General features: G+C 49.7%; 2 protein-coding genes across 7 annotated transcripts; both read left to right on the forward strand.

Moving 5' to 3' along the window:
* Positions 1–8,456: 8,456 nt before the first annotated feature.
* On the forward strand, positions 8,457–23,012 carry KCNA3 (potassium voltage-gated channel subfamily A member 3). 3 transcript variants are annotated; one of them, XM_054087867.1, is made up of 3 exons: positions 8,457–12,594; positions 22,114–22,324; positions 22,552–23,012. In XM_054087867.1, the coding sequence occupies exon 1, from the start codon at positions 9,214–9,216 to the stop codon at positions 10,969–10,971; it is 1,758 nt and encodes a 585-aa protein (XP_053943842.1). In that variant the 5' UTR covers positions 8,457–9,213; the 3' UTR covers positions 10,972–12,594; positions 22,114–22,324; positions 22,552–23,012. The 3 variants fall into 3 exon arrangements, with proteins under 3 accessions (XP_053943842.1, XP_053943841.1, XP_053943843.1); XM_054087866.1 differs by lacking the exon at positions 22,114–22,324; XM_054087868.1 differs by lacking the exon at positions 22,114–22,324 and having other exon boundaries at positions 22,589–23,012.
* A 15,764-nt stretch (positions 23,013–38,776) lies between these two features.
* Positions 38,777–48,624, forward strand: KCNA2 (potassium voltage-gated channel subfamily A member 2). 4 transcript variants are annotated; one of them, XM_054087861.1, is made up of 3 exons: positions 38,777–38,923; positions 40,936–41,323; positions 41,989–48,624. In XM_054087861.1, exon 3 carries the CDS (start codon positions 42,199–42,201, stop codon positions 43,696–43,698), a length of 1,500 nt encoding a protein of 499 aa, XP_053943836.1. In that variant the 5' UTR covers positions 38,777–38,923; positions 40,936–41,323; positions 41,989–42,198; the 3' UTR covers positions 43,699–48,624. The 4 variants fall into 4 exon arrangements, with proteins under 4 accessions (XP_053943836.1, XP_053943835.1, XP_053943838.1 ...); XM_054087860.1 differs by lacking the exon at positions 38,777–38,923 and adding an exon at positions 39,851–40,081; XM_054087863.1 differs by lacking the exon at positions 38,777–38,923 and adding an exon at positions 39,851–40,081 and having other exon boundaries at positions 42,118–48,624.
* The last annotated feature ends 11,656 nt before the right edge of the window (positions 48,625–60,280 follow it).

Here is a 60,280-nt window from a genome sequence, read left to right on the forward strand (position 1 = left end):
AATGGAAAAGAGGAATGTGGTGGTTTTACTTTTGCTTTGGAGAGTGGGTAAGGAAAGTAATTTGAGAGAATCTTATGTTAATTGCTAGTAGATCTCGTTTATTATTACTATTATTTGGGTTTTGCCCAAAAGACTGTCGGTCTGCAAAACAATCGTGGCCCATGTGACACCCTTAGGTGATCTCTTGGTAGGTCTCTGTCACCTGACACCCAACACCACATCCTCTGGTAGCGATGAGAGGGCTTTAGGAGATTAAAAGAAGTGATTCTTCCGCACCCCTCACCCCACTGTCGGTGCATTCCTCTTTGCGAAGAGCCCATGATGCAAGGGGATTTCTGAGTGAGTTTTCTGGGTTTCTTCAAAATGTGTTGTGCAAGAAAGGGGATCCTGGAGAAGAAATGCTGTAGCTAAAAGGCAGGAAATCTGCTTAAAAATAAATCACAGGGCTTTGCTGCAGAGCGCGGGTGTTCAGGCTCTCCTGAAGATTCCCCCGTGATGCCGTGCAAGTTCCTCTGTTTCAGATTTTCACTGATTTAGACTTCCCAGCTAGAAAGAAAGCCTTTGCCTAATGGCTGGGAAGAGTTAAGGAGCTCCAGGTTTACCTGCAGGCTTTGCAGATCCACCATCATCCGGATGGTACAGCCAAACCCAAACAAACTCACTGCCTGTGTTTGCAAACTGCAAACCCTGTGCAAACGCTTCTCTCCTGCAGAAAATCATCAAACGCTAGGATGGGTTGGGTTGGAAGGGACCTCAAAGCACATCTGGTTCCAACCACCTGCTATGGGGAGAGACACCTCCTGCTGCATCAGGTTGCTCCAAGCCCCATCCAACCTGGCCTTGAACACCTCCAGGGATGGGATCTGGGGGTTCCGGTTGATGGCAAGTGAGAATCATGGAACCATGAGATGGTTTGTGTTGGAAGGGACCTTAAAGCCCATCCAGTTCCAACCCCCTGCCACGGGCGGGGACACCTCCCACTGGATCAGGTTTCTCCAAGCCCCATCCAACCTGGCCTTGAACACCTCCAGGGATGGGACAGCCACAATATTACACCTGAGGGAGGGCTTTTCTAACAGACCAGAACCCATCACTGGTGACCAAGGATTAAATTCACTGGGAAGATGAGTAGAAAAAGCAGAATAATCTTCAGACAGAAAATAATTTACCCTGGATTGCCAGAAGGTGGATGATGGCAATATTAGCACTTACTGCAGGGTGGGATTTTTTGTTCTGAAGCACTGTACGAACATTAACTAATTACCTTATGCCAGGAAGCCAGGGCTGCAGGGTTTTGCCTGGTGACCTGTGCAAGTTTTAATTTTCTATTTAGCCATTTCCTCTGAGACCCAGAGCCCGAGGCCACGTCCTTGGGCATGCGTCCCTCTGGAGCATCCTTGGCTTTGGAGCAGGGCTCTGGAATTGCAGCTGGGCACTCATTTCCTATTTATTTCTGTGACTTTATCAAATTCTAATGAAAGTTTGATGGCTTTAGGATAATTACACCACAGTGAGCTTGCTTTTGTATTTGTTAGAAAATGAAATGTGATGAGTTATGAAAGAGTTTTTCTTTCCCCTCTTGGCTCTCCCTTACCCATCGTGTTCCCCATTTTAACCACCAGCAGTTTCACCTCCGGCAAACCCTGTCACGTGATTTCTGTGAAACCAGAGAGCTTCCTTGCTTTGTTTTTGGGGGTTAACGTGGTTACATGAGGGCTGGAAGTACTCCGGGCTGCATTAGGCTCCCTGTGTCCTGCTAGCCTTTAAGAGACTGGGGGCCACACCTGGTTCCCCAAGATCTGCCTTGATCCTAAACTGAATGTATTACTCATAGAATCACAGAATCACAGAATCACCAGGTTGGAAAGGACCCATTGGATCATCGAGTCCAACCATTCCTAACACTCCCTAAACCATGTCCCTCAGCACTTCATCCACCCGTTCCTTAAACACCTCCAGGGAAGGCGACTCCACCCCCTCCCTGGGCAGCTGTTCCAGTGCCCCATGACTCTTTCCGTGAAGAATTTTTTTCTGAAATCCAGCCTGACCCTCCCCTGACGGAGCTTCAGGCCATTCCCCCTTGTCCTGTCCCCTGTCACTGGGGAGAAGAGCCCAGCTCCCTCCTCTCCACAACCTCCTTTCAGGCAGTTGTAGAGAGTAATAAGGTCCCCCCTCAGCCTCCTCTTCTCCAGGCTTGCATTCCTCGTGCTTGCTCCTTACTGACACCAGATTTGCTAAGTGATGGCTCTTCCCCAACAACACCAAGAAGTTGTGGCTGATGGAACTTGCGTCTCACTTAAATACGATGTGATGGCAATGCCTCGTTCCTCGTTATTTGCTCTCGGGCTGTGTCGATCAAACTCCTGCAAGCTCAGATTTCATCTCTCTCCTCTCTAACACGATGTTCATCGAACTAGCAAATGAAAAGTCATGGAAAAATCAGAAGGAGTGGGGAAAGGTGGAGACATCCAAGAGACAAAAGGCAGTTTGAAAGTCCTTGCCTGCTTCCCAAGTGGCACAGCGGCTGTCATGGGGATCTTGTGCTCAGGTGAGACAGCTCAGTGTCCTCGATAAATCTCTTCCTTGCCCAGCTCCAACTAATCCACTGTCTGGGAGGCCCTGGTGCCAGGGCAGAGGGAGGCTGAGGCAGCTCCCATCCCAACAAAAATCACATCATTTTTGTCATGTAATTTATTTTTTCTGAATAGAACTGACCAAACAGTGTGAGAAAAAGAGCTCATGTTTGAAAAAGAAACATTTCAGCCTGGAGCAGGGATGCTTTGTGGCATAGCGCTGACTTGTAGAGCGACCGGCATTTTTGTGTGAAGCAAATCTATATTACTTAAACCCAGAGTTGTTTGTGCAGCTGGAGTTAGGCACCAATTCACCCTGAATACCTTGAGCATCCTCGGAAAATTCAACCTAAAATACTATTGCAAAATGACGAGTTCTGTATTTTAGGGCTGACTGCTCTGACCACATTCATTTAGACAGACAGCGATTTGTGTTGTTGTAGGGGTTGACATCCAGTTTTTGCTGCTGTGAGATGACATTGTGACTCGCCCAGCTTAGGGCTGCGCTCTGCCTCATGCCACCAACCCCAAACTGAAGTGACATCCCTGGAATCAATTATTCAGGGGACAAGCATTCACCCCTCACCTCTGTGATGCTTTTTGCTACCAGAAATTGGTGCCTTCACATCTTCGTGCTGAGGCTGGGTCTGACACAGCACTGATGCTCTGCCGGCTTCACCTTGAGTCCCTACGGAGTCCTCTGGCTTTCCTCCTCCCTGTTGTCTTCTACCCAGTGGACATTTTCACCTTCATAATGAAAACACTGTAAGGTTGTCCTGTTGTCCCCCTGGATTTGTGGTTAAATTGCTTTGTCAATGTAATCTTAGCTCTTAATGACCAAATAATGGTGTGCAACAGGAGCTGTGCAAGAAGTCATTGGGTATCGTTGTGCTGTCATTGTGAAGGCCTTGGAACATGATCTCCGTTACAGACGAATTTGCATAAACATCATTTGACCAGCGTAATCCCACCCAGTTAATCATATTTTTAGGCTATTAAAATAGGTCTAGCCATATCCCAAGTTGTAACCCCTAGATCCCGAAGGGTTGGAGAGGATTTAGCTCAGGCAGCTCCTTTAAAACTAACAGAGACACCGAGTGAAACAACTGCGTGATGCAGAGCGACTTGGCTGAACTCTTTTAACCACCAAATCTTGTTCAGGTTTCACTTCTCCCTCTCTATTAACAATACGGACTATTCACTAACGACATATTGCCTTCAGCAGCCCGACTGCAGCAGTCGGAGAAGATCCCAGGGTGGTTGGGGTCCTGTTGTGCTTGGTGCTAAATATCTTGTTGAAGTGGCATCAGTTATCCTTACGGAGCTCGCAGCGATGCTCTTCACCTGAGCTGAGGGCTAAGCAAGCCGCAGCACTCAGACAGCATTGAGTTTTCCTCCCTCTTCCAAATTTCAGTATCTTTTTCATTTACTGCAACCGTTGAGCGCAGCAAAATGCTTCTGGTGTAAGATTTAAATAGACTCTGGATGGGAGGCGCGAAGTAGTCTCTTAAGATACAGATGAGAAACTGAGGCATGGAGAGACTGAAGGAATCACTCCATGACTGAGTTACACCTGGAGTCTGACTAAGATGAGTCCAGGAATAGGGACTGGGTGCTCTGGAATTAGAGCGCTAAAGTCATCCCGGGAAATCAAATGCATTTCTCATCCCTCCTTCTGCCTCCATGAGTGACATCAGCAGAAAATTTGTCTTTCCCGAGCTGTTAACCCGGAAACGTTGCCTTCATCTGGTGCTTTTTGTGGCTTGATGAGGAGATGAGAAGGGATGCCTAATCTCTAGGAATGGGGTCAGCAACCCCATCTTGGTGTACACTGAGATAACAGCACTGCGCTGCTGGAAGGCGGTGAGCCTCGAGGGCTGCAGGGATGCTCCCACCTCCTGTCTTCATCAGGGAGATGGTGAGGATGGCAGGACTGGTCCTGCAGCTGGACGTGACACTCCACATCTTACTGCCCAGTGGTTGAGCAAATAATCATAACTAAACCAGGGATAACCTGGTGGGGAAGAACTAGTTGAGGGCTACAGGGAGGGCAAGCAGCCAAACCTGGCTGAAGCGAGATAAGCAGAGCAGGGTTAGAGCATCTGCTCAGCTGTTTTAGCTGTATAATGTATGTTTTAGCTGTACAGTGTATGTTTTAGCTGTATAGTGTATGTATTTGCTGCGTAATATATGTTTTAGCTATATACTGTGTGTTTTAGCTGTATAGTGTATATTTTAGCTGTATAGTGTATATTTTAGCTGTATACTGTATGTTTTAGCTGTATAATGTATGCTTTAACTGTGTAGTGTATGTATTAGCTATGTAATGTATGTTTTAGCTGTGTAGTGTATGTTTTAGCTGTATAGTATATGGTTTAGCTGTATAATGTATGTTTTAGCTGTACAGTGTTATGTTTTAGCTGTATAGTGTATGTATTTGCTGCATAATGCATGTTTTAGCTGTATAACGTGTGTTTTAGCTGTGTAACATATGTTTTAGCTGTATGCTGTATGGAATGTATACTGTATGGAATGCCCCTCGTTAATCTTGAAAAGTTGGATTGATGCTGATGTCTGTCCGATACAAACAGTCCTCCGTTGTCCTGTCTGCAAAGGTTTCAGGCAGTGATTAATGACCCAAGTGACAACCTTGAGCTTTTATCTGCAACTTTTGTCCACTGTACAGCTACGAGGAGCAGAGGTAGAGCTCATATTTCCGAGATGTCATGAGAAACCTTGCCAGTCAGTTAATACCGTGCTGCCTTGATGCAGCAGCTGGGGCTTTGTGCGTTCCCCACTGTGGGAGGAGAGACAATACATTTACAGTGCATTAAGGTATTATTGTGACAGCGTTTGAGCTGAAAGGTTTCTGATCCTCCGAAGTAAAGAACAAGAGATTTGTCCCAGATTTATCAATGGAGGCAGGGTTCCCATTCAGCTGGAAGAGAGGGGAAAGCCTGAGGGAGGGGAGAGCGGGTGAGATCCCACTCGCTGCATTGGTTCTGGATGTTCTACCGCTCTGCCCATCTGCCCGGTGCTCATGGGGGACAACGAGGGAGAGGTTGTGTTGGTGGCAGAAGGACAAAGCCAAAAGGTGATGGGGTTTAGCAAAGAAAGAGGCAAGATTTCAAGGTGGAAGCAGGGTGCTGAGGCAGACCCATGGCTTGGAATAACTAAGGGTCAGAGTGAAGGTCTTGAGCTGGTTTGTGCAGCCCGTGTTCCTCTGGGGAGTGATGCTGGGGGGTGTTCCTCCCATGGTCCAGGTCTGGTTGTAGGAAGAGGGAAGTTGTGTGTCTCCTTTGCTTGGATATCTTCCCTGAGAAGGCCATTAAAGGAGGAAAAGAGTGACTTGTGCTCTGCTTCTCTGTAGAAACTGCCTCTGATGTTATAGGTCGCACTAGGGGGATTTCTTAAATGGCCGTTAAGAAGAAAATCAGGTTTGTTGAGAACAGATGCATCAGAAGAGCTGGATGAAAAAGCAGCGGGAGGACAGGGACATCTTGCATTAGGAAAAAAGAAATGCCACAGCCTTGAGGAGCAGTTTTGATGCCACACCTCACCCATGGACCTCCCAGCTCACAGCAAAGCTCTGGCTGGGTTGGACATTGCAGAGATGTGCCTTCTCCTGGGCTTTTATTGCCCTGCCTCTACCCTTGTGCTCAGACTCCTGGTCCGGGGACAAAACATGGGCCACCTCTGTAGCCGCTTGATGAATTTTGGGCTTGGTGCTACGCCTGTATGCAAACTCCGCTGGGAACCTGTGTGGGGCCGGTGGTGGCCGAGGCCAAGCAGGAGGCGATGCTATCGCTGTGTCCCTGATGCTGAACTAAACCTTGGCATCCTACTGGAAGGATGGAGCTGGGGGGACTTTGCTGAGGGGGAGGTGATGGGCCCCTCTGGCCACTCTCTCTCTGCCTGCAGTGATGCTGCTCATCTGGCACAGCTTAATTGGCTCTGATAGGATTACGGGGAATCAGCAGAGGAGTAAACAAGGCCAGGAGGCCACACAGTGCCTGGGGCTGCCAGGCTGTAGCCCCTGGTGAAATCCTCTAGCTTGATGCCAGACCAAAGCTGCCTGGAGCTCAAGGGTTAATGTCTGCTGCTGTGTTGCAGCTGGTAGAGGGTAACAGCTTAATCCTCCTCCTGGTTTTAAGGGAAGGGCTTTTCCTAGCAGCATCCCAAAGGTCTGCAGGTCTCTCCGTAATTTCCAAAGAGTTTGCCCCTGACTGAGATCCAGAGAAAACTGTTCCAATTATGGAATTTACGCCTTGCTGCCTCAAGTCTTTTGTCATCAATAAATGTTTATGGTTTAAAGCAGCGTTGTTTGTTTGCCTTAGACCAGATGACAGTGATTTATTGGCAGAAATCCTGGCAGAGGAAAGAGATGAGCCAGACAAGTCTTTAAGTGCTACACACATATATGTGGTGAACAGATGGTGGTTATTTTATGATCGTGAAGCCTATGGGAAATAGACCCTCAAACTTGTGTGTGAACTGTTTTTCCCAGGATCTTTCTCAACCTACAGGCAACATGGGCAGCTCAAGGGTTAACAATGCTTCAGGGCTTTGCTTCCTGCTTTGCCTGAGGTTTGGAATGGCTGGGAGATGCTGTGTGTTGGAAAGGAGGAGAGGATGCTCTTACTGGTAGCCAGTTGCTGATTAGCACTATTAATCGCTGAAGGAATGATAGGAGAGCACAGCTGGGGACCTGTTGCCCCAACCCCTGCATCCTAGGAGATCTGCAGCCTCGAGGAAAATGGGGCCAAAATGTGAGGCTTAAAGCCAAGGATGGAAGCAACAAGAAGGACCTCGTGTCCAGTTCTGGGGTGAGGTGACACAGCTTGCAGATGAATGTCCCTGTGTGCGATGTCTTCCGACTCCCACACTGAACTTCTGCTGGTTCTCAACCACTGGCAGAGGCTGCCCAGAGAGGTGATTGAATCCCCACCCCTGGAGGGGTTTAAAAGACAGGTAGATGAAGTGCTCAGGGATATGATTTAGTGGTGGACAAGTATGGTTGGGCTTGGTGATCTCAAAGGTCTTTTCCAGCCTAGGCATTCTATGATTCTACAATGCTCGGGTGTGAAAAAATTGGCCAAATCAGCACTGGGGTGGTGGTGGAGATGGAGCAGAGCAGGCAGCTCACCTAAGGCTTTGTTGGCTTAGCTCCTACAGTCAGGTCCACCTTTCCATCCTCAAGACCTCACTGAGACTCATTCCCCCTGGAAACCTCCCTGATTTTTAATGGCAGACCTTTTTTTTTCCCCTCTGCCAGCAAGGAGAAAGGTGGGTTCAGCTTGCTCAGACCTCATCCATGCTGTTGATCTGCTAATTACAGCCCTGAGTCAGCTCTTGCACTAATATTTGTTGTTGTTTCCGCCCCTGGGTTTGTGTATTTCGTACAGCTTGTTTCTAAATTGAAGTACAAATAAGTTTGATCTTTTTGTCTGTTTTTCTCCCTACCTTCTGGAGGCTGTGCTGGTTAAAAATAACCACGGTGCTGAGCTAAAGAGGAGCTGGTGGAGAGCTTTTAACCTCCATCGTGGTGGGACCACCCAACCAGTGTGGGAACAGCAGTGTGGTCACCCTCCTCCCCTCTCCCTGATCTTTGTGGCTTTTTTCCTGAGCTCAGAACTCCCTGAGTTGCTTGGCACGTGGCTGGGGATTAAAAGCACTTTTTGTCGGGGGAAAACGGAGATCCAGGGGGGGCTGAGGGGAAGATGGGCACAGTTGGGTGCAGAGATCAAGAGGTTGTCCCTGGTGTACATCTCGTGGGGATGGAGCATTTTTATGTCTAGGCTCTTACAGGACAGGCTTTTGCCTTAAAAATAATGCCTTTTGACCAAAACGGAACAATTTGCATGAGAAGATCAATTGAGGGGGGAGGAAATATCAGCAGCCTTTTGCCTTTCTTGCAGGAAAGTCTGAAATGAAGATTTGGGATCAGATTCGGTGGAGGGCCGGCTCAGCATCACCTCTGTGTTTATTTTACTGGGCGGATGCACAGGCGAACACACATACACACGTTTGCACACACACAGACAGCCGTTCAGACACACGCACACGCTCTCTCTTCTGTACAGACAAAATAAAACCTCCAGCGCTATAGCTGAAACGCTGATTCAAAACAACAGTTGGTGGCTGCGGCCGCTGCTGTCTGCTTTCCATTCCCCACAGCCCCACCGCGGCTTGCAACGGTGACTGGAAACAAACAGGAAAACCCCAAAATTAATAATAAAAATTACATCTTCCTGCCCTGGGGGAAGGGAAGAAAAACTCTTTCTAAGGCAGTGATTCTGCCAGGAAAAGCTCTCCCCTCCAGCGACCTGCTGAGTATCCAAGGATGCTGGGCGCGAGGTGACCAGTGGGGTGGGGGGAAGGATTGGGTCCCTCCGGCTGGGGCTGGGGTGCCCGCAGAGAGCTGAGGGTGCTGGTGGGTGTCTCCGGGAGCTGTGACTGAGCGAGGCGGTGCCAGGGCTGGGGGCGGATTTTTTGAGCTCCTCAGAGCAGCGGCAGCCGTTGGAGGAGTTGGGCGGCTGTTTCTCCCTCTCCGCTCAGAGGAGGAGGAAGAAGAGGAAGAAGAGGCTTCGCTGCTGCCTCTCTCATCCTCTCCCCACCTCCCCTTTTCCCCCCAACCTTTATGGACGAGCGCCGGAGCTTGCTTTGCTCCCCAGCTGCCTCTTCCTTCAGCCGGTACCCGCGGGGTGGTTCGACCAGCAGCCACCACAACCTGGGCTACAGCGAGCAGCTGCCCCCCACCGCCCCCCAGCCGCTCCCCGAGCAAGAGGAGGAAGAGGGGGAAGAAGGGGAGGAAGGCAGCATGACGGTGGTGGGGGGCGGCGGCGGCGGAGACCCTTTGCTGGAAGAACCCCAGCATCCTCATCCTTTGCTCGGTGGGGACCGCTATGATCAACCCCCACCCGCTGCCACCGTCCCCACCGGCCAACCCGTGGATGGTGGGGAGCACGAGTGCTGCGAGAGGGTGGTGATCAACATCTCGGGGTTGCGCTTTGAGACCCAGCTGAAGACGCTGGCACAGTTCCCCGAGACGCTGTTGGGCGACCCCCGTAAAAGGATGCGCTACTTTGACCCCCTCCGCAATGAGTATTTCTTCGACCGTAACCGTCCCAGCTTCGATGCCATCCTCTACTACTACCAGTCAGGCGGGCGCATCCGGCGACCCGTCAACGTCCCCATCGATATTTTCTCCGAGGAGATCCGCTTCTACCAGCTGGGGGAGGAGGCCATGGAGAAGTTTCGGGAGGATGAGGGTTTCATTCGGGAGGAGCAGCGTCCGCTTCCCGACAAGGAGTTTCAGCGCCAAGTGTGGCTCCTCTTCGAGTACCCTGAGAGCTCTGGGCCAGCCCGAGGCATTGCCATAGTCTCTGTCCTCGTCATCCTTATCTCTATTGTTATCTTCTGTCTGGAGACCCTACCTGAATTCAGAGATGACCATGACTACGAGGGAACTGGGGGAACCTTCGGGACAGGTGGTGGCCCTCTCCCACCTGATGTCTTCACCAACTCCTCGTCCTCTGCTGCTTCCATGGTGTCATCCTTCACTGACCCCTTCTTCGTGGTGGAGACTTTGTGCATCATCTGGTTCTCCTTTGAGCTGCTGGTCCGATTCTTTGCCTGCCCCAGCAAGGCCACCTTCTCCAAGAACATCATGAACATCATTGACATTGTGGCCATCATTCCCTACTTCATCACACTGGGCACCGAGCTTGCTGAGAGGCAAGGCAATGGCCAGCAAGCCATGTCTTTAGCCATCCTCAGAGTCATCCGGCTGGTCAGGGTCTTCCGGATCTTCAAGCTCTCCCGGCACTCCAAGGGTCTGCAGATCCTGGGGCAGACTCTCAAGGCCAGCATGCGGGAGCTGGGTTTGCTCATCTTCTTCCTCTTTATCGGCGTCATCCTTTTCTCCAGTGCCGTCTACTTTGCAGAAGCCGATGACCCCAGTTCAGGTTTCAGTAGCATCCCTGATGCCTTCTGGTGGGCGGTGGTGACCATGACCACCGTGGGCTATGGGGATATGCACCCCATTACCATTGGGGGCAAGATCGTGGGGTCTCTTTGTGCCATAGCGGGGGTGCTAACCATCGCTCTCCCCGTGCCTGTCATAGTCTCCAATTTCAACTATTTCTACCACCGAGAGACAGAAGGTGAGGAACAAGCCCAATACATGCACGTCGGGAGCTGCCAGCATCTCTCATCCAGCGAGGAGATGAGGAAGGCTCGCAGCAATTCCACCCTCAGCAAGTCCGAGTACATGGTGATCGAAGAAGGAGGGATCAACCACAGTGCATTCAAACAGGCTGCCTTTAAGACAGGCAACTGCACGACCTCAAACAATCCCAACTGTGTGAACATCAAAAAGATCTTTACAGATGTTTAAAATAACAAAACCAACCAAACAGCAGCAAAAAGCTGAGGATGCCGTAGAAAAATAACGACAACAATAATAATGCAAAGTGACTGTGTACTTGGTGTTGTGTGGAACATGCACCATCATCGGTCTGTGTACCCTCGTTTTTATATGTTTATTTTTTTAGATCCTTCCTTTCTAAAGATCCAAAAAGACGGATTTAAAATTCTCCAGAGGAGAGGATGGCTAAAGGGTAAAGAGGAGGAAGATGAAGACAAAAACCACACTCACCGTTGAAACAGGTGTTTGTTCTGCAACGTGTTGCAGGGCTGCTTTTGTTTTCTTGGGTTCAGGGACCTCTCGCATTGCTCCTGGATCTCCCCCTTCCTCCTCTCCATTCCCTAAAGGCAGCGCGTAGCCGATTTCCCTTCCATCACATCAATTCACTTGTTGGATTATCAATGCCAGATTGGGTGGGGAGGCGAGGAAAACGTGTTGCAGGGCGTACTGGAAGGGGGTTGGGAGGAAATAACCATTTAATTTTGCAGAGAGTCTCTGTTACCACATTGTTAAATGACTCTTAATATTGAAACGTGGTGTGCCATTACGGGCACATCGCAGATTCCGTTTTCTCCCCCGTCAGATCATTTATGAAATTCTAATCTGGTCAGAGACTGAGTGCATTCAGTGCCGATTTAAATAGGAGAGAAAAGCAATCCAACCGTCTTTTTCTATTCTTAATTCCCTTCCCCTGTAGCCCTATGGCGTTATTTCATCCAATGTTAAATTTGTGGCCGTGCAGCAGGTCTGTGTGTAGGGAGGAGAGAGGCGAAAGGCAGAACGGAATGGTTTCAGGAGCTGATGGTGTGTGTGGAGCGGGGGATGCAGGATCCGTGCCAGGCTTCTCGCCGTGGCTGTGCAGCCTCAAACCCACTCAGTTGGAGACAAAGGGATATTTCCTCTTTTTTTTTTTTTCTCGCAATGCATTTGGGAGAGATGCAGCTGCTTATCACAAGAAGATTAAAGTGGCGAACACGTCTTCCAGCGGAAGTCACTAATTCGGACCAGAGTGATGCAGTTGCCATGGCGACCCTGGTTTCCTGGGAAACCCCCAAAGGTTGTCATGGCATCCCTTCTCCCATCCCCCTTAGTCCTCATTCTTCCCACAAAAAAAAAACCTTTCCAGATGGTTCCAGCCCCATCATCCCGCAGGACACCGTGGCTCTACCCGGCTGTGTGACCCCACCCTGGCACCCCCTTCCCGGACTGTGGCTTCCCCTCTGCCAAATAAAGCGCCCATGGGCAATAAGCACACCTCAAATCCACCTCTCCCTCGCAGAGGAGCTCACACCTTGGCACTGAAATGTGGGGATGGAGTCTCATCCTGCAAACAAGAGTTCCTGCTCTGCCGAGAACGACCCCCGCGCTCCTCCTGCACCACTTGAAACCCAGCGGTTTCCCCAAACCCAGTGCAAAATGGCACTGGGCGGCCAATGGGAGAGCTCGGCTGAGAAACCTTGGCAGCTTTTTGCAACGAGGGGGACAGATCTATAAAGAATGGGACTGAAAAGTAACCAAAACCCCGCCGGGGAAAATATACCGGCTTCATCTTCACCTGTGCACCAGGGGCCATGGGACATCTGATGGGATCAGGTGAGCTTTGCACCGGGTAGAGTTTAACAGGGTCATCCAGTAATGTGGCTTTTTGGGGGACAAAACTCATGTTTTCCATTGTTCAGTTTTATTTTTCAGCTTACCTTTCTGCACATTAGGTAAAATGGGATAACATCTTATAGCTCCTCTGACTATATTTGCTTTTTAATTTGCTTTTTAGTGCCATGCATAAAAGGAAAACCCTGCTGCTTTGTTGCAGATGGATTTCTTCAATCACATGCTAGAGAGGTTATTTGTAGGGTTTAATGCTTTGATCCAACCTCTGCCATCGATGCAGGCTGAAGACAGGGCCTGCCTCGATTCCTTGAGTGCTTTGGCTCCAGCTCTGCTTTGTTTTTCTTGGGTTTGGGTTAAATAAAACCAGATTCCTTCCAGGTGGTGCACAGGGATGCTGTTGAGGAGCTCCTATGGCAATGAGGGGTTTGACCCCAGCCTGGGCGAGTCACACCTTTCCCAGTGTGTGGAAGAGGGGATTTGTCTTGAGAGATGCCGGCCAAGCAGAAATCAGAGTTTAGCAAGGATTTTCCCTTAGACTTAGAAGGATCGGGACAGTTTGTAAACCTTTCTCTCAGCCTTGCTTCACCCCCAGTGAATGAAACCCTTATAACCAAGGAAAACATCAGAGCAGCCTCTTGGCTCGTGGTGTGTGATGGCTGTATTGGAGCTCCCATAGTTTTCACCAGCTGAGGATCTAACAAATCACCTTTATTAGGGAGATGATATGGAGGTAACAAACATCCCCTCACGTGGGATAACTGGGAACCCTTGTCTGGGATAACTGGAAACGCTCCAGCGTGCCTTTTCCCTGGGATGCCAGCGGGCTGAAGTGTAATTTCTGCCTCTGAGCTCTTACTTTTTATTGTTATCAGAGATTCCCTGCACAACTGTTCCTAAAAGTAAGATTTCAGTTAAAAGCAGGGGAAATTATCTGACTCCAGAGAGCTCACAGATGAGTTTTGTGTCTGTGTTTTCCCCATGGCAGCTGCACAGCTTACGGAAACCACATGTTCTTCTGGAAATGGCACAGTACAGTTTTCAGTTTCTCTGCCATCTAAAATAAGCAGAAACCTTGCAGGTTGTTGCTTTGCTTTCCCGACTACTCCCTGCCTTATTTTGTAGGGATAGAATCATTTCAAATGTATTTCATTGGCAGTAAAAGACCCTGTATGGGAGAAGTGACAAGGAAACCACTTCTTCCACTGGAGTAAAAAGGCAGTTTTGCTCCAGTACTAAATGGTGTCACTGAAAAATATAAAAGCACTGTCTTTAAGACCCAAACAATTAGAAGTGGAAAAAACGGGGATATCCTTTCAATGCACTGCCCCATTTCTGTCTGCTTCTTCCTTCTGTGCTGTCTCGTTTGGTACCGTTCAGCGAGATGAATGCTTTCTGTTGCTACACGGTCTGACGGCTTCTCTCGAACTGGCTGCCGCGCGCGGTTGTGCCAGGAATTGGAGGGAGAGCGCTGAAAGATTGTCCTCTTGGCAGCCAGCTGCTTATTTAACTTACTTTGCTCTCTTGCAATGTGCCTCCTATTAGGTCTTAGGGCTGTTTTAACAGCCACTGGGGAGCTGAAGAGGAGCCTCAGCCTTTGTAGCACGTCGGACTCGATTGTTTCTAATGCGTTTAGAGGGGGCAGCGGTAGGAAATCATTGTTAGCGGAGTTGCCTGCCTGCTGCAAAGCCTTCCCAAGGCAGGGTGAAGGGCTTGCTGAGACTCAGCTTATTACATTAAATGGAGGGAAGTGCATTACTGGAAGCCGCGGGCTGCCACCTGCAATCGCACAGAAAGCAAGCAAGGGAAAGGCTGCATCCCTAAGTAGTCCCCAGCGTGGACTCCCCAGCTTGTGTGCGTGTGCAGCGTGGCAGGGATGCTCTCCAAAATGTCCTCCTCCTCCCTGTCCTTTGTACATGTCATCTCAGAGACGAAGTGACACTGCTGGCACTGAAAGATGGAAGCAAGGATGGGAGGAGGCAGCTCCTGCCCCAAGGATGCAGTCCTGGGAGGCAGCAGCTGCCTCAAAGAATGCTTTGTGTATTCCATTTTTATGGGCCACCAGATGATACAGAGCATTCCTACCTCCTTTCCTCGGCTTCTTTCATTTTCTGTCTGCTTGTATTTCAGGACATATTCCCTTCCCCTCTTTCAGCCTTAGATGCCACCTCAAGAACATCCTTGTTTCAAGGGGATGCAGGGGATGTGCGGGAAGCCTAACCCTGGCTCCTCTGCTTGGTCCTTTGACACTGTCATCTTTTTCTCCTGCTTATTTGTCCTAATTTTTGTGTGTGTTTTCAGGCCTGATCTCTTCTAAAAAGATTCTGTTGTTCTCCTGCACAGTAGATGCCCTGCAGGTGCGTAGGGTGGCCAAAGGAGCAGAACAGTATCCAACCCACCACACTTGTGGACACAAACAAGCGCTAGAGATATCTCTTTCCTCTGGGAGGGTTAAATTTATTCCCAAGCAATTGTTCCGGTTCCATCACTTGACAAAAGAAGTCGGGTTTTGTTTTTAATCACCAATTTACGGACAGTTAAGTCAAAGGTCAGACAAGTGACTTCCCCACCAGAGGAGAAGGAGCCACCCAGAGCTCACCAGCTGTGAAAGGGTCCCTCCCGGCAGAGCTGGAGTGCAAGGAAAGGGTCTTTTGCAGCAGTTGATGTGTACGGAGAGTGTTCTTCATAAAATGTGTTTAATTGTGTAGTTTGGAGCCCTCTTCCTGCCATCCTTTTAAAATATGCATGCCTTGGTGGGAGCACACGGAGGCTCCCATCGCAGCCTGATGGAACGCAGGGCCTTTTTATCCCCTATTTTTATATGCTTTAACAAGTGATCACTGGGTAGACTGCAAACCTGCGAGTGCAAACAGACAAACAGGATTTAAATGTGACTCATTTTACTATTCGGTCTCAAAGGCTGTGTTCTGGGAAAGAGCTCAGAGCACCACCATCCTCAGTTGTGTGGGTGATGGGTGCAGGGAAACAGAGACTTTCTGGACATCCTGGGCTGCATCCAAAGCAGTGTGGGCAGCAAGTTGAGGGAGGGGATTCTGCCCCTCTATTCCTCATCTGAAGGATTGTGTCCAGTTCTGGAACCCTCAACATAAGAAAGAGATGGAACTGTTGGAACAGGGGTCCAGAGGAGGCTACAAAGATGATCAGAGAGCTGGAGCACCTTCCATAGGAGGGCAGGCTGAGAGAGTTGGGGTTGTTCAGTCTGGAGAAGAGAAGGCTCCGAGGAGACCTTAGAGCAGCTTCCAATACCTGAAGGGGCTACAGGAAAGCTGGGGAGGGGCTGTTGACAAAAGGCTTGTGGGGATAGGATGAGGGGGAACGGGTATAAACTGGAGAGGGGCAGATTTAGGTTTGATATAAGGAAGAATTTCTTCACCATGAGAGTGGTGAGGCTCTGGCCCAGGTTGCCCAGGGAAGCTGTGGCTGCCCCATCCCTGGAGGTGTTCAAGGCCAGGTTGGATGGACCTTGGGCAGAGTGATCCAGTGGGAGGTGTCCCTGCCCATGGCTAAAGCATTGGAACTGGGTGATCTTTAAGGTCCCTTCCAACTCAAGCCATTTTATGATTCTATGACTGTAGGATGCTGTGGGTGAGGCAATATCCTCTACATTGTCTCCTTCTCTGCTATGGAAGTGGTACTGTTCTTCTGCACCCTTCCCTGCTCTCACTCTGCACCCATCATCTGAATGGGGTGTTGGCTCAGTTTTAGGGGGTGTTGTGTAGCTGGAGGCTGTGTTTGGGATGGGATGCTGCTACCTTTCCCCATTTCCCTGAGTGCTGCTCCCACTGGAAATACCCCCTGAGTCCCAGCACACCCGTCGCGTGCTGTGCACCCCCTCCCCACGCCAGCAGTGGGAATCGGGCATTGAGCAGCGAGAGCTGTGTGCGCTTCCCTGGCTGGAGGGATTTCCTCGGAAAGAACCATGGGACTGCCACCATCACTGCTCTGACAGGGACATTTTGGGAGTGTTTCAGGGTGGGTGCCCCAGGGTGCCTCATCCCAACTGGAAATTATTTCTCTGGCAGAGGAAGGGTTTTGGTTTTCTTTTAGGGGCTGGTGCTACAGGATTTTCTTTGGGCAGATATAGGGCTGGCATGAGGAAGGGGTACAACTCTGCTGAAGGACAGAGGACTCCTACAGCGGGAGTCGCGTTCACTGCTGGCGGAGCCCTGCAGAGCAGCCCCAGCTCTGTCTCTGCAGTATCTGGCTCTTGCCACAGCTCAGGCTCTCCTGGCTCTACTGCGGTCAAGCCTGGGATACAATGGAGACCTTTTACTCCCATACTTGGACTCCTGCACAGGAAAGTGAGTAATGGTGTCTCCGTCAAAGCCATATTCATCCCAGCTGATGAGATGCGTGTTTGCTGCTTTATGCTGGAAAGGCATCAGGGTTTCTGCTCTTTGTCACCCAGCAAATCCCATTTTTTTGCTCCTGAGAACCATTCTCTGTGCAGAAGAGGGATGTGTGCCGGGTTCCACACTGCTCTTGTAGCTGCAGCCCTTTTATCCCTGCTGGCAAAACTCAGACAAAAAAACCTGAGCCTTCTGTGAGCTCCTGTTTGCTTTTCCTTCCACAAATAAGGTGCTGCTCTATGAGCCCCCATGTTTCAGGGCCCATTTGTGTCTCATTGCTGCCCAGCGCCTGAATTTTCAGCACTGAGGATGATCTGCAGCAGGGCAGGGAAACCTTCACGCATGAACCTTTCCGCAGGGCACCGTCAGTTTTCTCCTTCTTATGAACCACGAAGCACTCAAGTAAATTAAAACCTGCCTCCTATCTCGTTCATCTTGTTGCTTGAGTTAGAAGGAGCTAAAATACTTCCTTATCGCTGGTTTTCCTCTACTCGTAACAGGAATAGTCTTTACCCAGCCGCGCTGCACACTAATATGAAGACCCCTGGCTCAGCGATGCAGATGGCAGCACGCGCTGCTGGGTTTGTTTGAGAATGATTCATTTCCTTAAGACTTGTAATTCAGATGCTTTCCTGAGCATGTTTAAGCTCTGTCCTGTCTTTTGCTTTTCTACAGTTGCTGCACTTCAGTTTTAGCATCTTTAACACGTATTAGGTGGGAAGACTAGGCTTGGATGAGCGCCTTGCACAACTGGATTCGCCAGTGGCTAACTCTGCTCTCCCTAGCAAGGATACAGAGTGCAGTTGGTTTTATTTTGATGCTAACCAGCACCAGCACCAGCTGCTTTGCGTTGCTTCCTCCAAAGCACTGTCATGGATAGATAGCCCCCAGCCTCGGCAGGGGCAGCGTGGCTGCTGGCAGGGTTTGTGCTTGGGGTCTTGCTCTCATGGGAAGCTAAGATTGCAGTGAAACGTGGACACGATGAGCACACAAACTGTTCTTAGCGTTTGCAGAGAGACGTGTTTGCCGTTTGATTTGGTTGCAAGAAATTAGCTGAGTGCAATGCAGGCGGTGGCTGCTGCTGTGCTGCTCAGGAGGATTTTGGCATGGAGTGGGTCCATGACAACGTGCGTCTCTGAATTCCAGACCTGGAGGATGGGAGCACTGTGGCATTTACTGAGTGTTCGCCACCTACCTGCTGGGTGGCTTTTGGCAGCTCAGCTCCTCCAGGCCTCAGTTTCCCCATCTGTAAACGACACCGAGTGGCTTCGTTAAGTGTTTGCAATGAAACACGCTGTGGAAGGAAGAGGCAGTTTTGAAACACAGAGCCAGAAGCAATTAATCCTCCAAAGGCTTTAGGGACTTCAGCTTTCATGAAGCTTGCGGAGCCTGCAGACTCTCCCCCTGATGCCCCATTGACTGCAGTTATTTCCCCTAGCTGGAGGGACACCTAGGGTTTCACCCAGCTTCCCGGGGGTGCCAGCTCTGCCCTAGGGCTCCCCTTCCCATAATCCTCCTCCTCTCCTCCAGTTTCTTCACTCTGCCTCTTTGCATTTGCTTTTCCATCTTTATGACCCATTACACCTGAAACCTCTGTGCATTTATAGTCAGAATCCCTCTTCTCCCTCTTGCTGGTCTCTGCTTGGAGCGGCCACCGTGGCTCAGTAGAGATCTGAACCTCAGGCTGTTGCAGTTGGTCAAAAATGGGAAATAAGAAGTTTGGGCTTAAGCTGAACCCACCTGCTGCAAATTTGGGCTGGCAAGAGGGACGTGGAAGTGGCACCCAGTTGCTTGTGCTTTACCCTTCAGTTGCCTGAAAGACGTCTTGCACTTCAGAAACCTCCAGACTAAAGGAGGAAATCTTTCTGCTGCGTCTCAAACAAGCCTGGGCTGTTCTCTCCTAGGGCTGGAAACCTTTCTGCAAGATCTCTCCCTTCCTTGTTGCAGAACGCTCTGAGAAAGCAAAGCACGCACAAGGAGATGCAAACCAGTGAGCTCGACCTGGGTTCAGCTGGTTTTCTGGCTTGTGGTATCTCCTGGGAACTGGCTTTATTGCTCCCTTTTCTCAACCAAGCTGTCACGCATCTCCCTTAGAGGGGAGAATTACACAAGCTTTTACCTTTATCAGCCGAACGTAGAACTCAGTAAGAAGGGATATCAACATATCTCTTGATATAATATCTTGACATGATGAGAACAGTTTTTCCTAACCCTGTGTTGACTGGCATCAGTTATATCTTCCTCTTTAATTCTGTATTAAGACTCTCAGCCATTCCAGCATATTGTCTGGGATCAGCGACAGATGGCCAGACCCATCCGTTTGCAGGTCACTTTGTTTATCCCTTATAAGACTGGTCCAATTGGAGGTATTTTCCAGTCTTCTGGATTTTCACCAGGTCTAGGGCTCCAGAAATATTCCATACTTGCAGTCTCACCAGCTGCTTCGCCAGCTCCAAATGCTTGCATACAAGTTATTTGGCTTGCCTGATTTAAAAACGTCTAATTTTTGTGGCTGCTGTTTAATATCTTATGTTACTCTTGGAGTGGAGAGGATTTCATCACCCCTGTAAGATGGGAATACAAGGGGCTGGAGAAAAGTCCTATGAGGAGCCTGGGATCTGGGGTTGTTTAGCCTGGAGTGGAGGAGGCTGAGGGGAGACCTCATTGTTATCTACAACTGCCCGTAAGGAAGTTGTGGAGAGGTGGGTGTTGGTCTAGTGAAGGGTAATAGAACGAGAAGAAATGGCCTCAAGTTGCACCAGGGCAGGTTCAGATTGGACATTAGGAAAAACGTCTTCACCGAAAGGGTTGTCAATTCCTGGCAGAGGCTGTCCAGGGGGGTGGCGGAGTCCCCAAACCTGAAGGGGTTTAAAAGACAGGTGGATGAAGTTATCAGGGAGATGGTTTAAGTAGTGGACAGGTACGGTTGGGCTCAGTGATCTCAAAGGTCTTTTCCAACCTAGTGATTCGATGATTCTATGATCTGGATCTCTTCAGGAGGAGGAGCAATGGTATCTCCTGAAAGGTCCCGAGTTCTCACTCCCACTGCTGTTCTTGCTGAATTTGGTGAAACATCATCGTTAGGTTAAGGATTTGGATTTTCTTCCTACAAGAGCAGGGATAGAGCCTGAAAACGCACCAGGGTAACACGAACAAATGGGTTATTTGCCTGGTTTGAGAAAATTCTTATTTACCACTTAGTCTGCAGAACCCCAAATCTGCCATCCCCTTCTCAGCCAAGCCAGCTGGATTTCCCAGCCTGTGCTGGGCTGAGGGTGCTATTTGGGTTTTATTTGTGTAATACTCCAGAGATGCTTGAGGATCCTGGCAGGTTGACCAGTGCTTTGCTAAAAAAACCCAGGAGCCCTTCCCTGCTGGCAGGTGGAAGGGGGGTGTAATCCCCCCAGCAAGCCCAGTCCAATAAAGCATAAACCCCAGTTAGCTTTAAGTCCTTCAGGCACTTCAGGATAAGCCGGTGCTTGAGTAACCAGCTGGTCCGAGACCCTTGCAAGGAGCACTAAGCCCCTCTGGTAGCTTATTTTCCCCTGAGTGCTGCTCTGCCTTGCAAGGGAATCTTTGATCCTTGAGGAAAATCCCATCTCTCTCCTTTCTCTGCCTGCTTTTATCAACCCTGCAACATCCAGAGTTGGGTCTCACCCTCTGTGGTGCATGGATCCTATCCTTTCTTGTATATCTCCATTTCCAGGAGGGAAAAATAAGCTCATTTGGGGGGATGAGCTGGACCGGGGAGGTCACGATGCCTTAGGCTGGGCTCTGAACCGTGGATACAGATCCTTCCTTGTCTCATCACTGGCTGCTGATGAAGCATCCGGCTCACATAATCTGATTTGGTGGTAGCACTCATCTTATTAACGTGCACCACACACTGGTTTTAATATAGTTAATGAACCTCGCTATAGGAAGCTTTACTAATTCCCACTTGAAAAATCACCAGGAAAGGGGCAGAATTGGGGCCTGTGACTTCTGCTGTCTCGCACAGGGCTTAAACCCCAGAGTAATTTGGCCATGCCCCGTTTGCTGGTGAGCGCAGGGCTTGGGGTGTGGTGGCACAGGACCGGGGATGCTCTGATTGTTGTGGTATGAACTAAACGCAGAGCATGGATTTTCAAGAACAGGAGAAGGATACGAACAAATGCATTAAGTTTTTAAGAGTCTCAGTGTCCTAAAGACAGCAAAGCATCTCACTGTATTAAAAGATGAGTCAGGCTGAGGCCCTTCACGCTGCAGCGTCATTAGGCTTCAGAGCTGACCTGTTGCGATTCATGGAATCATAGAATAGTTCGGGTTGGAAGGGACCTCAAAGATCATCCAGTTCCGACCCCTCTGCCATGGTCAGGGACACCTCCCACTGGATCAGGGGCTCCAAGCCCCATCCAACCTGGCCTGGAACACCTCCAGGGATGGGGCAGACACAGCTTCCCTGGGCAACCTGGGCCAGGGCCTCACCACTCTCATGGTGAAGAAATTCTTCCTCATGTCAAGCCTAAATGTGCCCCTCTCCAGTTTATACCCAATGCCCCTCATCCTATCAGTACAAGCCTTTATGAACAGACCCTCCACAGCTTTCTTTTAGCCCCTTTCAGGTACTGGAAGGTCGCTGTAAGTTCTCCTGAGAGCCTTCTCTTCTCCAGGTTGAACAACCCCAACTCTCTCAGTCTGTCCTTGTGTGGGAGGTGCTCCAGCCCTCCGATCACCTTTGTAGCCTGAATTCCAGCTGGGTTTGTGCACTCCAGGGGCTCAGCAGCTCCGGCACTGCCGAGGTTGGAGGATTTTTTATTGCCCCTTGCTAGCCATCTCTTCTCTATCTCTCTCTTCACTATGGTGACCAATGGTAGGACCCCAGGGAATGGCAGGAATATGTCAGGGTGGGGTTAGGATGGATATTAGGAAAAGGTTCTTCCCCCGGAGGGTGGTGGAGCACTGGAACAGCTCCCCAAGGAAGCAGTCACAAGTGTGACAAGATTCCAGAAGCATTTGGCCAACACCCTCAGACACATGGTACAAATGTTGGGGTTGTCCTGTGCAGGGGTAGGAGTTGGACTCGATGATCCTTGTGGGTCCCTTCTGACTCAAGACATTCTATCATTCTCCATCTCCATTCCTGCATTAAAAGGGATCCCAGATTGTGGGTTCTGTGGGAGCAACGCTGCAGTCTGAGTGCCGAGCATGGGATCACCCCTGGCTCCTGCCATCCCCTCTATCAGATTTATGAAGTCAAACCAATGCTTAATATCATGTGAATTATATTGGATCAGAACAAACCCAGCTGGATGAGGAAAACCAACTTTGTGCTAATTATTCTGGATTTTGAACTTGCCATTAAGGTGAGATAATAATTAATAACTGGAATATATTTAATGAATCATTTTCCTATCTTTAGCTCACTATATTGTGTTGCATTTAAGCCCTTAAACAATTTTAATTAACAAATGTTCCCCTTTGTGTTTGTGGAGAACCGGGAGGTGAAATTGTTCAAGGGAACCAATGTGCAACATTGATCCCACTTTGCCTTGAAAAGAAATAAGAACCTGTTGCTTGTTTTCCAACGCAGGATGTGCGTAAAAGCGGTTCTGTGCTCTGCCCAACAGACAACAGAAGAAGTTTAGAAATTAAGACCTTCAGGACTGTGTTGAGAAATGAAACGTCTCCGAGGAAATGGCAAACATCACAGACACGGCGACTCACGCTGCTGTGGAGCTGATGGATGGAGGATCTGTCCTCCCCACTTAAACCCATTTCACATCTCATATACAGATATAAAATATTTGGAGCGTTATCTGTGTTTTCAAAGTGCATTAAGTAGAAGGGAACATCTTTGCAGCCAGAAGATTATCTTCAAATCATGTGCAATATAACGAGACTGAACAAAGCCAGGGAAAAGAAGGAGGAGAGGTGGAAACTGTTTGGACATACTTTCAGTCTTTTTTTATTTTTATTATTATTATTTAAAAAAATCTCTTGAAAGATTAAGCATCCAGAAAGGAAACGTTAACCAGAGCTGCTAATAAACAGTCCAAGTGGTTATGTTAGGGATGGGAGGGAGGTGGGGGGGAGTTTGCTTACTCTCACTGTTCCCTGTTGAAGGACACGGGCTGTTTTCAGCCCTGGGATGTGAATAATTTCAGTTCTATCTTTCTGACTTTCTGTAAATGCTCTTTATAAGTAAGTCCGTGCTGTACCAAAGGCTGTGATTTATTTTAAGCCCTCATGAAGGCTGCAACATCTCTGCTGATGCTGAGGAAAATGGTGTTGGAACAGTCAACAAGTTGTGCCTTGCTTTCAGGAGCACAACACTCCATGAAAAACTAAAGAAAAATCAAATTTCCAGGGGTGGAAAAAGTATAAAATCCCAATTCTGGCTCATTGTGCCCCTGCTTTGTTTCAGAAGAGCCCATGAGACCTTCTCTGCTGCCCAATGGGATTTGAGTCCCAAGGGGATATTACAGCATTGTGTTGTGAATACCATAGTAAATGGAAAGTCCATCGCCCCTTTACCTGTTGCTGTTTCATTTTGCACACTGAGGGTTTTTTTGTGGCAGGTTAAGAGCTGTGGGTTTCCCACACTGGGCTGCGAAGCCATTAAAAGTGGGGTTTCTATAACCTCACCGCATTCTCTAGGGCTCTATAGGTAACTTTTAGACAATGCAATGGGGTAAGTGGTCCATAAAGTGGTCCAAAAATGCAAAGACCACTGGTGTTGATGGTCTCTCCTGCTTCTGGCTTCTCCCTCTCACCCCGGTTTCATCCACCTCAGCACGCTGCCTCCACCCTAGATGTGAGACTAAAACCTGCCTGGCACATATTCCGTCGGAGCAGTAAGGCGATACTTGTGACAGCACTGGATTTCTGAGTGAAAATAATGTTGGTGGGACTCAGGTGAACAAAGGATCCTCTGTGCCTGCACTGCAATAACTCACCAGAATGGTTTGGGGAATGTTTCTTTGGATTGGAGCAAAGAAAGTGAGCTGGAGCTTGCTCCAAAGCAGAGGATGCTCAAGGAAAGGTAACAGGATACAAAATCATAGGCACATGAAACAGACTCTTGAATTCATTGCTGATCGCTTTGGGTCCGTGCCTAAGGACACATCTCTAGGTGCCCACCGTGTACCTGGGATGTGGAGCCAGGACCACTCTGCTCAACGGACAGCACCAAAACCTGCATCCACCATCGTGCTGGGAGCTGAGCGGAGCTATTTACCTGCATTCCACAGCAGATGGCAGGCAGAAGATGGGGAACATCAGCAGGAGACACACGTGGGATGCTTTGAAGCACAACCTAAGTGAGGATGCACTTAAAAATAAACATCCTACCCTGGAGAAAGACTCTGAAATGGGACAAATCAAGGGAATATTCATGGCGGATCAGCTGGCTGCCCGCACCACAAGTCTCTCCTTATAGAAGAGCTTTGAAGACAAAATTCAAGTGAGTTTCAGGGCTGGGGTTGCGCCGGAGCTGTCTGTACTTCAGCAGGAGAAGTCCTCCTCCTTTCTGGCTGTCTAAGCCCCACATGCAAACTCCATCTGAAATTAAGTTTGAGAAATTCCCTTAACAGTAAGGAAATGATGTGGTTCTTAAAGGAATGCATTGACATTGGTGAGGTCATGTCTATTTTGTTTGGCTTTTAAACACAGATGATTTCTTGGCTTAAATTCCTCCTTTCCTCCTCCTGTCATGGCATTTGCATTGTTGGTGTTGGAGACCTTGTTCATGGGAGCAGGGCTTTGGCTTCCAAAGCAGAAGCCTGTGGGGCTCTGCATTGGTAGAAGCAAGGGAAAACGGGCTGGGATGGTAAGAAAAGATATAAAAGTGAGAAAAAACAGTGATTTTAGTCAAAGATGAATTACTTGCCTTAGGGAACAAAAAGCAAGAATGGATCTGGCCCTTAGTGCGACATTGATCCTAGGGTTTGTTTGCATTTATTCCCAGTGTGGTAGAAACCGTGTGGCCACTGGGATAATTGAATCAGAATGAGCTGGTGCTGCTGGTACCTGGTTTTATCATTGCTTTTCCACACGAGGTGCAGAGGGAGGTGGGTTGGGGGCCAGAGCTGCTGGAAGAGCCCAAAGAGCAGGTCCCTGAGCCCGTGGAGATGAGCTGGGGGTGCCAAGGCTCCACAGAGGGATGCCAGGGAATTGAGAATCATGGAGGTGAAGCACCCTGCAGTGTGAAATCAATCCAGTGTGAAAGCCGCCTGCACAAATTAAAGCTAATTGGAGCAGTGGATCTCATTAACTTTGCGTTTGGCCATGTCCAGCTCTGAGGCAGGGGGGTAGGGAAAGGGAGCTTCTCCATGGGATCCTCCAGCAAATTGCTCTGCTGGTAAATCCCCAGGGATCTGGCAATAACTGCAATGATGCTGCAGCCAGAGCTGCTCTGAGGATGGACTTGCAAACCTTTTCGACTCGTAGCTGACTGTGTCATAACACGGCAGGGCCAAAACCCACCTCCAAGGCATCCATCCCGTGTCTCCTGCAGAGGGGAGCTGTGCTCCTCTGGGCTGCCTCGTCCTGCAGCTCCCTAGAGCCAAAACTAATCAATGCTCAGACCACAAAAAGCCTGAGACCTTAAAAAGACCATAAAAAGTCCTCAGTGTTTGGGGAGTGAGGGTTGAGGCTGTGGTCCCTTCCCCACCACCATGGATGGAGCTGCAGCAGGAGGGGCCATATGGGGCTGGGCTTTTTTCAGCCATCTCACCTCCAAATCCACTAAGAAGCTGCAAAATCTAAATATTTGCAGCCTTTCCCCGCAATGCGATGGGTTCATAGCGTGCTCTTGAGGCTACAAAAAGAGATTGAACAAAAGCTTTAGCAACTCTGAAATCTCAAAGGACTGACCCAGAAAGCACTTTTCTACCACACTCGTGGTTTTGGGCTGCAAACAGCCAAAGCACCCACTGAAGGTCTTCTCCAGCATCTCCCCACCCCTGCAGACAACGCTGGGTTGCCCACAGGTAACAGCATGGTAACAGGAGGAGAATTGATCTCCTGAATGGCAACACAGACCTGAATCTTGGGAAGCCCTGGTCCCAAAGGTGTTAAATTTAGTTTCTTTTGGAACATGATCCAGTAGCCCTTAAAATGGGGGATAGAATGTATCAGTACTTAAAGTTATTTTTATTTTTCACTGGCGTTATGGAGAGCATTTTTTACGGCACGTGTGTGTAACATAATTATATCTTGTCTGTTTTCAACAGCCACGTTGTTAAAGCATCTCTGTTATGGTTCAAAAGCATATTTTGATGAGCAAGGTGATGGGAAAAAAAACCAGATTTCTTCACCCATTTGAATTTGTGGGTCCTAGTGGCCCCACTCCTGGCAGCAGAAATGCCCCTTTCTGGGAGCAGAGCTCAGCCCGTGGCTGCCGGCTGCTCCGCTCCTCCCATCCAGCACCAAATTCACCCCATGGACATCTCACATTGATGACAATCTTGCCAAATTGCAACCTCTCCTCGATATTGTACATACTGGCCTTGACAATGTTCCTCCATGCTGTTGGGTTTTATTCACTTGGTCGCTGAGCCAGCTAATTGTTAATGTGCTTTTTCCAAATAATCAAGAGTTTGATAGTCTTTAACCATCAGTCTGGTGTGTTAATCTGTGTTGCCACGACTCTGACTCTAGCCTTGTGCGTTTTAAAGATAACCATCGTATCAGGACAGCCGTGTCGAGATGTCGCTTGGAGCAGAGGGCTGGAATTGGCAAGGGAAGACAAATTAAAAATGTATCCAGTCGATTAAAAAAAAAAAACCAAAAAAACCCAGGAGTTACTTAATGATGGCTGACATCAACAGAAGATCCAAAAAATAGCGTGCATTGATTCCCATAATCATCCGAATGCAGGCTGCTCATCTTTATTCATAGCCCTTCAAAGGTGCTCTCTGAGATGCTGAGAGCTTCTCTGAGATGCCGTGCATTAAATGGACTCTTTAGACGCTGAACACAAGGATGTTTCCCCTCTGCACCCACCACAGCTGCTGTCTCCATCCCTTCCCCCTTTTAATTTTTGGGTGCTATTAAAGTGATGAGAGCTCTGCCATCGGGTCCAGCCTGGTGGGTTGGCAGGAGAACCCGATCTGGGGAGCTGGGCCGGTACAGGGTCACGTCAAGCCACTTGTTTTAAGATATTTTTAAGAAAGCAGAAAAAGTAGAAAGCAAAATATCTCAGAAAGCATTTGAGGGCACTAATGGAGGCACAGGGGAGACGTGGGGTTTAGCAATGTGGCTGGAGAAGGCTTTTGGAGATAATGTATGACATACTGGAGGCTACTCTGCCTCCCCGGCTGGATCTGAGGGGAAAGTCAGGATTGATGCTGACCCCTCCTGCCTCCAGGCTCCTTCCACAGGTCCTGGCAAAACCCCCTGCAATATTAACATCTCAGAAACCAGCCTTTGAGCACCCTGGATGCTTTAATTACACCGTTTTCTGAGACAGATGTTCAAATGATATTATCGCTACCGAATCTTTTTTAAAAAAAGGAATTCATGGGATAGTATTTTTCTCCCCTAAAAAGGTTCAGGAGCTGACATGCTCCTCACTCTCTTGCTTTTCTTTCCATTGCAGAGTCAGCTGGAAAGTTGTCCCTTGAGCTGAGGCTAAAGCTGAGTAGCAACTCTAAGTCAATCGAATCACTCAGCTCTGTAATCCCCGCATTACAGGTAAATTACATTTTTTTTCCGCATTTTTCTTGCCTTTTCCAAGGCGACATCATCACTGCAGCTTTAAAATGAATGATCTGAGATGTTGCTCTCACCCGTGGGTGTTTTCCGTAACACACCACCTCTCTGACCAGCACAAGCCCAGGCCACTGATGCGGTGTTTTAAACGCTTTGCTCCTATTCCAGAGGATGATTTCGGAGCAGCAGAATTTAGCTGGCAATACACAAATCGTTGCTAGAGCTAAAATTGTGAGTTGAATGGGATTAAGGGGAAACATAATGGGAAATTGTAAACTAGTGCCTGAAATGGGGCAATTTTAGTGCCAAATGATGAGGGTTCTGACATGTCCCTTGTGCTGCTGTTATTGCATTGGATAGAGAATCACAGAATCATAGAATCATAGAATAGTTTGGGTTGGAAGGGACCTTAAAGATATTCTGGTTCCAACCTTCCCTGAGATGTGCAGGGACACCTCCCACTGGATCAGGAGCTCCGAGCCCCATCCAACCTGGCCTTGAACACCTCCAGGGATGGGGCAGCCACAACTTCCCTGGGCAACCTGGGCCAGGGCCTCACCACTCTCATGGTGAAGAAATTCTTCCTTATATCCAGTCTAAATCTGCCCCTCTCCAGTTTATACCCATTGCCCCTCGTCCTGTCACCACAAGCCTTTATGAACAGCCCCTCTCCAGCTTTCTTGTAGGCCTTGAAAGGGACTTGATTCTTCAAATTGCTCCGCCCTTGCAAGAAAATCACCTTCCCTGCAAATCACCTTCCAAGGTCAGGTATTCCCGTGGCTGAATTTAGCAGCATTCAAAGAGAACAGACTCTTAATCCATCCCCTGAGGTCCCAACACGTTGCGAATGGGCGATATCGCATCAACCTTTAACACAGGAGCAGCTCGTGTTTCTTTATTTCCCATCCTTACTATGCAACTTATCTCCAAAACATCCACAGAGATGGCTGGATATAATTTTGACTTTGCTTTCCCTCAGTCGTGTGCGCAGCTGGGTAATCCCGAACGATTTCCCTGCCTGTCTCAGCTGGACCACGTTGGGTGTATTGAACAGTGAAATATTGTCTTGCCAACTTCAGTGTATCAGACTGAAAAACCAAAGCCTTCTCTGCAATAAGGCTAAATGCTGACTAATTAGGTGCCACAGAAACGATGCAGTTTTGAAGTGGAAATGTAAAGTGCGGTCTTGTTACTCTGAGTTCATTTCAAACTCTGGTTTTGCCAGTGAGCTATGTCGCAGTTGTTTAACTTTGTTCTTTTGATACCAGTCTGATGCTAAAACAAGCTGCTGCATCCCGTCGTCCTGGTGACCTCCAAAGCCGTGTGGGCCTCGTGTTCAATTACTGGTTAAAAAAGTGAATTTCTCGGTTTTTCTTTTTTGGTTGTGTGATTTTTTTTTTTTTACCTGATGTCGAATTTATTTTTTTAATGGTTTTTTTTTTCATTAAAACTTGAAATTGTTATTTCATACGCAAAGTTCAATAAAATGGCTGAAAGACGCAGCGCGTGGTGTTTGAACCAGACGTGGGGTGGAGGGGAAATGTCGGGGATACAAACAATGGGGCAAGGATGATGCTTGAGAAGCATCCCTTGCATGTACTCATTTTTCAGGGTGAAATCATAGAATCATAGAATAGTTTGGGTTGGAAAGGACCTTAAAGATCATCCAGTTCCAACCCCCTGCCATGGGCAGGGACACCTCCCACTGGATCAGGGGCTCCAAGCCCCATCCAACCTGGCCTTGAACACCTCCAGGGATGGGGCAGCCACAACTTCCCTGGACAACCTGTTCCAGGGCCTCACCACTCTCACAGTGAAGAAATTCCTCCTCATGTCCAGTCTAAATCTGCCCCTCTCCAGTTTATACCCATTGCCCCTCATCCTATCACTATGAGCCTTTGTAAACAGCCCCTCTCCAGCTTTCTTGTAACCCCTTCAGGTACAGGAAAGTCGCTATAAGATCTCCTTGGAGACTCCAAATAATAAATAAAACCTTGGGGTAAGATCCGCACATTTCCAGTATCCCAAGCAGGCATCTGGACATCTGTGCTCCCTTTCTGGACTGAAGGAGCTGTAGGCAAACCCTTGTAATTCTGACGGTGTGTCACAAGAAGGGGTGTCCCTGCGGAGGTGCTGGCTCGGGCACTGACCCACTTACCTGGATCGCAGGCAGGGATCTTGCAATAAGAGAATCATAGGATCACAGAATCGTTAGGGTGGAAAAGACCTTTGAGATCATCAGCTCCAACTGCACCTGTCCACTACTAAATCACGTCCCCAGGCATCTCACCCATCTGTCTTTTAAACCCCTCCAGGGATGGGGACTACCGCCATCCCCCCTGGACAGCCTCTGCCAGTGCCTGGGAACCCTATCTGTGAAGAAATTTTTCCTCATGTCCAATCTAAACTTCACCTGATGCAACTTAAGTCCATTCCCTCTTCTCCTATCGCCCGTCACCTGAGAAAAGAGACCAACACCCACCTCTCTGCAACCTCTTTTTAAGCAGTCTTAGAGTGCAATAATGTCTACCTACCTTCAGCCTCCTCTTCTCCAGGCTAAACAGCCCCAGGTCCCTCAGCTGCTCCTCCTAAGCCTTGTTCTCCAGGCCCTTCACCAGCTTTGTCGCTCTTCTCTGGACACGCTCCAGAGATTGGAAGCTCATTTGAAAACCTTGGCCTTGGCTTCATAACACATTGTTGACTTTCACCCAAAAGCAAATACGGAAAATTGGTGTCAAAGCCTTTTTTTGGCTTATCAATTTTCTTAAAAATATTGAATATTGAGAATAGAAAGAGAAGTCATGATTTCGCAAGCCAGGCTTTATCGCCAGCGGCTGTGACCGGTCTTACTCCTGCACCCCCACAAGCTTCAAGGTGAGGATTTCCAAGCGCAGCTGAAAACTGGAGACTTTCCTGCTTCCTTTTGCCTTTAAATTACCGGCTTTGGGTATTTGCAGATCTAATTTTAAAAAGCAAGATGCGCATTCCTGGTTTTGAGGAATACCTGGAGATGGTGAAGCGAGCGGAGCCGTGGCTCAGCCCAAACCCCAGCTGAGATTGAGGATGAGCTACTTGAGTCTGGATGCGGTTCAGGATCTGAATCTCTCGAAGGGAACCCCTAAGTGGTGAAATATTGGAGATGGTGCTAAAATGGTTTGAAGTGGAAATACATGTGCTGCTGTGCTGCATTCCATGGGTGGAGGGCCTGGGCTTCCGCAAGGGGGATTTTATTTCAGTGGTCACTGAGTCAGTGACTTGGATATTTCAACAAATCCTTTTCCTACTACCAAAATTCAGGCGCAAATCCTGTTAGAAGCTCCAGGTAATGAGCTGGGAGGGGTCAGGGCTGGGAACAAAGCAGCAGCCAACCGTACCCACAGCCAACCTGGACAGGATCAATCCAGGGGAATTCAGGAGTGACGGAGAACCTTGTATTCTTGAATTTTACAAAACATCTTGTTTGACCCTGTTGGCATCAAGAAGTCTCATAGGGTCAAAGAAGTTTCTAGAAAAGCAGCGTTGAGTGCTGGGATTGGTTTGTGTGGTTTCATATCTCTTTGCTGTCTAGGTTTGCTGTGAGCATCAGGTCTGCAGGGTGGTGGATGACACACGATGAGCCAAATCAGCCTCAGCACAGTTGTTTCCAAATTATCTCAGAGTGGCTGTACTGGATGGGACCAAACTACACCCCAGCAGGGCAGATTTAAGGCTAGGAGGAGGGATCCTCTGTGGTTCAGGAGTGTCAGAGTCAGAGCAGTGTGTTGTAGCAGACTTTCATGCTCCTCTCTCTGCTGTGACCTTGGGTTCTGTATCAGCTCCCCTAAGGGTTGTGGTACTCCAGCTGCAGGTTTCGGTTGACATGTGGTTAACTGGGGAGGTGCTTAAGCATCTGTGAAAAACAGGATATCGCAAAGTTTGAGGAGTACCATCAACTAAAACCAACCGCTGAGGACGAATAGATCAGGGCTGTGTTGGCACTTGTCACCTGGGGTTGCTTGAAGAGCAGCAGGAGACACTTTCCATGGCACCACTGATGAGTGGATGGCGATGTTCCCATACCTAACCCACCACCGAGACCTCAGGTGTGAACCTAGGCTGGAGAAACACAAAAACACACACACATCCCATGGGTTTTGTATGGTTTCCAGGGTGGAAAACACACGGAGAAGATGCTGCACCGAAGGGCTGCAGAGGATGTAATCAGTGCCAACATCTCACCTTCCTGAGTTGGGTTTTATTTACCATCTTGGCTTTTGGAGGGAGGAGCTGAGAGGAGCACAGGGGCTGCAGGATGTAGGTCAGCCCAGGGGTGGCACAGCGTGACAACAGGATGGATGTCTCGTGCTTCATCTCGGGAGGTTATAAACAGCAATGAGTAAAGGCCACCATGGCAGTAAAATAGCGGACACTGTTTGAAGCTACACGTGGAACAAGCACCTGGTGCTGCCTGGGTTTGTGATGCGCAAATTCATCTTAAAATAAAGGACTGGAGGAGCTGGGCTGCTGAAGGGATGGTTTCTGCTGTCCTTTTGGCTGATATTTTGCTCACCTCTACACCTCAACTCTGGCTGTGGGCATTCTCCAGCAGCGCAGCTCTGAACACCAACGTGATGTACAATGAACCCTTCACTCCCTGCCTTGGAATCTGCAGCTTGGATATTTCCCTGGGTGCTATTTCCTTCTTGTGTTCTGAAGAAATATCGTTAAATCATTCCCTAGTCACCACTCCAGCCCCATGCAGGATTTTAATGGCCTTATCCCTCCTTCCAAGCTGAAGCATCCAGCTCTTCCAATCACGGCTTTTCCAGGATGCTGCAGAGGGACTCTTCCAGCTCAGAGATAGGTTCTTGCTGGGCATTTCCTCCCTCCCCAGATCATGTTTTGCCAAAGGAGGCTTTATATGAGCCACTTCACTTCCCATCCTTTCACAAAGATGTTGGTACCCCAAAGGATCTTCCTTTCCATTCCAACCAGTGAAGAATGGTTTCCTCTGCAAGAGTTGTTGGCCATCCCTCTGCCATTGTATTTACCCATGGGATGTCTAAGGTTATTGTTTCCTTCATGGAATCATAGAATCACAGAATGTCCTGAGGTGGAAGAGACTCACAAGGATCATCGAATCCGCTTCTGCTGGTGTTGGTCCTACGATCGGACTGGATGATCTTAGAGTCTTTTCCAGCCTCAATGATTCTATGATTCTTGGCTGTCCCAGGTGTTGACCACCACCATTTGTAGCTTTCTCAGCTTCCTTTGGGAAACCTGTCTCTATCCCAGCACAGGTTTGAATGTACATAGAACTCCTTGGCTTTAGAAGGGGGCTCTGTTCCCTCTGTGACTGCAGGAAAAGAGATATTCTCCCAGCTTTATCGGGTTGGGGGATCACAGAGGATGCTGCGAAGATGATCGTTCTCAAAGACCTGGCTTGGATCTTCCTTCAGAACAGAAGCATTTGCTTTTTACCCCATTATTTCCACACTCCCAGTGGAATTAAGGGAGCTGCCAGGATCTGGACTGTGGACCTCACCGGGGACTGAAGATGCTCTTGCGCCTACCGAGTCACCCACCACATGGGTGATGCCATGGGTCCCATGGGTGCTCAGCAGCAGCGGCAGCCCCGGTGGGTGCTGCTCATCTGGGAAAACGTGAGCTGGAAGTGAAAGGCGGGGAGGGGGAGAAGAGGAAGCCGGGGCTAAAAATAGCTATTTTTGAAAGAAATGGATGAAAAACTCTTTGAAGAAGTGAGGGGTGAGGGGGAGGGTTTCCATGGAAACAGGGAAGTCTGTCTCTTCCCGAAAGAGAGGGTGGGAGATAAAGAGATAGTAAATACAGCAGAGAGATGATGGGGAAGAGGATGCTGTGAGTCAATGGCAATCCCCGTGGATCGAGAGGAGGGGGCTGTGGGGTCCAAGCACGCCTGGATCCAGGGAGGAGCAACCAGGGCTCTGATATGGCCTTGGTCGTGTCACCTTTTGTCCTCCCTATGTCACCTGCAGCCCTCTGGCTGTCACCAACCACATCTCCGGTGAGAACAGCAAGCCCAGAGCTGCTGGGGACACGCTTGTGGGGCCAGATCGGTGTCACCACCATGGGGCATCTCCCAGCAGCCCGGTAAAGGTGGTAAAATAATGAATTTTCTCCAAACCCTTAGAGAAAGTGCACAAAACCTTGGTTTGTTCTTCTAGGAATTTTCCACCAAGGCATGGAGAGACCCTGCAGGAGAGGGAGCCATGTGTGGCAGCAGACTGGGGGTCGTGGCTAGAGGATGAGGGCAGCCCAGGTTAGAATCCAAGCCGTAGCGGGCTGGCTCATTGTGACACAGCTCCCCATCTGGCACCGTCTACAGTTTGGCACAGCTCATGACCTGGTATGGCCCACAGTTTGGCACAGTTCATCCTTTGGTGTGGCTCACAATCTGGCACAGCCCATGGTTTGGCATTGCCCGTCATTCAGGATGGCTCACAATCTGGCAAGGCCATGGGGCTGGCGCGCCCCATCACTTGGTGCAGGAGCGCCCCATCACTTGGTGCAGCCCAGGATTTGGCCCAACGCTATGGGCTCAGCAGTGCTTTGTGTCGTGCCGTGCAGTGCCATCTCCTGGCTGAGGCTGCCACAGTGCCACCGTGCCCAAGGTGCCGTTGTGCCCATGCCACCAAGCTGCAGAGAAGTCACTCCCCAGGCCGAGCATCCACACCAGCTTCATCTCCTGCCTGCAGCAACTCTGTGTAGGAGGAAAACAAAAGGCAAATCATCCTCTCAAGCCACTTTTCCTCCCAGTTTGTTTACGGTCCCCCATCTCCCCAGGGTGGGATGAACACCTGGAACAATGGGAACAACTCACGCCATTCCATGTCTCAGATCTGACCTTCAGCAGCTCTTGGCCCCAACCCAGCACCAGTAGACACTTGGACTGAGATCCATAAGGTCTAAAAATAGACTCTGATTGTCCTAATATTGCTGTGATGGGACACGCTATCACTCTGGTCACTACTTACATGGAGAACCAGTCCTGAGACTGACGGCTAAATGGAGTTGTGCTCCATCATGGCAGAGAAGAGGGGAGCCTGAGGTCACTTAACTGTTCCCCCAAGGCAAAGGTGACCTGTCTACAGATGCTGGCCATTTCCACTGGAGATTTCTCTCATCTCCCGCTAGTCTTCTCCTCCCTAAGCTCGACAGACAGAAGGTTTCAACTTTTGACCTTGTTTCTCTGCTTCCGGGTGAGCATCACCTCCCCGAAGCTGGAGGAAGAGGGATGCTCTGTTGGGCAGATGGCCATGAGCTGGTTCAGACCTGGGGAAGATGAGTCACCAGAGACAAAATGAGATGTTCATCATCTCACCTCTGTTGTGGGGTCACACGAGCAGCCCTGGCTTGGCAAAGAAGGTGTTTGGTTGGTGTCTCAGAAAAAGGCACTTTTGGGGCCCCGAAGCAAGTCTACTTCCTTGGTCCCTTTGGAGCAGGAGTACTGGAGGGACGGAGGGACATGATTGGGTTTCCTCAGAGTGGAGGCAGTGGCTCACAGCAGCCTAAGGGGACTCAGGAGCTCAGCTGACACCTCAAATAAAGGCCAAACCCCTTTCGGGGTGCGGGGGGACTTGATCCATGGGTGATGCACAGCCTTGTGAGCCAGTGGGTTTTCTTTCCAGAGCGGAAAGCACACACACCTGGCTGGAAGGATGCTATTGATTTCTTTTCTTTTCACTAATTTGGCTTGTCCTGCCCTTTTGGTTTGTGCAAGTGAAATAAAGAGGCTTTGAGAGCCTTTTAACCGGAGCGGCTGGAGCCGCCAGAGCTGGAGGAACCCACTCAGCAGCGATGCTCACCCAGCGCCAGCCCGGCAGCAGGTCCATTAGCTCTCCTGGAGCGAGAAGCAGCCCAGCATGAAATATTCACAATCATCTTGCCAAGCTCCAAAGCCCTCAAGAACTGAAGTCCTTAACCGTGTTTTTGTTGAGCTAAATGACTTTTACTTTCGATGGGCGATGCCTGGCTCTTCCGCAGACTTGCTGCCCAGGCTGGTGGAGCATCTTTGGAGGCCAAGATGTTGCAACTCAGCGATCTCAACCAAACGAGACTTCAGAGCAGTACTCAAAGGAGCTATTTTTAAAATAATCAAATATTTTATAATGAAAACCAGCTTGGAGAAATATAGAGGGAGAATGTATTTAATTTTGCAGCCAGATGATGTTCGTTGTTTTCCCTTTGGCCGGGATATGCCTTCCCAGGGACCAGGAGACCCTCTCACAGACCAGGAGTCTTGCCCAGGTCCTCAGACCCCAGCATCGCTTTTTGCTCTGCTCCTCCTTTCCTCCATAACCTTGGGCAAACCCCTGAACCTCTCCCCATGTCCCCAGGCAGGAGGAGCCCTTCTGACCTAGGTCACCACCTTATTTTGGATTCACCAGCAGCATCTGCTATGGAAGAAAAAAGTCTGCTCTGCAGGTCCGTGTGACTTTGTTCCCCAGCTGCCTACATTTTTAGATGCCGTGTCACCGCCTTGGGGTCATCGACATCTCTCGACATCCCCTCCTCTTGCCATCACACATTGAGGTGTGGGTGCTGGGGGACTGGGAGTTCGGTCCTTTGACGTAGACAGTGGTGGGAGGTGAATGCCTTCCCCAGAGGGTGACTCACAGCCCTGGGAAACTCACTTACAGCATTCACAGGTCCTAAAACGACACGGGCCCCAGTTATGTCAATCCATTCATTTGGAGAGCCGTGGCCCGGCGCCAAACAAGCCCGCTCTGCTTGGCACCGTGGTCAAGCTTTGGTCCATCTCAGCTCTACCTCTTGGCAAGGCTGCTGGTGTGAGTTCCAGCCCTCAAAGTCCTGCTGGCTTTGGTGGGTCCCCAGGAGTGACATCATGGGGAGATGCCATCATCTGAGGCTGTGCTGGATGCTTGGAGGTTGTAGGACAGGGTCTGTCCTCTCTGGAGGGAGAAGCTCAGTTGATGGCAGCATGGGGAAATGTTGATGCCCGTCCAGGCAGTGTGGCGCAGGGCCAGGCATTAATTGTGCTTTGCAATGTGACTCTAGGGCTTGAGTTTCACTGTTCTGGATGAGACCAGTCCTAAGGACACACTGCCCTGTGGGTTTCATCCGTGCCTCTGCAGCCCCACATCCCGAAGCATCCTCCAAACCTACCACCAGCAGGATTTTGTGGGGAAAAGCGGGGGGAGGAAAGCACATTCTTATTTTTTAGGGGATGCAGGTTGGCTGCAAGCCCATGAATACAAGGTCTGAACAGCCCTGGGGGGCACTTCCTTGGGAATAAAGGCAGTAAAGCAAGAGGAGCTTCATCTGCTTCCTGATGGCACCTGGACACCGTATCGCCTGCTCCCTGGGACATCCTCACACCCAGCCACTTTCCCAGGGCCACACCACAGGTGAGTTAAAGGCTTCCAGTCTGGATGACCATAAAGTCCGTTTGGAGAAGAAAAATATTCCAGAAGGGACTTATTTTCTAATTATAACTTTGCTGTGAAGGCATCAGCTGTTTAAATCCCGGTAAAACAGGCAAAGTGGGTGCAGCGCATCAGTTCGTCTCATTCTCGGAAAGGCTGGGCTACGTCTGGAGCTGTCAGCTTGGCTGAGGGAGGCGGGAGCAGACACGCAGACTGTAATAATAGCTCCACAATTAGGATAGTAAATCAGGAGAGCGTCACTCAATTCAGAGAAATCCCCCTGATTTGCTAGATTTTGGCTCTTCGTAAGGAGCTGGTGCTGTTTATATTAAAAAAGCCTCCTGCCATTGCAAAACCTTCGCAAGGCGGCAGCAGGAAGAACAAGTTAGAGATTCAGCTTCACTGGAATTGTTTGCTGCCTCGTCTCAGTTTCTGCATATTGCATAAGGATTGGCCTCAGGCAAATAATTTTCTGGATTCAGCCTCCCCTACTATGGCAAATCTGTCTTCCAAAAAGGCTAAAATGATGCAGATGATGTTAAAAACCCCTCACGCAGAGCCTCAGTTGCATGCTTGGAGTGAACAAATCCTCACATGCCAGGGCTGTTTGTGGTAGGGAGCAAAGGATTCCTGATTTTGCTGTTGGGTTAGAAACTAATTTTTAGTACTGGGACCTGGCTGGGGTTGGGGGGATTTTATTTTTGTTTCCAGATCAAGAAGGGTGTTGGAAGGAGCAGCGGGCAATAGCATCCCCCTCCGCACTCCCTGGTGCTGCTCTGTGCCATCCACTGCTCCTTCTGACAGGTTGGAGATGTAAAAAGCAATAATTGTCTATCTCTTTGCATTTAGAGACCTCCCTTCACATAAAGGCATCTCCCAGCCCCAAAGAAAGATGGACAAGCTCATACCAACCAACCTATGAGACCTACAGATCAACCCCTGCCACAGGGCACAAGGGTGATGCATCCACTTGGACCACTGCCGTTATCCTGCATCCCCCCGACTGGCTGGACGTTACGCATAGCAGTGATTTCCTTGGGTATCCAGGGTGGTTCATGCCCTCTTTTCCCACCTTGGGCTGTTGTCCTTGGGGCAATCACCTCCGGCACCAGCAGCCCCTTGCAAATTTGATGGCTGTGTTTGAGAACAGAAATATTTCCAAGAGCTCCCCCAGCGCTCGTGTTTGCTGAGTGCCAGATGCCTCACAGGATGAGTTGCTGCCCCGATGCTCTCCTCGGGGCTGTGGGGTGATGGCAGAGTGGTCCAAGAAGATGTGCCCTAAGGCAGGGGTTGATCTGTAGGTCTTATAGGCCAGGTTGGTATGAACTGGGCTGTCTCCCTTCTTTGAGGCTGAGTGATGCCTCTGTGGGAAGGGAGGTGTGTAAATGCAAAGCGATAGACAATTATTGCTTTTTACGTCCCCATCCCAGCCAAAAGCAGGAGAGTGTGGTCCCTGCGAGTCTGATCCTGCCCCTTCTCCTTCCCCAAACCTGCACAGAGCTGGTGCTTCTCCATCCTCCGGATCTTCCTGAGCAGATCTATTCTATTACCAAGAATATGGTATGGATTGGAGCCACATGGTAAAGCAGCATCACGTATCCAGGGACATGATTATTTCCCAGTGGTTGAAATCTAGGTCTCTTGCTTGGGAGGAGGGAGACGGAGGGCGGGGGGGGGGGAGGAAAGATGTTCATATTAATCTTATGAATATTCATGGAGAAGCTCTGCTTCAGAGGTTGCATCCCAGGGTCCGAGTTTGGGGGCCGTAGGTGAGGAGCGCCGGCAGCGGTGCAGAGCCGAGCAGCTGCTTGTGCATTCACCGCATGCCTGACTGCAGAGCCAATTGTAAGTTGGTGCCTTTTCCTCTTTCTCCCCCTTCTTGCATCCTCACCCTTTTTTCCCCCCCACCACCACTGCCCTGCTTAAAAACAGCCCAACCACAAACTGTGCGAACAGAAGGAGTTCGTATTTTGGTTGCAAATATGACCTTGGCATTCTCCCCCAAATCACTCCCCTCCTAAACAGAGGCACAGTGGTCTGCGTGGGCAGGGAAAAAACTGAGGGTCTTTGGGCAAATCTTCACCTCCGCCATGCCCCATCCCCCAAATTTGCATGAATTAACCCCAAAAATGCTTGGCGGGGATGGGGGTGGGGGGGTGAAGTGTTTGACAGGAAAACATGCAATGGGGAGAAAGTAGGAGAAACTGAATTTTGGGATGTGTGATGTCAACTCAGATGATGCCCTAACCATCTCTGATAAGCACCGAGCATCACCGTTTGGGTTTGGACTCGATGGAAGAAGCCTGGAGTTTATATCAAATAAAAACCTACATGTTAAAAGAAGAAAAAAAAGAAGTAAATCTCTGCACTGTTGGGCAAACCTGAGGTGTTTGGGGAAGGGAGAAAGGGGAGGAGAGAGTTTATAGGCAGGAGAAAGACTGTATTTAGGAAAAAAAAAATCAAGATTGGTTGATTTTTTGTGAAAGGGGGGGTTTGTGGCTGTTAGGGATGCTTTTATTTTGCAGCAGAAAGATGGTGTTGGTGGTGTTTTAGCACAATACTCCGCAGAGCCAGGAAAGGGCAAATCCAGGGAGACTTCTCAGTGAGTTACTGGGGAGGAAAACGGTGGGAAAAAAATGCAGGAAAAGAAGAAAATCTGGGACAAATGCAACCTCCCCTGCTCTGGGCCTGGCAGAAAAGGGTTAAGCGAAGCAGTTGAATGCTGCAAGCCTTGACAGGGTTGTACTATTTTTTCTAGTGCATAAGGAGAAGGGAGAGGAGGGTTGCACAGAAAGGGGAAATTTCCAAGAAAAGCAGGATCTGCAGCAATATCTGCACCTCGGATAATGAGGAGAGGAACCTACAGGCATAAACAGCCTGGAGACGGCTGAAATCTTTGCCGAGGAGATTCGGACCGTGGGGTTATTTTCTACCTGCCTCCCCTGCCCAGTTCTGTAATCCTGGCTCAAAGTAGACAAGTCGAGTTGGAGCTGAAGAAGGGAGGTTAGAGGGGTTTTTTGTGGTTTTTTTTCCTTTGGGAGGGAAATAAAATAAATGAAAAAAAAATGAGAGGTTGGTTGGACCTCTCTGGGTTGAGCATCTTCATGGTATGAGGCCGTGTGGGGTGACCTAAAGGACTGCTTGTTAGGAGCAGAAATGCTGATGACCGTCAAGGACTGTGGACCAGAGTCTCCACATCCCCATGAGAAATTTTGCCCACCGGAGTCGAATTCCCACGGTGGGGGGTGGGTTGGGTGACGGGGGGGTGGCTTTTCAGAGGATGGGGAGAGCAGATGCAGGTGGCATGGGTTTCATAGTCAGGCTGGCAATGTTCAGGGCTCCTGGATGCTCGGGGCTCCTCAGAGCCACCTGGGGTGGCAGGTGGCCTTTGGGAGGGGCAGACAGGGACACCAGGGGGGCTCAATCTCGCGGATGAAACCAGAGCCTCTCGAACCACCCAAGAACGCGACGGCGTGGGCGCTGCATCCAGCGGGTACCGCCGACTCCTGGATGCTCAGCGGTGGTGGAACCCACCGCAGCTTTGCAGAGCCTCAGCGTCCAGGGGGGGGACGCCTCGTTCCCCCCTCTTCCCTTCGCCCGGCACCAGCTCCCCCCGGCAGCCTGGCCTCACCGCATGCCGTGGCATTGAGCGCGAGCGGAGGGAGATGGAGAGATGGTTTTTTCCGCCTTGCCGCTAGCGCGCTCTCGCCCTCCTCTCGTGTTGCAGTGCAGGTTGGCCAGGCAGCGGGCAAACAAGCTCGTAGGGAGGAAAAAGGGGGTGCCTGGAGGAGCCGAGGCTTTGCAGATGCTCCTTTCAAACCCTCAGCAACTTGCTACCTTCTTGGTGTTTTTTCCAGGCGATGACACACCTCCCGAGGACACTGGGGACGTCGGGTTTTGCTGAGCTTAGCATCTTTTCACCGTCGTACCGGAGGCATCAGACAGACGCTCATCTGCCCTGAAGTGCAGATCTGCAACAGCTACCGAGAAGACTCTGTCTCTCTGTCTCTCTGTCTCTCTTTCTCTCTCTCTCCAGTCCAAACCATTACAAGACCTGACTTCCACCATCTGGGAATCTATCCCTTTTATGTCCCTTTCTCCTTTTTCTACGATGACTCACCATTATTTTTAACTTTGAAGAGAGAGGAAATTATGGGGATCTTGGAAGCCTGTATTTCTCTCTAGGATTTCCCCAGGGTCAGATAATCGGTGTTACTAAGAGACACTAAGATTTGGCTTCTCCAGGTAATGTGATTTGTTTTCTGTGTGCCATGGTGGTTTGCAGAGAATGACAGGAGCCGGGACACCAGCGGTCGAGGAGGGGGACTGCAGTGGTCCGCGGGGCAGCTTCCAGCGGTGGCTGCACCCGGAGGCAGTGGCCAATCTCGCCCGGTTGGCTGCAGGCAGGGAGGGCAGCATGTCGCCTCGCTGCTTTCTGGCCAGGGCAAGAGGACGGGGAAGGTGTCAAACCCGGACTTAGAGCTTTCCTAGAGGGTCGATTGCCTGAGATTGCACGGTTAAATATTAACCCTTAGCTGCATGCCTGGAAATGAGCTGAGCCTGATCTGCCTCTCCCTGGCAGCCCGCGGGGACCCCTCGCCACTTTGGGGCTGAACAGGGTTATTTTTCTTCCTTCCTTTCTCTTCCCTTCCCCCTCTTTTTATTTGGAATTTTTATTTTTAGCTGAAAACAAAAGTTCTGGTTTGCCAATGCTGGTTTTTTCCACATTGATTTTGGGCAGGTGATGGTTCCTCAGGTGATTTCTCTCTTCCACCGAAGGGGTTTAGGTGGGAGTTTTTGAACTCTGTCCCAAAAAAAAGGCAAATTAACCCTCCCGAGGAAGGGTATGTGCTAGTGAAGAGAGGTGGTCTCCTCCCCCAACTTTATTTCATCTCTCTCTTTCTCAGCAGGGGTGATTTTCTTTCCTTTTTTTTTTTTATTTTCTCTTTTTTTCTTTTTTTCTTTTTTTTTTTCCCTTTATCTCATCCCTTCGCCTTTTCATGAGACACTTCCAAACCTACGTACCTGTCCTTCTGCAGGATAGTAGCCCTGCCCTGAATCCGATCCCATCACTGGGCACTGGAAAGAGTTTAGCATAAGGATTTCTTTTAAACCCCAATATGACAGTTGCTACTGGAGATCCTGCAGACGAAGCTGCAGCTCTTCCCGGTCACCCGCAGGACACGTATAACCCTGAGACCGACCATGAATGCTGCGAGAGGGTGGTCATTAATATTTCAGGTCTGCGCTTTGAGACACAGCTCAAGACGTTAGCCCAGTTTCCAGAGACCTTACTGGGGGATCCTAAAAAGAGAATGAGATATTTCGACCCACTCCGGAATGAGTATTTCTTTGACCGGAACAGACCCAGCTTCGATGCGATTTTGTACTATTACCAGTCTGGTGGGAGGTTGCGGAGGCCAGTTAACGTGCCCTTAGATATCTTCTCAGAAGAGATTCGTTTTTATGAACTGGGGGAAGAAGCAATGGAAATGTTTCGGGAGGATGAAGGCTACATCAAAGAGGAGGAAAGACCGTTGCCTGAGAACGAGTTTCAGAGACAAGTGTGGTTGCTCTTTGAGTACCCCGAGAGCTCAGGCCCTGCCAGGATTATAGCTATTGTCTCCGTTATGGTGATTTTAATCTCCATCGTCAGCTTTTGCCTGGAAACTTTGCCCATTTTTCGGGATGAGAACGAAGACATGCACGGCAGCGGGCTGAGCCATCCCCCCTACTCCAACAGCAGCATGGGGTACCAGCAGTCCACCTCTTTCACAGACCCCTTCTTCATCGTGGAGACACTTTGCATCATCTGGTTCTCCTTCGAGTTCTTGGTGAGGTTTTTCGCTTGCCCCAGCAAGGCTGGGTTTTTTACCAACATCATGAACATTATAGACATCGTAGCCATCATTCCCTATTTCATCACCTTAGGGACGGAGCTGGCCGAGAAGCCAGAGGATGGTCAGCAAGGCCAGCAAGCCATGTCCTTGGCCATCCTTCGAGTCATCCGCTTGGTGCGGGTCTTCAGGATCTTCAAACTCTCCCGGCACTCCAAGGGGCTGCAGATCCTGGGGCAGACTCTCAAGGCCAGCATGCGGGAGCTGGGCCTCTTGATATTTTTCCTCTTCATTGGCGTCATCCTCTTCTCCAGCGCTGTCTACTTTGCCGAGGCCGACGAGAGCGAGTCCCAGTTCCCAAGCATCCCCGATGCCTTCTGGTGGGCTGTGGTTTCCATGACGACTGTTGGCTACGGAGACATGGTCCCCACCACCATCGGGGGGAAAATAGTGGGTTCCTTGTGCGCCATCGCTGGCGTATTAACGATTGCCTTACCCGTGCCCGTCATAGTGTCTAACTTCAATTACTTCTACCACCGGGAGACAGAGGGAGAGGAGCAGGCTCAATATTTGCAAGTAACCAGCTGCCCAAAGATTCCCTCTTCCCCTGACCTAAAGAAAAGCAGAAGTGCCTCTACTATTAGTAAGTCTGATTATATGGAGATTCAGGAAGGCGTAAACAATAGCAATGAGGATTTTAGGGAGGAGAACTTGAAGACAGCCAATTGCACCCTAGCTAACACAAACTATGTGAATATCACCAAAATGCTAACCGATGTCTAGTCGCTAAAATCTAGCCATGTATTTAAAGCTGAAGTGGAACAATTGCAGATATTGAGTGCTGCTCTGCATTGTAGTTAATACAGTATTTTCTACGGTGTATATTTGGTTCTGCATGGGAAGCAATAGCTGTGTAAGTGACTTTTAACCTTTGATTTCCACACTGAATAAGCGTTCGTGTGAAAAACAAAACAAAACAGAACAAAAACAACCCAACAAACCATTTTGTTTCCCTTCTCCCATCCCAGGCTTTTGGGTTTCCAAAGATACGGAGCAGTTGAGCATTTCCAGCAATGGGATGGGGATGCAGGGGGGCAGCTCCGGGCCGTCCTGGGGGACCACAAACATCGGTCCCTGCCGGTGTGGACCTGGGGAGCAGCCAGCTTCCAGCCATGGGGAACGACTGGGAAAGGTCAGGTAGAGCTTAATGAAGGGAAGATGCAGTCCCGTGTCCAAATAGCTTGAAGGCTCGGGTTTCCGTCCCAGGAATGCCAAGTGCGAACGCATCGCCCAGGCTCATGTTTCATAACTGAAAATGCTGCATGCTGCAATAGTTTCAGCCACTGCAGTATGCCAGTGTGAGGCCCAGGGGAGGGATAATTAGTATGACAGCACATTATTTATTAAGTCTTAAATTTTCCATGCTAGGCATCGGGAGAGATGAGTAAATAAATCAAGAGCTTGGATTTTTATTTATTTATTAAAATGACACTTCCATCACCCATATTTCCAGGATCACCAAAGACATCTCCACTGACACACTGAAAATGAGTTGGAAAAAGCATCTTTTTTTATATCCATATATAAAACTGGAGCAACTATGCTGTGGCCTACAATATATTTATACTGCAGTGAAATTTAACCAGTAATACAGTACAGTTGCATGGATCTTTGTTGCATGAATCTGAATATTTAATACACACACAAATATATATTTTCTTAGTAGACTATACAATATTCATGTTTATAGTGTTTATAGATTCTCCGGTGGCTCGAAGGAGATTCCTGGGAGTTCCAAAAATCTCCATTATATTTAAAAACTGGATGGAGAAGGATGTGCTGACCGCAGTTTGATAGATAACAAGAAAAAGCCTGAGTGTCCGAGCATCCAGACATGAGAGCCGACTAATGCAAGTGAGGGAAGGTGAGCTGAAAGTTAAACACCTGCACTCATTATGGGGCAAGTAATTAGTCATTAATCTTAGTGTCATGAACAGAAACCACCGCAAATCAGAGAGGGCACGAGGAGCAGGTGGAATAGCAAGTATTGGCTCTCCTGGCTTGTTTGTTCAGCAGTTTTCAGCCATTTCCCATATAATTATGTGTGTGTGTATATAGATATTTAGAGAGTGAGCACAGGGTTGAATTCTCAGCAGATGTGAGCGTTTGGGGCGTCAGGGGCTTCCTGGCTCAGGGGTGCTGGGGCAGTGGGACATGATCTGGAGCAGGATGACCTGCCCTACAGGGTCACCAGAGTGTGTTTCAGGCTGCAAAACTCCTTTTCAACCATGAGTTGGTGGTTTGTTCCTTTAGAGTGGAGAGGGCGTATGCTGAGGGTGGGCTGGATTTGAGCTGGCACCTCTGAGCCTTTGCTTTGCCTTCTTCCAGGGTGAGGCGAGTTGAAGATGCAGAGAAGTTGTCTCTACATCTTCATCCCTGGTGTTATCTGGTGGGAACTGTCAGTCCAGGGGGAATCTCATTTGCTTTCCTCACCCCTTTCTGGATTTCCTTGTGTCTTCCTCTCATTTCTGACAATCCCTGGGGACAGGCGTCCTGTTCCTCTGCCAGATTACAGGAGAGGGGTGCAAACCTCTTCTGAGGTCATGGCTGAGCAAAACCTCCCTGGGGTGCAGGATGGGGTCCATCAGCCTGTTGAATTTAGGGTGAATTTGGGCTGAACTGGGGCACTGTCCGTGCCGTACCACTGCGGTGAAACATGGGCATGAGGAGGGAATCCCATTGCAGAGCGTGCAAGGGAGGTCAAGCAAACCCTTCCAGAGCTCAGAAAGGAAACTCACACTAATAACAATAAAATAAATGGTGGTAGCATATTCTACAGCAATGGTTCAAAATGCTGCTTTAAGGCCAGATCCATCTCTTGTGCTGATGTGGCTCCACTTGTCCAGGTGGAATCACTCTCGATTTTTACTTTATGATTGATTGATCCAGGCCTGGGTGTAATTAATACCAAGTGTCCATGGTTAGACCATGAGAGTTCTGGCTTCTGCTTGGTGCAGAGGACCAGCAGCACAGGTGTGTTGGGTTCCAAAAGCATCCAGCACCGAGCAGCATAGGACCCTGGTCTGTGTTTAATTACATATCATTATATCAGCAGCCCTCTGCCGCTGCAGCTCTGAAATGGGTGCCCCTGTTAACATCTTAAACACACACAAAAAGAAGCAATGCAACTGAAAGCAATAAATGTCTCCTTCTGAAACTCATCCTGTTGAATGGGATGGGGCTGACATGAGCCACCAGCTCGGGCGTGATTCCCAGGGTGGTTGGCCAGCTTCCATTGATCTGGCTCGTGGTGGGTTCCTGGGCATGTCAGCTTGCACGAGGGAGCTGCCTGATGTGCCAGGATGCTGCCCGCCCACCCGTGGGTGCCACCAGCACTCGGTGATCCCATCCCTGGTGTGTGGAAAAGCACTGAGACTAAAGGGAAGTTGCTGCAGGTTTTAGGGGAAGATGCTGGCATTCAAAGAGGCTCTGCAAAGCGCCCCGGGTGTTTCATGCCTACGGGCTTTGGATGACTTGGGGGGAGCATTTGGCAAAGTATTGGGTGCCTCTTTGGAGTGTGAGAACCGTTGTAGCTTGGTAAGGAGGAAGACTGTGTATTTTTTGGGGAGCTGTTGTTTTTGGTAAGGTATCCCCGTGGGCTTTCAGAGGCTGAGCAGGAGGGGAGAGCAGGTCTGTGAGCAGGATGAGGCACATCCAAGCCCGCTCACCAAGCTGGGCGATTGCCTTGGGAGGCCCAGAGCCGCATCACGGGGATGGATGGCAGCCACAGAGCAAGAGGGCACACTCCTCATGTCATCACCAATGTGTGCTGACATCTGTCATCACAGAAGGGGCCACCAAGATCAGCCCCTTCCTTAGGACGAATCCTGCACCTCTTCAGTTGACCCAGGCAGATGTTCCTGGGGAAAACCACCCTTGGTGGGAAAGCGTCTCTGCTGCTCCTGGCACCATGCTTGGAAAATAAGAAAAGCACCAGATAAGCACTTGGATTCTCATTCAGGGCAAAACAAGGTCTGTGGGGGCCGTGGCTGGAAGTGATCCCTCAGGCTGCGTGAGGTAGAAGGGTCCAGTTTTCTTCCCCACGCAGAGAAATGGTTCCCTTATAGTTTTAATGGGATTTGTGCCTGCAGGTCAGAGCTCTAGTGCTATTTCTAGCTTTGCTTCTGACTCACTGATGTGATCTTGAACCAGTTTTCAGGAGGAGACTGTGATTTTTCTTTTTTTTTCTTGTGGAGTTTGGTTGGAGAAACTCTGGTCCTGTGTCTGCAGAGATGCTGAGCATCTAAAACTCCCCTTCGCACTGAAAGGGTGCAAAAAATGAGCTGCAAAGTGGCTCAGACTGAGGATGTTACATCGGGGACTAGGGAGGGTTAGAATCCCACCATCCATGTTAGATTGCATCGGGCCACCTAATGTACGTGTTCTTGGTTCCTTTCCTCCTCCTGCGGAGCTGTTTGCCTCTCTCCAGGGGTGGGATGGAGGACAGAAGCTCTTTGGTCTGTGGAGGTGCTCCAGGGTTGGCATCCAAGGGAGGCAGCACCTGTATTTTAGTTTTATCCTCTGTGTTGTGGTTTTGAAGAGATGGAAAGTGATGATTACAGCATAAGTTGTCTTCTAACACCCAACCACATGCCCAAGCCTACATGCAACCCATCAGCCCTTTAATATCTTCCAAAAGCTCTGCTGATGGCAATAGGGGTGAGGCTGGACACTACGGAGTGATGAGGGCAGATGGGAAAAAGTTACCTGTGTGGAGAGATGTGTTTTATCAGGAACAGTTATCTCTTCAGCGATGGTTTGTGTCAAAGTCCTACATATTTGAATACTGAGCTATATGAAGAAAACGATCTCTAGGTTGGTGTTATGAGAATGTAGCACGTGGGTGTATAAATATGGGCATATTTGTGCATAAATACACAGAAGGAGAGAAAAAGACAGAGGAGGAGGTATTTCAGGAAGGGCCTTGCTTTGTTATCAGATAATTCCTGGGTCAGCCCTTGAAATCGCTGCCAAAGTCTTGTAGCTTTTCCAGCGTTTGCAATCCACTTGGGGATGGGTCCAAGTGAAGGAGGAGATCTGGATCTGGCCTTGGAAGTGGGTGTACCCTGAGGGGCTGGTGGCATCCAGCTCCATGCACTCCTCTGCAAACCCACAGCTTTGTAACCTCTCAGGTCTGGATCCCTAATCAATGACTTGGCCCTATCACGACTGTTTCTGTGACTGTGTAGGCGAAGCCAAGTAGAAGTTGAAGGGATTTGGTTGCCACGCAAGTGCTGTGCAGCACTGGGTGGGGGTATTCAGGTGTCTTTTTCTGTGATAGGTGGATTTTATGTCCTCGGAACCATGCTGGCTTTGGGTCCCAGGGTGATGGCAAGAAGCACCGACCTGTTTTAGACCTGCAGTGTGTTTTCTCTCAGGGTGTGCATCCACAGGGGGATCCCACAGGTTTCTTTTGTCGGTGGGAGCCGGTCAGCAACGATGCTAAGACTAAAGGGGTTTGAGGGGCGAGGAGAGGAGGAGTTGACCCAAAATTTATTTCATCTTTTGCACCCAAAAAAAAGGCTGTGGCTCCCTCCTCTCCCCCTTTGGCAGCATTAAACCTCCTTCATGTCCAGTGCATCCCTCAGTCCCTCCCATAGGAGTCTGAAGGGTGGGTGAAGTCCCATCCATGCGCCAGCCACCATCCTGCCTCCTGCCAAAGCAATGCCCTCCCCCTCCCCATGTGAACAATCACCCACGACCTTGGTCTTCCCATGATGATCCTGCATTTGACTGCCCAGATTTTAACCCCTCTTCTCAGAAATGGGTGCTGTGATCCTGCTGCATCCCATCACGCTGGAAAAGGACCAGCCCTGAGAGCACAGCACTGATTTACACACAGATTTGATTTACCCCCAGCCCAGTTGTATGTGATGACAGATAAGTTCTGTATCCATGTTTCTTAGCTGTAGGGGAGAGTGTGTGTGTGACAATTTGGCTCATAGGAACCGCGGGACATCACATAACCTTGGTCTCATCGCAAGGTCCACGTATGTGTTTAAACCCCCATGGGGACTGCATCTCCTCCCAGCCCTGCCTGGCGGTCCTGAGCTCGGGCTGGTCTTTTGGATCTTGTTTTTGGTTGGTTTGTTTGTTTATTCAACTCTTCTGCTTCCTGGAAGACTGTAATTATCTGTTTGCACTTGCTCCCTCGTTGCTTGATCCTATGCTCTTGTCCTCCAATGTCAGACGCCGAAGCACAAGGGGAAAAATTGGGTATTGGATCAACCCTGCGTGTGGTGCCTAATTTAAGTGAATCGATAGGAAAAGGAAATCCAAGAAGGACTCATCCTAAGGATGCTGGAGCTGAACCTTTTGTTTCCATGGTTACGGGAGAAATGGGACCAGGAATGGAGAGAGGCCTATAAACTGTTAAAGAAGGACTCGTGGGAATTTCAAGTCATTTAACCATGCGTTCGCTAGACAAAAATTTAGACACCAGCTGTATCTGAATTGCACAGTGTGTATAGATGTTACTCTTCTTATTGACTCCGGAGTGGTGTCCTGGGTGTCGGGTGGATAAGGGGCTGAGAGGCACCCAAGTCAATAAGGCTAACCGTTGTATATAAGTATACATATCTGTGTACATACATATTCCAAATGAGCATTTGCCGTGGTTTATCATGAGTGTATATAATTTATTCTTCACAGAGTATCACGATTTTTGTAAATATCGGCACTAATTAAGAGAAAATAAATATGTATATTATTGAGGAGTTATTTTGATATCTGTTCTGTGGAGGATGGGGATGAAAAACATAAGCATTATATTTTTGGCAGGCTGGGTATTTCTTTTTTTGTATGTCTAAACCTTCTGTGATAAAGGAAAGAAACAGCCTGAAGCATGGAAAAATAAGTTTGTGTTCCACCATCAGCTGATTTGTAGAGGCTGTTGGATGGGAAAAACCTGGAAGGAGCTGGTAGGTCTTGATGATGGGCATCAGCAAGGATGGACACATGGTGCAGTGTGTACAAGGATGCTCCATGGGATTTGCTCCAAAAAAGCTCCAGCAGTAACACAGGCAGAGGGGAACGTGCTGGAATCAGGGTCAAGCTCCACATTCCCCATTGTTCCACCAACCTGGATATCAGCTGTGTCCATGCAGGTAATTGGGAATGGGTGGCACTGGGGTATAAACCTGCCCTTGGGAAACCTCCTGGGCACCCAGTGGGTATTTCTAGGAATAGAAATTCCAAGAGCTAGCAATTCCTCTTGGAAGAGAGAGAAGCAAAGAGGCAGGGATGGTGCTGGTAGCACGTTGTCTGCCAGGTTACAAGACTCATGTCCCCAGAGATGTCCCCCATTAGGATCTCCTGCAGGGAATGGGGATGGACTCCCCCAGGACAGCATTGGCTCCTCTTTGCCAGAGGAAAGGTTTGTTTGCTCCATCCCTGGGAACAACTGTAGTGGTATTTTCTCCTCATATTTTGTCTTCTTCTCTCCAGTGAGAATCTTGGTGCAGCAAAGGGAAGGGAAGGCACTGAGGGCAGTTGCTTCTTGTGTTTTGGGGTTTGATCGTGTCTTCGGTAGCTTTCACCACCCTCTATGCTGCTCTGGGCTCCCCTTCTTACAGTACAGAGCCAAGGGAACCCACCTGCTCTGTGCTCTTGGAATGGAGAGATTCTTCTCCTCGCATGGCATGGGTTGGCCCTACTCGTCTCTGGGAAGTGGCACCACCTTCTAACCCAGGCGTCAGCACAACAGAGCAAGGTCTCTATCTCAACCACCCCCAAATCCCCCCTCTGTGGTTGCAGAGAAGCCCCGTTTGTGGGCTCAAAGTCAGAGTCCTCAGGTTCAAGTGTCACTTGTGCCAGCAAGGCCACTGTGGGGCCCAAGGAACATGGTGTTCCATCCCGTGCCTCAGTTTCCCCATCTGTAACACAGCTTGCTAAGCTGTCTCCGAGGATCCAACAAATCTCAAAGCCTAGCTCGATGTTGGGACAACAAGAATGTTTAAATGAGTGGCTGAACCCACGGAAGGATGTTGATAGCAGAGAGGAGGGCTTCGAGAGCAGGAATTCTGAACATTTGAGTAGGGAAAACCATTTGGATGCACAAATGGTAACAGAAGCATTTACGACCAATGCATCGTGAGTGAAATATCACAGTGTTTGCTATAATGCTGAGTGGAAGAAATCCCCAAACTGGACCAGTTTGTGCTCCTCAGCCTCATTTCCAAGCGCAGGAGAAGCTCCAGCCAACTTCGACAGATGCCAAACCCTTCCTTTGTCTGTGTCCCATTTGCTTATGGGTTCATAGAATCACTAGGTTGAAAAAGACTTTAGAAATCATCAGCTCCAACCGCACCTGTCCACTATTAAACCATGTCCCCGAGCACCTCACCCACCCACCTTTTGAACTCCTCCAGGGACGGGGACCCCATCACCGCTGCCAGTGCTTGATACCCCTTTCTGCAAATAAATTTTTCCTAACGTCCAATCTAAGCTTTCCCCTGGTGCAGCTTGAAGCCATTCCCTCTTGTCCTATCGCCCGTCACTTGGGAGAAAAGACCAACACCCACCTCTCTGCAACCTCCTTTTAGGCAGTTGTAGGGAGCAATAAGGTTCATAAATAACTGAACACAAAGCTGTACAAGGAGTTTGCAGAACAGACTCTGCTCTGCACAGGCGCTCCATCGAGATGGCAGGAGGAGGCTGCGAGGCAGAATCAGTAATTATTTTAAATTGCTGGTCTATCAGCATGCTGCACCATCCCAGCCATGCTTGGAGGATGCGGGAGATGCCATCAGGGGTGTTGCATCCTCCTACCAGCTGAGCTGCTTGCGCTTTTACACCGTTCAAAGAGATGAGCAGAGGGATGGAAGAATTATGCCATCCAACACAGGATCTCTCCTCGCTTGAGCAGCGCTTTTGGCCCCACGATCGGTGAGTCCCAGCCTGTGATCCCGACTGCGGCGAGCGCCTGATCCCTGCTGAGCACAGCCTGGCTGGTTACGCCTGTGCCGAATGACCTACTTTCCTCTACTTTCTTCGCTGAGTGTTGCCTCTCTGCCAGGCAAAACCCCATGAAACCCCTCGCAGATCCACTCTGGCTCATAAATTAAAGAGGTCTCCGAGGTGGAACAGCGATGCTCTTCAGTGCAGGAGGACTGTGCTGCGCATGTTTGCTCTCTCCCTGCTGAGGGGCTCAAACCCTTAAAATCCTCCTCATTTACATTGAGAAAGGAAAAGAGTCAAAGTGCCAAGAAAGCACTACCTCTATTACTTGTCCTGGAAATCTCTGGATGCTCAAACCCTGTTACAGCCCATTGCAGGTGCCCCAGGGACAAGCGGGAATTTTTAGCCCTCCTGGCTCCGCTTCCATGCAGCAAAGTGGGCACTCGGATCCTGAAAGCACCTCCTGGACCGGAGCTGTGAAGAGGCCATTAAGAGAGATGCTGAGAGCGGGGAAGGGAGAATGATCCTGCAGCTGGGGTTATGCTCTGCGGATGCAGTGGGGCTCGGGCAGGCGCTGACGCGGAGCCGAACCATCGCTGTTGCAGCATTGCTGATTTGGAGTAGCCCTTCGGGTGCAAAAACTCTGCAAGGGTGGGTGTGTGAAGCAGGGCCCCCGCAGGCTATCTTTAGGGAACCTCTTTAGGGAAAGGTTCCCTGCTTGCACAGCTCTCACCGAGATGCACATTTATCCCACAGCTCTGAAAATCAGGCCAGGGCCCTCTTTCTCCTTCCCACTTTCTCTTACTCCTTCTTCTCCCTCCTTTGCGCTTGTGCTGGGTGTTGAAAAACCTGTTCCTGAGAGCAGCAGTCTCATCTGCACCCTGACATGCTGCACGGGGCGGGAGAAAGGGAGCTTTAGGCAGAAGACATCAATATCTGAATGTATTAAAGAAACATAAATGTATGCTTTTACAGATGCAGAATTAAGCCTGCTGAGGCCCTGGATCTATGAAGTAGCAGGACAGACAAAATAATACAGTGTGATCCAAGGATTAAAGCCAACTCTACCAAAACATCTAGAGCTACCCCAACATTTAGGCCCCTTGCTCTGATGTTATCCTGATTTTGCAAGAAAAGCAGGCACCCATCCGCCTTTCTTAGCCCATCCGGCGTGGGCATCGCACTGCCCTGTGCCTCTGTGTCCTGGCAAAAAGCAGAAAGAGCCACAGTGGGACTGCTTTTTATCCTTAAAAATAGGAGAAGCTGGGTTCGGGGTGTCTAGAAGGTTTCCCAAAGGCTCAGCAGAAGGTTTGCCCTGCTCCTGCTCTCTGCAGATTGTTGTCTTTGGGACAAAGCTCCCGCTGCTTTGGGGGGGCACAGGAGGTGGGGGCACTGAGCCAAGCCAAACTGCACAATCCTCCACAGATGAGTCTTTGGGATAATATTGGTTCGAAGGATGCTCTGAAGTGTTCCTGGGGATCAAAGGGAACTGGGTACCACAGCTTCAGGGTTAGGAGAGAAATCCCAGGGCTGGCGAGAGACCCAGAGAGTTTGTTTTTCTGCTTTAGTGCAGCCCAAAGCAGCTCCAGGCAAAACCAGCGCAGGGTTTGAGGAGCTGGAGATGTCAAGGTCATCCTTGCATCTGCACGGAGGTCAGCCACCAGCTGCCCCTGCGTCTGCCGCAGCATCCCTCCTGTGTTTGCCTCTCAGCTCTGCAGGTGCCAGGCAGGATCGTGCCCCAAGGACACAGTTTCCATCCAGCGCGAGGTGAAGGTGGGGGTCAGGCAAGGGAAGCAGAACAAATCTATTCTGTCAGGCACCTGCTCCCTGCCCTGCAAAAAAATGCCAACGACGCATCGTTTGAGAGCGTAGCCTTTTCCGCTTAGGCATAAGGTTGTCTTCTACTGTCCTTTTATCCTTGGCTAATTAAAGGCAAATCTCTGCTGAAGGAACACAGTTCTTCGTAGCTGAGCCTTAATAACTAGAAAGTGGTTGCGAATTCTTGGAGGCAGCTGCAGAAATCCTGGGCAGAAATAGCATTTTTATCTCGCAGCTCACCAGCTTTGGCGGCGGGGATGTAAAATTTTCGAGCTGTAGAAGGAGGCAACAGCGGATACAGCCCCGTATTGTCTGAGTTTACAAAAGGATCAGTTGGATGGACTGCCTGAACTCCCGAGTCATCCCTGGGGAGGACTTCAGAGATGACGTGGCCATGGTGAGGTCCCCCGATCTCCAGGGATGCTGTGGAGGATGGATTGGGTGAGCCGTGTCTGAGCACACAAAGGTGGTTGCTGGTCTCTGGGCAGGCTGGCTGAGGGGCAAGTCCTCTCATCACCAAGGAAATTTCCACAGACAGCTGGATCCCATCTGGAAAGGCCGTCACCCTGCTCTAGCTGCTGTAGAAGACGGTGAGGAAGGTTGATCCCGGGTCCCTGAGCTCGGGTGAGAACTTTGAGAGGGGTCTCACGCAGCGCAAAACCTCCTGGGAAGGTGGAAAGGGCAGAGGAAAGACGGACCACGGCACCTGCCTTCCCATTTTGCTGCAGCCACTCTCTGTTCTCTGCCAGCACTGCACGGTGGAAGGGCTTTGCACAAACCTCGTGTTTTTTTCCCTGTGGGACGGGTGGGCAGGAGGATCTGGAGATGAAAGGAGCAGGGCTGGAAGCTCTTTCTCCACCTTCAGCTGTGTAAAACCAAGCAACCTGGTCTGCTGGAGCTACCTGGGGCTCAATATACTCAAAGGAGAGACAGATACATCCAGGGGATGGAGGGATGAGGCTCCCCTTGGCCATTGGACTCCCTCCAGGAACTGCATAGGGGGTCCAGATGGTTGCAACTTCTTCCACTTCCAGATTAGTCGGATCCACCCTCTTGAGCATTCACAGGCTGGTTATTTCCACTCTTTAAAAGGAGAATTTAACCCCAAAGGACCTCCATCAAATAAGGAGAATGCTCGGCACTTGTATAACATCAAGCCAGGCAGCCCAAAGCACTTTACTCAGAAATGTTTTTAAAGGTTTTGAGTTACTGTAATGCCCTGAGACCCTTAAGGATGAAAAAAATACCAGCAGAGCATTTGGTTCAGCGGGGCATAATTCCATGAAGACAAACACACACACATAAAAAAAAAAAAGGTTGTGGTATCCAATAAAGCTGGCAAGAAGCAGGCATTGATAGTAACTATTATTATTCTGACGATGACGTTATGTGGCTCTTACACAGTGCTTTTCATTAGTAGCTCTAAAGTGCTTTAGGAAAGAAGAGATTCAGATGTCTCAACCGTCTGCAGCAATTTCAGCGGAGGAGCACAGATGATGGTCTTATGGAGAAACTCTTACTGCAGTTTGACTGGTTGAAGGGCAAGAGCCTCCTCTGCTCAGCTCCCAGCAACCCTAATGGCATTTGATTTATTATTCAGCTTCTAGAGGTCTCCGCGTGCTGCACAGCCCAGGGAAGTAGTGCTGACAAACCAAGACAGTGCTGGAGGGACACCCCTGTACATGAGTAACCCCCTCCCTTACAACCCCCTCAATATTTCCATTCCGCCTGCTATAAACGCAGCAGATTGATGCTAAGATCCCAGTAATTTGGGGTATTTGCGTATTTATGTGAGCAGCAGCCTTCCCGTGATGAGAAGAGGTGAAAAGCCCCTGGGAGAGCAGATACTCTGTGGTTTTAGTCTGCCACGCTGTTGGGTTTTGCTCAGGCTGTGCGAGGACGGAGAGAAAGGGCATTGCAAGGGCTCCCTGGCACCTCTCTGCAGTACACATTCTCCTCTGCTCTTCCTCTCCGCTCTGGCTGTGGGCCAGGCAGGTAACATTAGCTGCCCTCCACCGCAGCCCAGCAGATAGAATCGTAGAGTAGAATCAGAGAATGATTTGATTTGGAAAGGACCTTAGAGATCATCTGATTCCACCCCTCTGCCATGGGCAGGGACACCTCCCACTGGATCAGGCTGACCAAGGCTCATCCAACCTGGCCTTGAACACCTTCAGGGATGGGGCAGCCACCACTTCCCTGGGCAACATGATCTAGTGTCTCACCACCCTCGTTGTGAAGAATTTTGTCCTTCTGCCTAGTCTAAATCTGCCCCTCTCCAATTTAAATCCATTTTCCCTTGTCCTGTCACTCCATGCCTTTATAAAAATCCCTCCCCAGCTTTCTTGTAGCCCTCTTCAAGTACTATAAGGCTGCTATAAGGTCTCCTCAGAGCCTTCTCTTCTCATGGATGTGAGTGTGAGCTTGGGTTCCAGGTGCCTGGGACCTTCCCTGATGTGGTGGTGGCTCCATTCTTGCAGCATCAGGCAGAGCAACCTTCTCCAGGCAGATCCATACTTGCCTTCATGCAACCTGCAGCATCCATGGGGTGGGAGGGATGGCTGAAGGTAAGCTGGCCTCATGCACCAGCTTGGAGAAAATATGGCTTTGAAAACAGAAGAAAAAAAACCCTGCCCAAAGGCAGCTGGTCCCTGTGCCTCATTTTTGGGGGGCCCGAGATGTACCATGTTGGAAGGAGCCCAGGTGTGATGTAAGGCAGCACGCGGGTGATGCCAACTGCCCATGGGGTTTGACCCTGGCTCAAGGGCTCCTCACTGCCTCTGGGACTCAAGATTTCAGTTGCCTTTGCTCTTTGGCTCCTTTAGTGTTGGAAAGTCTCCTTTTTTTCTGTTTGGAGCTGCGTACCTCAGCGCATGCACAGCCAGACCGGTCCACGACCGTGGGATATGTACACGGATGCACTCTTCTACCTATGGATATGCAAAAATATCCGCTCAATCCCATTGGGCACTGGTTTCAGATCCCTTCTCCTACATGCCTTAGTTCAGCCCCAGTGATGATGCTGAAGGGCAAAAGAGCCCATGGGTTTATCTCAAGGAGTCCCTGGGTAGGGTGGTGGTACATTGACTACGGTGGGAGTTGTCACTGGAAGAAAACAGCCCCAGAAAGAGAAGGAAAGGCACTTTTGATCGCAACACAGGCGTTGCTTTGGTGCTGTGCAAGGTAGATGGACGGCACTGGGATGCTCTGCCAGAGAGGAAGGGTTTGCTCAGGTGGCCTCTCCCTGGCAGGGGCTCAGGGGCAGCTTGATTTGGTTCTGCTGTGCTCTGCATCTCCCGCGAACTCGTCTTCCCCCTCCCCGCCAGCATCGAGAGAACCGCCAGCTCAGCACAAAGCCGCAACATTGCGGCTCAAGGATTAGACATTCATTTGCCATAAATAGCAAATTGGGGGAATGTGTTTTAGTGTATTAAATATATTCCAAGAGGCTACTGAGGTGCAGGAAGATGACTGCGCTATCGATCTCTGTCCTCACCCCGCTCCCCACCTTCCTTTGGGCAAAGATGACCCTCTTGTCCTGTGCCAGCCCCAGGGCCTGACCCTGTGGCCAGGAGAGGAGGATTTGTCACTCTGCTGGTGCTCTTTGGGAGCGAAGAGCCCTAGAGCTGGGCTCCCCACTGAGCCATCGCCCTGAGGGATATCTCATGCATCCCTTAGGAGGACCATTCTGTCTCAGGGTTGGAAGCCCCTTTACGGTCAGCAGAGAGAAACTCCTCCACATGATTCATCCGTCTTAATTTAGCCGTTAGCCTCGGGGCCAGAAGAGGCATGCCTTGGAAGAACTCATTTTTCTGCATTTGTGGTGGAAGGAGTCAGGGAAACAAGCTCAGACAGATCGGAGATCCCCACTGTTGGTACAAAGGATGCATCTCGGATTTCCAGGGCACCAATGACTGAAAGACCCGTACTAAGACCCAACTCTTAGGAGCCGTGTGGGTTGGGATGGCTTTGGTACGTGCCCAGGGAGAGCCGTGCTGAGATGTGGCGTTCCCATGACTGTAACTGCTTCCCACCACCAGCTCTGTGCCTGGATGAGTATTTTCACAATGAAGCCATAAGGACATATCCCCTGCTCTCTCAGCTGGTGCGTTTCATGCCTACAGAGAAGACAGAAGACCCCTCTGGATGCTCTTTTCTGGGCCGTGTGCCTTTGGCGTGCTGGGGATGTGCTTTCCCAGCTGCCTGTGCTCCCGCCGTCTGCTGCGGTGGCACGATGCCTGTTCATGCCTTGGCCGGATGGTTTCCCAAGGCAAACTCTTGCCAAGTGGAGACGGGTTGCACGGCCAGTGAGCACAACGCTGCAGGTGCCACAAGCCTTGGTGATGGCATGGGAGAGATGATTTTTGGGGCAGCAGAGGACTCCATGTCCTCATGTGGCTCTGCTGACTGGCACCCCTGACAATGAGCATTGATGGTCCATCTGAGCATGTTTCTCTGACCTCTTTCACCATGTAATGCAGAGAAAGGGCATTCCTGAAGGCAGATGTCTAAACTGAGCCGGATGCTTGACATGTAGAAGGGCCTCTTTCTCTCTGCTGACCATGGCAACAAGACTCCAAGACACTACCAAGAGCAGCAAGACTCTGTGAAGTTCTCCTGGGGATTCCTCCACGTGTCTGGAAGATGAGGAGATGACTCAATGAGGCTCCAGGTTCCCGTAGACGTTGTCTTCCCCCACACCAAAAGCAAATCATCTTCTTGTATCCTTGAGTCATCATTGCACACAGCAGTGTTTTCTGGTGCTGCAAGGAAGCCAGGAGAACACCAAGGTCCCATGGCAATGCAAGGGTCAACCGGGCTTCGTGGCAGCCCTGTATTTTCTGGGCTACTGAGCTGGTTCATCCCCAACCACGCAGCTCAGAATGCCTTTGGTTCCCAGTGCTGCCAGAGCCTCAGCGCCCTTCTGCCACTGCTCCAGTGCTGTGACCCTGCACACGTCCCTGGATCTACTCCAATTTTATGCCTCATGAGGCTCAAGCCTTACGTTGCCAGTTAATGGACCTTAAAATGCCTTGAGATCCTCGTCCTGCTTCCCTGGCTTCATCAAGGGTGAAATTTTTCTGCAGGGAATGGTGGTGAAGGTGTAGGTACCCAAGTCCCGCAGGAGCAAGGAGGCTCGTCTGTTAGAACCCCATGGGAGAGCCCGGACTCTGTCTGGAGGTGAATATTTTGCATGTGCGTCCATGCAATAGGAGGTACAAGATGTTCTTTCTAAGGATATCCTCTGTTCCTTTCTCTCTTAATGCTGGGGAAAGGCTGTGCCCATGGGAACTCCCTCATGGCTACACATTCCCGAGCTTAGCAGGTGCTTCCTCTCCACCAGATCTGTCTACAAAAGGATTTCTATGCCCAACAGAGGAACAAAAGACATTGCAAGGGGTATGACAAGGAATGTGCAGGGAGAGCAGCCTGAACCCAAGTGTCTCAAAAGTGAAGAATGTCCTTCTCAGCATGTCCTGGTGTTGTTTTCACCCTGGACCAACGCCACTCCTTTTTAGTGACTTCTGCTTATTTCGTAAAAGCATTTGGAAGGATGGGGAGATTTTCAGTGGCCTGGGGAGAGACAAGAAGTCTCTTATGGTTCTTCTCTCTATTGATCAGAATGTCCAGATAAGACCTTTCTCTGAAACCTATTGCCTGGGTTGTCCATTTTTCTTCCCAAATCCTCCTCCGATGATTGTCGCTGGCTGCTGTCTTCAGCGGTTCAGCTCACACTCGCATCTGCAGCTTTTATAAATAAATGATGAGTGGATTGATTAGTCACTTCCCTCCAGCTCCAGGCCTCTCACCCCCGACTGTTCATTGGCTTAAATGCAAACTTCTCCGAACTCTTATAGACAGTACCAGAGTGCAATTCCCCTTGGGATTAAGTGGCAGTGTTTAAGCATCAGAAAAATCTCTCCTTCACCTTTTTTTCCCACCTTGCTTAGACGTGGGGCTGGTTTTATCCTTGCTCACCCATTTACATCTGGGGTCCCTTGCGACAGACGCAGATCCTTGGAGAGGGATGAAGAGGAGTTGTGAGTGGGGTGGTTGCACCCATTCTGGGATCTGGGCTTGGCCGTGGTGGGGGTACATTCAGGCAGGACCATTCCCACGAGCCAGCCCGGTCCTGTGCATCTCAGGAAAGGATGCTCTGCCGAGTTTCTCCCTCCTACAAGACCCTGGGCAAGTCTCTTTAGCAGAAACCCTCCAAAAAAAGGCCTTGGTGTCCTGTGAGTGCTTTAAAATCCCATCCTCCTGCAAGGGAAGGAATATTTACTGGGATGTCTCCCCCACATTAACCCCTCGATGGCTGCTAAATGCGGTTTCTGGGGGAGAAAGGAGGAAAGGACCAAACTCTGTCTCCTGTCCCTCCACTCCAGACTGGTGCTCTCCTCGATGTGGTACACTGCTGGCTGCATCCTCCTATTTAGAGGAAATCTATAAACCACTTAGTACAGAGCGAACCCACCAGCCTTCAGCCTTCTGCAGAAAATTGATCAGCCAAAGGTTGAATCTTGGCATTTTCTTTTTATTTTTTTCCCCTTTCTTTCTCTCTCTTTCTCTATTTTTCTGAAGCCACCAG

This window comes from Cuculus canorus, chromosome 24, assembly GCF_017976375.1.
Source record: "Cuculus canorus isolate bCucCan1 chromosome 24, bCucCan1.pri, whole genome shotgun sequence".
In the NCBI taxonomy this organism is placed as follows: Eukaryota; Metazoa; Chordata; class Aves; order Cuculiformes; family Cuculidae; genus Cuculus; species Cuculus canorus.

Bases quoted from the DNA above. Each gene is read 5' to 3' on its own strand.
- KCNA3 (XM_054087867.1), top strand. From the start codon at position 9,214: ATGGACGAGCGCCGGAGCTTGCTTTGCTCCCCAGCTGCCTCTTCCTTC.
- KCNA2 (XM_054087861.1), top strand. From the start codon at position 42,199: ATGACAGTTGCTACTGGAGATCCTGCAGACGAAGCTGCAGCTCTTCCC.